General features: G+C 42.1%; 1 protein-coding gene across 1 annotated transcript; it reads left to right on the top strand.

Moving 5' to 3' along the window:
- Positions 1-11,984: 11,984 nt before the first annotated feature.
- On the top strand, positions 11,985-40,079 carry MAL2 (mal, T cell differentiation protein 2). The gene is made up of 4 exons (XM_079901575.1): positions 11,985-12,420; positions 26,338-26,508; positions 34,527-34,682; positions 37,319-40,079. Exons 1-4 carry the CDS (start codon positions 12,289-12,291, stop codon positions 37,388-37,390), a joined length of 531 nt encoding a protein of 176 aa, XP_079757701.1. The 5' UTR covers positions 11,985-12,288; the 3' UTR covers positions 37,391-40,079.
- The last annotated feature ends 20,869 nt before the right edge of the window (positions 40,080-60,948 follow it).

Below are 60,948 nucleotides of genomic sequence, written 5' to 3'. Positions count from 1 at the left end.
AGGTGGCAAGCAGCACTATTTACAATAGCCAACATATGGAAACAACCCAAATGTCCATTGATAGAGGAATGGATAAAGAAGATGTGGTATAAATATATACAATGGAATATTACTCAGCCATAAAAAAGAATGAAATAATGCCATTTGCAGCAACATGGATGGACCTAGAGATTATCATACTAAGCAAAGTAAATCAGAAAGAGAAAGACAAATGCCATATGATATCCTTTATACGTGGAATCTGAAATACAAAACAAATCAACATTTCTGTGAAACAAAAACATACTCACAGTTATAGAGAACAGACTTGTAGTTGCCAAGGGGTAGGGGGAGGTGAGGGGAGGGAAGGATTGGGAGTTTGGCATTAGCAGAGGCAAACTATTATATATAGGATGGATAAACAACAAGGTCCTACTGTATAGCACAGGGAACTATATTCAATATTCTGTGAAAAACAATAATGGAAAAGAATTTGAAAAAGAGTATATATGTATAACTGAGTCACTTTACTGTACAGAAGTTAATGCAACATTGTAAATCAACTATACTTCAATAAAATTTTTAAAGAAAGGATCTAGGTGGCAGAAACTGATGATGGTCTAATCATAGCTTCACTGACAATGGAAATCAAATCCTGCTTTTTGTTGCTGGCTTTGGTCTCTAGGCCAGGGACACATCTGATTGGGCAATCGTGGATCACATGGCCACTTCTCAGCCAAGGAATATTAACCTTTGTATCAATGAGAGAAAGGCAGTTCCTTAAAAGCAAACTTAGGCTGCTGGTACCAGGAGGAGGGACAACGGATGCTGAATGGTCCCGCAAAGACCTAGGTAGTAAGGTGCTCAGGTAGAATCTGTCTCTGCCACAGCTGTCCGGGATCCCCATACCTAGGGTGATGGATGTAAAACAGTGCTGCACAACCTCTTCACAGCCTATTTTCAAACACTTCTGTTTGCATTGAAAGGATTAAAAGGCACAAACCAAGGTTAAAGTGTCCAGAAATCATTAGGACGCAAACACTACGACAGGATCAGAGGTACCACACCCTTTCCTGGCCTGTCCCTCAGGCCCCGGCCCCCATCTGGGTGAGACTGTTTACTTCCCCGAGAGAGTGCCCTTTTATTCTCACAAGATAATGTTGACTTTTGTCCCAGTACAGAAACTTTTTGTGGGTTTCATCCTATGCTACACCTCCTCCCTCTTACGCACCGCTCTTCATCAAATCCCATGACCCTCTCAACCCAAGCTTCCATTTGGCAGAGTTGCTAAGACTAGGGAATGATTCCTTGTATTCCTTGTGTGTATTATGTGTAGGTGCTGCTCTAAGACTTCACGTGTATTATCTCATTTACCGCACAATGTGGGATTTTGTGCTGGTCAATTTTAGCTAAGCTGGAACTTCATTTCCTAGAGTCCTTTACTTATAGAGTTCCAGGCCAAGATTGGCCACAAGAAAGATCTGGGTGAGATTTGGTGAGGTCCAAGTGAAGCGGCAGCCACTGTGCTCTGTCATCATTGATTAGAGGTGATAAGGGGCAGAGGCAGAGGTGCTGGTGGATTCCAGTCTCTTCTTGATTTTTCCTCTTCCATGCCAGCTCTCCATCCCAACTGCTGGCCCTGTTGACCAAAAGGGACCACAGGCTAGGGTTGCCAGATTTAGCAACTAAAAATACAGGGAGGTTGAGCTAAATTTGGATTTCATACAAGCAGCCATTTATTAAAAAGGTTTAAGTATTGATATGTCCCATACAATATTTGGGACATACTTATACCGAAAAATTATTTGTTGCTTACCTGAAATTCAAATTTAACTGGGCAACCTGCAGTTTATCTGGTAAACTGTCATAGGCCTACCTCAAGGGTCACTCCTAGAACTCACAGAGGCAGCAGCCACAAAGAGCCAACAACCTCCCATAGACTTTTACCAGCTGGAGGTGCCCAGCTTCTGGAAAATTCCTCCTCATTCACCCAAGCCGGGGAAGCTGGTTAACAACTTTTTTCTGATCTTTTCTGACCTTTATTCCCCTGATTCTTCCCACGGTGTGTAAGAGTTCCTGCAATGCAGTCTTTATTCCATAGCACTCACTGGTATCTACTCCCTGATTAAATGCTAACACTCGTTCTGACATTAGGAGGAAGGTGCTATTATTATTCCTTTTCAACAGGAAGAGAAACTGTGACATGACACAAAGAGGTAAAGGTACTTGCCCAAAGTCACACACCTGCTAAGCAGTGGAACTGCGATTTAAAGCCAGGCATTTTGATTGAATAGCTGCCTTAATTACCATAATTGATTATCATAGCAGAATTTACATAGAGAGAGAAGTATTATATAATTTCCTTAAAGGTATATATATAGACAGATACAATATACATTATGTACATTTAGTATACATAATATATACATACAAAATATAGAATATATAGCCTATATGACAGATAGCATGCATTTCAAATCTTATATTTCACATGCATACAAACTATGTAACTAATTAGATATAGATACAGATATTCAGCTTATATAGAGAATTTAGCTCCAAAACTTCATAGAAACTGATTTTTCAACTCTTTTCACTGGTGGATATCAAAATGCCACCTGCGTGCAATTGAAAACATTGAACCACCCACTTCTCTTGCCTCTTCCGGAATGGTGGGATAGAGCAGTATTGTTCTGGAATCAGTGGTGTGCTGGGGCCAGCCTATACCTGCTCATCAGAGCTGACTGCCAATTTTTTAAGAAACTTGCGGGCTGCTTATTACATATAGCCATAATTAAAATTTAATTTATATAAACTTACAGGTAGATAAATTATGCTAGAAACACAGGTAACAAATACTCAACAATTCCTAACTATTTTGCTATTTTTTATTATCTATGCTCTTGAGATTACCTCCACCTATCATACCTGTACAGGGAATATACAATGTGCTGCTGCACACCTCTTTATAACTCCACTTGCAGTGATTTCACATCGGTAATTTGAAGTTGACCCCGGCAGAAATATTTGCACCGTGGAAATCAGCACGGGCTGCAAATCAGAGCTCCCCTCTGCCCTGGATGGTTGTTAAACACTTACCAGCACACTGGCTAGAGGCCATTCTGGGAACTAAGTCATGCTGAAAAAAGCCTGCGTTTGGAGGGTGGCACTCCGGTTGCTGTGTGGAGAGGAAGAAAGTGATAACAGGTGAGTCTGCAGAAGAAACCAGATGTGATCTAAATAGGTTGTCATTCTGCGGAAGCTAGGCAGAGAGAAATCGGAATCCTGGCTAGGAGCTGTTGAGATGAGAACTTAGAAAAGCAAAAAAAGCAAGAAGCTCTAAAGAACTGGGTGGGTGGTGAAACCACAGAGAAATGATTGAACTAAGTAGATTAGCAGGTTTTATAAGGTGGATCCTAGGCACAGACAGGGAAGAAGCACTAAAGGGCAGGGAACAGTGATCTCCACATTTACCCGACATCATTTGGAACAAAACCCTATTTTTCTGTAATTCTCTCTTCTTTCTCTATTCAAAGCTCTTAAACCTTTGGTGTTTGACCTCACATTAAAAAAGAAAGAAGCCAGATTAAAACAATTTACATGAAGGTGCAATTAACATTCTTTAATACTAGAGCAGACGTTACACACATACACTCATGCATACACACCTCTGTACTCACACACACCCCACATACAGGTCAGCTAGAAATCATTCACTGGGAAAAACTATTGGATATAGAATTAGTGGCCTATATGTGGGTTCCCAGTTGTTTATTCATTCCAACAAGCCCAGATATGACTCCGACGACCCTAAACCTTGAGCCGTGAACTTGTAAGCTGCATGAATAGCACTGGCTTTTATACATTTTTAACTTTTAAGCATTGATTCTTCCCTGGTATGTTTCCCCGCTGCAGTGGTGCAGAAACTTAGCTTCAACTGTATCCTGCCTGGTTAGTATTTATGGGGGGTGGGAAACAATCTCTGCTCTGGGTGCTGGGGTCCAGACCTTACAGTTCCAGGTATATGATACAGCAAACTAGCAGTAGGAGTTTCAACATCAGGTTTATGCCTGGGAAAACATCAGTCAGTCCTTCAGCCAAAGGTTGAAGCCCAAGCCTTGCATTTGACTAGGATTGCTCACCCTAAGAACTGAGGTGTCACCAGCTACTATGGAGTTTGCAGGGGGCCAGCTCCTTTCCTGGGAGGCTAGTCTGCAGAGTACTGTTCTTAGACTCATTTATCCTTATTTCTCGTTGCCATATAGCCTGGAATGTAAGAGATTCTGGGAATGTAAAAGATGAGTTCATCAACACATTAATGAGTCTCTATTATATGGAAATTCAAGGATTTTTTTTAAAGAAGAAAGGTCTTCTGCTGCCTATTTCCTAGTCATTTTAGAATATCTCATCCTCCTACCAGAACGATTCTTAGCAAATTAATACCCTTTTATGAACACCTAGAAAAAGAATAAAAGATTTTTTTCCCCAAGTGCCAACTTCTGATTTATCACTGATATCTGTCATGGGTACCAGGTAGTAGGTAGTATAACACATGCCAAATATTTGTCATGTTACCTAACTTTTCTGTCAATTGTTTTTCCTCACTTCAAAAAAATGTATTTTTTAGGCATCTGTTTGTCTCCTTAAAAACCGCAAGCTACAGATTTCTACTATAATCTTTCAAAGGGCTATGCCTTCATACGTGCAATAATTAGAGGAAAATTAGCTTAATAGGCTATATCTATCCTTGGATAATTTTTTAGTAAGGTCAGATCTGATTATGTCTAAGATTTGAAGAACATTGATGGTACAAATTCCCTGGGGAAAGATTTCTTTCCCACTTCCGGTGTGCTGAGGTGCTCAATGCAAAACTGGCCGTTCAAAATGGTTTTATTGGGGTTTTTTTCTCTAAAATATTGGCAACCCTGATCTCTCTTGTCTTTGTAAACATTAACCCATTTCTCTACTTTATGGACTGTAAAGTCATTTTCTATTGGAGAAATTTAAACAATTACCAAAATGAAGAACCAACATTTTATATATATATATATATATTTCGGGAATAATTTCTATGATGCATATATTATTACTAACAATGTTTAGTACTTAATAGTGGCTTACTATATGTCCAGTACTACAATAAATGCTGTACGTATATCAGTCAATCTGCAGAATAATACTGCCTCCCTATAGAAGTGTAGTTAAAAACATAGAGACCAGGGACTAATGATAATAAATGACATTCTGTAAAATGTAAAATTAGAATATTTTCCCATAAGTTTAATAAATTTGTATACCCTCCACCATGCTTAGCAAAATAATTGAGCGCTCACTAAATATTTATTAGAACTTCATATTTGTAAGCATTCTACAGTTAGAAATCATATCTTCTATTTCATTTTACCTCACAATAACCTCAAAGGTAGATAAATACAGGAAAATCACCCACATTTTATGGATGAGGAATGAGCCTCAGGAAAGTTAATTGATTTGTCCAAGATAAGCAAGTCTTTTCACTCCAAAGTTCTCTAATTTTACTCCCTCACCCCACTGCTTGCCCATTTATTGTTGGATGGTTTCAACATTTGAGTGTCAATTTATTCTTCACTTAGAACCCTGAGTTATCTCTTTAAAGCTGTGCTTCGTAAGTTTAGTCCTGTGCTCTAACCTTGGACTGTCCTTATAGAGTTATTAGGATAAAGTTCATAGACTTAAGCACGGCCTAGAAGGGCCTGGAAAGAAACCAGACCTTTCCCTAACTCCCTGGCTTCATCTCAAAGTCCGTGGATTTCACTCAGTTTCTGAACCCCAACCCCTTCTTCAAGGAGGGTCTTCACATATGCTCTTTCCTTTGTTTCTAACAACATTTTTCTCCTCCACCCATAGGTCAAGCCAGCTTTTATTCAGCTTTCAGGCTTATGATTATGTCACTTACTCATCAAAGATTTCCCCAACTTCCCACATTAGAAGACTCTGTAATTTACTTGCATACACTCAATACATAAAGAGAACATTTGTCAAGGTCTTTTGGGCTGTGCTGTAGATGAACCAATTCCCTATTTGGTCAATTTCCTGAAGTATGAGTTATAGTGAGAGAGAGAGCCCACCTCCCACTATGGAACCCTCACGTTCTTAGATTTCCTTTCAGCTAGAGTGCAGATGAATGGACTAGGTTTAGCAAATTATATACACCTGCTTCCAGGTTCAAATGAGAAGCTAGTAACCCAAAGAAGTATTAACAAAAGAGGATTTATTCCAAAAATGGTGAGAGTGGCTATGCTGACATCCAGTTTTGAGGGATCACAGAGGCATCAAGAGCAGTGGTGCTGATGGTAGAATCCTTGATCCAGTTCTGCCAATGTAAGGCGTGCCAAGTCATGGATTCCAGCGATTAATGGATTCGCAAGTAGTGCCCTCACTGGACTGGGTCTGCAGCTTAATTTGGGGCATGGCTTTGTCTATGCATCCACCTTTATGCCAATCCACTTTCTGAGAGTGGTTTCCCAAACTTCCTGCCAGATCTATAAACTGTCACATCTTTTCGATAAATTCTATTTCTGTGTAAGTCAGCCAGGTTCGTTTTCTGTTGCTTGCAACTTAGGACCCTGAAAAAACATTCTTGTTCTTTATAGCCTTATGATTTAAAATAAATACTTATTTCAGTGATGTCTGCCTCCTCCACTGAACTCTAAGTTTGAAGAAGACTTGTATTCCATCTATTGTATGTGCCACTGTCTCTCTAGTGCCTAGCATGGGTTGGTCACATAGTAAATAGAAAATAAATTTGCTGAATGAAAGAGTGAATTAACATGTGCAAAGCACTGTGCCTAAATGATAGAGAGGGTAGGAGACAGTAGGGCATACAAAGGAAAATCACAAACATGATCCTCAATAGGAAAGATTATATTTATAATGAATTAACGTGTGTGCATACACAGACATCTATCTATGAATGTGCGTGTGTGCATATGTATATGTATATGAACTAATGAATGACGATTACATAAGATAGAACATGAAAGATGTTGGAAAGATAGGTCAAAAGGAGAACTGAAGGCATTGTGAAAGAGCTGACTTTCAGGAAGAAGCTTGAAGCATAGATTCAAAGGTTGTAGGAGGGACTATTCAAGGGACTGGACAATCAGAGGTGTGAACAAAGGCATAGAGGTTGGAATATACAGAGTTATAAGCAATTTGCCATTTACCTAGAATTTGCATCACTTATTCTTAAAACTTTGTTATACGGTGCACAAATATTTAGGAGTTTTAAGTCCTCAAGATAAATTGACCCTTCTATCATTGTGAAATAACCTTCTTTAGTTCTGATAACTTTTTTGGCATTGAAACCTATTTAATCTGATATTAATATAGCCCCTCAGGTTTTCTTCTGATTACTCTTACTGTGGTGTGCTTATTATACAATATTATTGAAAAGCATTTTTACTGCAAATAGAATTTTAGGTTGACAGTGTTGTTTTTTTTCCCTCTTTTTTTTTCTTTTCGTAGCTTACGGGTGGTGTTCTACTCTCTTCTTGCTTGCATTGCTTCCAATGAGAAGTCTGTTTCCATTCTTTGTTTCTCTGTATGTCATGTGTCTTTTATGCTGGTTACTTTGAAGATTTTCTCTTTTTTAAAACAAATTTGTTTATTTTTATTTTATTTATTTTTGGCTGCGTTGGGTCTTCATTGTTGTGCTTGGGCTTTCTCTAGGTGCGGTGAACAGGGATACTGTTCGTTGCGGTGCGCAGGCTTCTCATTGCGGTGGCTTCTCTTGTTGCGGAGCATGGGCTGTAGGCACGCAGACTTCAGTAGTTGCGGCACGCGTGCTCAGTAGCTGTGGCTCTCGGGCTCTAGAGTGCAGGCTCAGTGGTTGTTGTGCACGGGCTTAGTTGTTCTGCGGCATGTGGGATCTTCCCGGACCAGGGCTCGAACCTGTGTCCCCTGCATTGGTAGGTGGATTCTTAACCACTGTGCCACTAGGGAAGCCCTGAAGATTTTCTCTTTATTATTGTTTTTAAGAAATTTGATTTTTTTTTGTAGATTTTTTCATGTTTCTAATTCCTGGGGTTCACTGAATTTATTAGATTGAATTTATTAGATCTGAAACTAATTACAAATATATTAAAACATTTGAGAGTATCCCACTGCTCACTACGCTGTCCATTTTTTAGTCTTTTTTTTTACTCAGTGTGTTTCATTTTATGTTCTATTTCTATGTCTTCATATAAACTGATATTCCCTTCTCTGCCTAAACTGCTGCTAATCCTCTGCAAAGTATTTTTCATCGCAGACACTGTCGTTACCATATCTAGAAGTTCAGTTTGGGTCCTTTTTACATGACATGCTCAATCTCACTCTATTTTTTTAAATATGGAATACATTTATAATAACTGTCGTAATGTTTTTTCTACTAATATAATCATGTGTATCATTTCTTGGTCTGTTTATCATGGTTGATTCTTATCCTAGAATCTAGCTAAGGGGTATGAGACAAGTGAAAATATAATATCAATTTAGTGAAGCAAGTGTTCTACGTGGAGTGAGCACATCAGGTTAGGGAAACACGTTGGGTGGGAGGGAACCCTACATAATCTTCAGTAGCCAGAGAAATGCTGCCATAATGAGTTTGCCTTTAGGACCCAAAGGAATTATCCAGAAAATAGATATGGGGTAGGGTGGTAAGAAGAAAGCATGTTCCATTAGAGGGAAGACAATGTGTAACGGTCTGGAGGCAGGAGAGTTATTGGAACTGTAGGTGGATTAATAGGTCTGGTGGAGGTAAGAGAGTGCATCAGAAGCTATACCCCAGAAATACCTTGAATGCATTCCAGGGTGTTTGAAATAGATCCTGAGACAGTAGGGAATCCTAGAGGAGTTTTAAGTAGAGGTGTGACTGCAATCAACTTTGTGTTTAGAAATCATTCTGATAGCAGTGTAGAAAATACAAGAGAGGGAAACAAGACTGCTAAAGTATTCATTGTGAGAAGGAATAGCATCCTGAGATAGAGTGAGAACATGGGAATGGAGAGATCCCAATGGATATATCCTGGAGAATAAGATGGTAGGACTGCCAGACCTTATAACTGGTTAAATATGTGACTATCAAGGGAAACACCCAGATGTTTGTGTTAGATAACTGGATTGATGGTCCTGTTTTCAATGAAACAGGATCACTGTTAGATATCCTAAAACTCCTTGTAAAGTAAGTAGGGAAGGTTGGAATGGCTTAGATTTGCTTTCATACATTGAACTTCTTGTCTACTTGTGCCAAGCACAAAGACAGGCACAGCGAAAGAAGGTATGGGTTAATAAGTGAGAAAAATAGTGGGGAGAGGTGGTGGAGGAAATTGATACCTCAGAATCCCTAAGTCAAGATTAGATAACATGAATTAATAATGGAAACAAAAGTCTTAATTATGACATATTTTCAGGCAGTGTGAGAGTAGAATCAAAGAGCAGATGCAGATGATGGATTGAATCCATGCTGCAGAACATGGGGCAGTGTGGAGAAACTTATAGTAAAGTATAAAATGGGAGGCAATATCTGGGACTATTACAAGTATCTCTAAAATGCATTCTCATAAGCACGGGATGGATAGAAACCAGAAAAGCCAGAATGGGGCCAATGAGAGAATTAGGAGGGAATGAAAGGCTGGAGGCCAATGGACTGAGAAAGGAAGAAGAGTTAGATGGACAGAAGACGTCAGCATTCAAGGGAATAGTGCTGGTGAAGTGCCAGGCAATAAGGTGGGTCCAGATGTGATTTCAGCTCATTGAAGGTAGCAAGTGGTTGTAAGGCAAAATCGTTGAAAGTGTCATGAATAGGAATGATGACATTCCAAAAAATGGGGTCCAAAGGAAGTCTGTGAGCAAGGTAAATGTCATGTTGAAAGTCAGTAAACCATGGAAACAGGATGGGGAAAGAGCAGAAAAGTGAAGCTGTGAAGAGCTCACAGTCGACTGTGTGGAGGAGGAGAGAGATATGGGATGAGTGCTTTTCTTTCTTTGATTCCAGAGCTGTTGCCCTCCATTAGAAGGAAATTGGTATCATCAAGAGTAAACAGGTTTTGGGGGCTTCCCTGGTGGCGCAGTGGTTGAGAATCTGCCTGCCAATGCAGGGGACACGGGTTCGAGCCCTGGTCTGGGAAGATCCCACACGCCACGGAGCCACTGGGCCCATGAGCCACAACTACTGAGCCTGAGCGTCTGGAGCTTGTGCTCCACAACAAGAGAGGCCGTGATAGTGAGAGGACCATGCACCGCAATGAACAGTGGCCCCTGCTCGCTGCAACTAGAGAAAGCCCTCGCACAGAAATGAAGACCCAACACAGCTAAAAATAAGTTAAAAAAAAAAAAAAAAGAGTAAACAGGTTTTGGTAGTGGTCATGAGAGTGGAAAATCATTCTAGAGAGGAATGCATTTTTATTATTGTAACATTTTAAAATAGTATGTTACAATAATAGGAGAGGCTTCAACGATATTTTTTTTATTCCACTGGTCATTGTGGAAGCAGGTAGAAAGCAGGTAGAGTCGGGGATGGTGGGGGATGCATGGTGCAGCAAGGAGGGTGTTGGAAGGGACACAGTGAAGTTTTCCCCTTGGTGGTAATTTTTAAGACAAGCACAGTTGAGGCTTTTCTGAGTCACTGAGCACTTCTGGGAACTTCAAAGTCATTGTAGGCTTATTCATTGAAATTCTGGGGGTCCATCACTATAGCTGCACATTTTCAGGGTAAAGAACTTGAAGAGGTCTTCCTTTTGGATGTACTTTGTTTATTGAGAGCTGTTGGGCAGAAAATAAAATAAAACAATCACGAAAGATCATTCCCTGACAATCTGGATCTAAACACAGAGAGGGTTCATTGATCAACAAACGAAATTTCCTATTAAATAAATACCACACATTGAATGTCAAGAAGTGATGATTTTTAGAGGTGGGGAAGACCAGAGATTTACACAAAACGTTTCACTCACACCCTGTTTTGTGGTATCTACCCTGATGCTACCACCACACCTACGAGTTTCGCTTATTAAAATAATAAAGAGGTAGAATGACTAAAATCTGATGACCAGCGCATACAGCTGAACACAGTTCCTCAAAGGCTAAACCTGACAGACAAGATTATTATTCAACTTGGAGAATGTCTGGTGATGTTGCCTAATCTTTTTTCCAACCTGCTCTACATGTGTATGCTGCTGTGTGTAGTTTTGCTTATTTTCAGCTGATCTTTGAGAAAATTAATCTCATCTCCTTTATTTCACTTATTAAATGTTGACGTTAAAACCAAATATAAAATGGGGATGAACTGGGGCAGGGAATGCAAACCATACACAGAATCCTTAAAAAAAAAAAAAATCTGCCTTTTAAGCGTTTAAAAGACAACAGCAATTCATAAGTTTCAGACAGGTGCAATCAATAAGTTTTATGTGGAAAATATAACCTATGCAACATCATGTGTACACAACAGTGTGATGTGTGCATGTGTAAAAATCAGGAAAATAGTAGTCATCATATCAGCTACCATTTGAGGAGCACTTACTATGAGTTTCCTCTTTTTATGTTATATCATGTAATTCGGGTATCCATACGGAGTAGATAACCTCAGCCCCATTTCATAGATGAGCACACCACTGGCGCGCACAGCGTTTGGTTACCTGCCCGGCATACACTGCCAATAGATGTTGGAGCTGACCCATCTGACTTCAGTAGGCGACACTGTTCTAGTGGTGTTTTTAAAATCCCACAAGAGTCCCATTTTAAGCTGATCCACTCCACTTTTTAGGTGTGACTGATGACCTTGATTTCACCTTCTGAGTCACAGCTCCAAGACCAGTCTTGCAGTTAAATTGAGGGAAGTGGGGTAGGGGAGCTGTGAGAGTTGGGGGGAAGGACAGGTGGAAGAGAATAGGTGGAAACCAGGGGAGGGAAAGAAGGAAAAAATAAAGAGCGGAGCGGTGAGCCGGGCGTCGAGACGCTCCAGGAGCGCTGGCCGCTGGCCGGCAAAGGGCACCAGAAGAACAGAGCAGGAAGGACCGGGCCAGGTGGCCGCCGCACCTGTGCACGTGACCCGCGCGGGCGCCGGGGCGGAGGCGCGCTCACCTGGGCCCACGTGACGGGGCGGGGCCCCGCCTGGCCGAAGACAGCGCTGCCACGCCCCCCTCCCGGGCGGCGCGCCCGGAGCCCGCGGACCCGAGCAGCTGCGGCGGCGGCGGCGGCGGCGGCGGCGGGAGCCCGGGAGGCGGAGGCAGGCGGAGGCGGGCGGAGGGAGGTGGCGGCGGCGCGCGGAGACGCAGTAGCGACAGCGGCAGCATGTCGGCCGGCGGAGCGCCAGTCCCGCCGCCCGCGAACCCCGCCGTGTCCTTCCCGGCGCCACGGGTCACCCTGCCCGTCGGCCCCGACATCCTGCGGACCTACTCGGGCGCCTTCGTCTGCCTGGAGATTGTAAGTGGGGCAGCCTGGGCGAGGGTCGCGCCCCGGGTGGCGAGAACTGGCAGCTGCATCCTGCCCCCCGGGCTGCGTCCTTCTGCGCGGCCCCCAGCTCCCGTCCCCCCGGCGTGGGCTTCTCCTGCGCCCCTCCCGGGGTCCTCCCGATGCCCAGCGCAGCCCGCACCCGGGCGACGGCGCCACCGCCCTGGCCCTCTCGCCTGGCACCTGTTACGCTGGCACCTGCTCCTCCGCTGGCGAAAGAAATGGTCCCGGGAGAGCGAGCAGGAGGCCCCGCGGGCCGAGGATTGGGGACTCTGAGAGGAGAAGGCTCTTTGGAGTTGGGGTACTGTCAGAGACCCCCGGCGGTTTGGCCGGGGGCCACGCTGGGCTGGAGCGGGTGCCGGCGCTCTGGGCCTCGCCTGATGCTACCTGCCATTTTGTTGGGTGCTGCAAGGTGGAGCCAACGACCGGGTGACCAGGAGGCCGCTAGGATGTGGAAGGAGGGGCAGGAGGTACCAGGAAGCGGAGGAGGAGGGCTAGAAGACGTGGGCTTTTTTTTTTTTTTCCTTTTACCATTATGAGCGCCCTTTGGATTGGGGAGAGCAGCGGGGCTCAGGAGGCAGGGCAGGGAAAAGGTGAAGCCCATACGGTGCCCTGGGCAGTGTCTAATCAAGTGGGCTGAGAATGGTAGGGTAAAAGTACAAACGTGGCTGTCAAGCTCCTCGCCGCCTGCGTTTGCGCCTTCTCCCTTCCGAGTCTACCTTTGCAACTCCAAACCCTCTCAGCGCACTTGGTTGGGCCTAGGTGACCGTCGGGGCACCCGGCCTGTCGTGCAGGCTTCTTGGGCTGCAGACGTGAACTTTTAAAAAGGCACTTTAATGGAGTTGGGAGGTTTTGAAGCTCGCTGGGGAAAATGTGCAAATATAAATTGGGCAACCTGAGGTTACATCATGTCCTGAGAATGGCAAATACAGAGTGAAACGTTTGCCAGTCAGTGCCTTTCCTGCCGGCTGGCTTTGTTTGCTCGGTTTGGAGTTTGCATATCGTCCCCCTCACCCACACCCACACCTTTGAGTTTGCATAACCTGGATTTGGGTCGCTTCGGTTTCACTTTTGTGCTTGTGGGGCTGGAACGCCTTGTGAGCATTGGTTTTCCGCCCTATTTTGCTAAGGCACCCTAAGTTAAGTTTAGCTCAGATTTGAATCTGAAAAAGGAGACAAGTGAGTTACCGGCTATGACATCAGTAATCGGATGGTGACTGCGAGGCTAGGAGAAACTGGTTTGAGTCTGAGCCCAGTTCGGAAGCATCTGAATGCTTGGGATGAGGTGCGGGCATCCAGGTGAGAAGAGCGGGGAGAGGGTGGCCTTGGGTGGGCAGCCCCACTGTGGGGAGGGGGACAGCCTGAGAGCAGTGAAGCCTGGGAAGAAGGATTTTATAGGCTCTGGGCTACTTTAGTTCCGTGTTCCTCAAACTCCAGTTGTTTGCCTGCCTCTGTTAGAAGTTTTTGCCTGCCACATTCACCTGTTCTAGAATTTACAGATTGTGCACTTCAAATGCATTCACTTTCTGAGCTTCAGTACCTTACCTTAGCCTCATCCTAAGCAATAAAAACATGAATTCTCAAATTTGCTATGCTGTCATATTTTTCGAATATTTATTCAAATAGATACTTATATGTTTACATATATATGTATATATGTAAAAACTGTGACATACATATATGTATATATATGCAAAGAAGGCCTAGCCATGTGCTATCAAATCAAATTCCATCTCAAGAGCCACTGGTGATCATGTGACACTTTTGGAAACTCCACCTAATTCTGGGAAAAAAAGTGGAAAGTGGTTTATTCTATTTCCTCCCCCCCACCCCCATATCTCTGTATTTATCTAGCCCATTGGTTAGTTCTCAACTCCTGCTATACTTAATTGCTTGGGCAGATTTTTAAAATACTGTCGCTAGGCCAGACTAATTAAATCGGACTCTCTGGGGGAGCTACCGAGTCCATTAGGTTTTTAAAAAGCTCCCGGGAGGTTCTAATGTACGGTCATGTCTGGGAACCACCAAGGGAGGCCTTTTCAGGGCTCTGTGGACAAGACAGCTCTCTCTTGCAAATGTGAATCCTCTCCTTCTGCTAGAACTTCTGCCACGCCCCATCCCAGGGGAAATCCCAGGCTCACAGAAGTATCCAATCCCTTCCTCTCGTCCCTTCATTTCCTCTGGCTTCTTAGCCCCAAAACGCTTCCAGGATCCTTATCTAGATAGAACAGCATCACTTCTGAAAGCCATTTCCGTTTAATTTTCACTTTTTTTGGCCAAATATCTCGATAGGTTTAAATCATAGGCCTCCATTACCTTTTACTTGATATCAACCTCCTTCCTCCCCAGCCCAACCTGGAAAAAATAAAAGGCCCAGAATATTCCGGTGAAACTGGTGACCTCAGAGAAACAAGAGACCACATTAGAGCCAAACTATAGCTCCTTCTTGGCCCTCATCCTGCTGTGCCACTTAGAGCTATTGGATCATGTGCTTTAAGAGAGCAGAGGTGGAGGCCACCTTGGTCCCCTCTCTCTACCTAGAACATCCACACCGGAGGAGATGCACAGATATAAGCAAAGTAGACACTTTCGAAGCGCTTTGGTCCCGGATTTCTGATCCCTTGAAATTGTTCAGTCTCCCATGGCTCCTCTTCAGAAATTTCTCTCTGTAAATTAAACGTGAGAATTCACCAGAAGCAGTTCTAAGCTCTGGGTGATGTCCTTTCTGGGGACCCCTTTGTTTTAGCCTCTGCCAGTGTTTCTGAATATGCCCAAACTCCTTAATTTTGACTTTCTATCGAATCCATTTGTCTTTGCAATTTCTTTATGTCCCGTTGCTGTCTAAAACTGAATACCTGAAACTGCATCTGACAAAGATGCTGGGCTATCTATAGTTGACTAAGCTAATGAAACCATGATCTTGGAATTCACTTCTCGCACTAACCAGTAACTTTGCTCAATGATTTAATTTCAATTTGCCTTGTTGTACCACATTCACAATCTCTCAAGTGTCAGGCATTTGTTGGGGAGATAATTCAAAAGATACAGATATTGCCAGCCTCCAAACACCAGGCAAAGTAGTTTATAGCACTGGCTTTATAGGTGGAGGTATTGCAACTTCACATGCATGGTGTGGTTTTCTTGAGATAGGTATGTTGTACTGCTAGGCACCTAAGTTGTCTACCTCTGGGTTTTTGCACTCAGCTATACCTACCAATGTGTGCTTGCTATGAAGAGTTTAATACTAAGTTAGTTTTGCAAAGTGAAACCTTTTAGTTTAAGATGGAAAACGTTGCCGTCCAAAGTTATCATTTTCAAAATCTAATGTTTTGATTCAGTGTTTCCTGAATTAATGTTTTGTAAATCATTCATCAGGTGTTTATTGAATACCTGTTGTGCGGCAGACACTATTCTGGGAACAAAGATATTTAAACTCTGCCTCACTTGAAAGAGCTTATAACCTAGTTGAGAGGATATGCCCCCCAAATAACTACCATTCAGGGAATAAAGACACAACAATGGAAAGTGAACTATAGCTAACGCACTTTCCAGGCAGGTGTATTATAAGAAAATGACATTGGAACATCTGTACTATTGGGCTAAACAAGCTATTTCTGGTCCTTTGTCCTCAGTGAGTATTATGCACAAGAAGATTGGAAGTAACAGTATTAAACATGGAAAAGAATAAAGGTCATTATTGAATTCAGTGTGTTTCACAGTTTCAGTATTTAGGAAACTGTTTACATTCCCCATGATATTCCTGAACATTTCTCTTTATGGGAGATGGTCTAGGACTCTTATTCACAGGCTTCTAACTGCAGTGTTTTGGATGCGATAATAATTTTCATTTTTTCAACAAGTAATTAATAACCTGCTATGCATCAGGCCTTATCTTATGCCCTGGAAATAGGATAATTAACATAACTCCTGCCCTTAAAAGAAAGTCCTATACAGTAAAGTATAAATCCAAGAAAGCATTACAGTGCTGCATTTGAAGTGATAAAATTGGTTTATGGGCTTCCCTGGTGGCGCAGTGGTTGAGAGTCCGCCTGCCGATGCAGGGGACACGGGTTCGTGCCCCGGTCCGGGAAGATCCCACATGCCGCGGAGCGGCTGGGCCCGTGAGCCATGGCCACTGAGCCTGCGCGTCCGGAGCCTGTGCTCCGCAGTGGGAGAGGCCACAACAGTAAGAGGCCCGCGTATCGCAAAAAAAAAAAAAAAAAAAAAATTGGTTTATGAAAAGTACTATTGAAAAACAGGGTGGAGTACATCTGGCCACTGGGAAGGCCAGGACAGGCAGCTTTAATGGGATGGTGACATTTGAATTTAGCCTGAAATGATGAGTAGAGGTTCAGTAGACAAAAGTGGGAAAGAGAATTCCAGGTAGAAACAAGGGCATGTGCAAACCCCAGAGACAAGAAAGACCATGGCATGAAGTTCTGGCAATGGTTGGTGTTTTTCTGTGTGTGTTTTTCTACATGACTTATGGGGAGGTGGCAGGAGGAGGAAAAAGAGCAGGTAGGGTTCAAGGTGTGGTTTGCTGAGGAATGATAGGCCAAGGCATAGCATTTGTTTTTGTCTGTGATGGGGAGCTGCTGAAGGACAGGGCTAACTTGATCAGACTTGCAGAAATCTTTGAGTAATGAAGTTTGGTTATAAAGCAGAGAGATTGAAGGCAGGAAGGTCAGCTAAAGGGCTTATTGCAGTGGTTTGGATGAGGGGTGATGAGAACTAGAAGTAGGACAAAGAAAAGCAGAGAAGAGGCACAGATTTGATATTTACAAGGTCAACCACATAGGTAAAGTTTGTTTTGTTTTTTCTTGCGGTATGCGGGCCTCTCACTGTTGTGGCCTCTCCCGTTGTGGAGCACAGGCTCCGGACGCGCAGGCTCAGTGGCCATGGCTCACGGGACCAGCCGCTCCATGGCATGTGGGATCTTCCTGGACCGGGGCACGAACCCGTGTCCCCTGCATCGGCAGGTGGACTCTCAACCACTGCGCCACCGGGGAAGCCCCATGTAAAGTTTTGACATGGCCTGAAATGATCGTAGACCAAACTTAAGTATAAGATGTAACACAGAGGACTTACGCCAGAAAAATGAAATGTTAATGAAAGGATGATGGGGAAGGAGGGGCTGTGCAGCAGGCATGTGCAGTCATGCAGATAATTCTATGGAAGGAATTTCAGGTTATTTTCAACCTGCAGCTTTGACTGTAGATGGACTAACACATAAATGTTCAGCTGTATAGACTTCTCTCTTCTCACCCAGAAAATAGATTTCGGTTGCAAAGGGACATTGTGTGTCTGCAGTGGTGAAGGAGGGGCTACCTGTGGGCGTGTTTTCCCTGCTTTAAAGGGGTTTTAATTCTATAGGTAAAATTTTTACCTTGCGTCTGGGTTAAAAATCTCCATCCATGTGAAAAAAAGTCTTTAAAACTTCATAAGAAAAAAAAGTGCCCCTGCCAGAGATTATTTTCAGCAATCGTTTTCCCTGGCTGGCAGTTCTGTAAGAATTAGAACTGAAACATGGAAAACTTCAAACCAAGTTGCTGAAAACCTTGACCTTAAGCTCCAAAGGAAAAGGTTAAGGAGAGGAGATTTGTCTTGTGGTGCCTGATAGAAATGTCGTACCGGGTGGTAGGAGCCATGGGTGTGGCATATCTGCATAGCTATAGCTGAATAGGAAAGACTGTGTAATGACATGGGACAGGAACCAGGCAGGTGTAGCCAATACCACGCACGTTCAGTACTTGACAAATGCTGTGTGATTGTTCTGTAGGACAAACTGAACAGTGTGAAAATATTCTAGAGAAACTGACTGGAGCGGGGAAGAGCAGATTTGGAGTACGCCCTCTTATGTCTTGCCCGACTTTTTTTTTTTTTTTTTTTTTTTTTTTTTTGCGGTACGCGGGCCTCTCACTGTTGTGGCCTCTCCCGTTGCGGAGCACAGGCTCCGGATGCGCAGGCACAGCGGCCATGGCTCATGGGCCCAGCCGTCCCGCGGCACATGGGATCCTCCCGGACCGGGGCACGAACCCGTGTCCCCTGCATCGGCAGGCGGACTCTCAACCACTGCGCCACCAGGGAAGCCCTCAACTTTTTTTTTTCTTCTAGCATTTTATTTTATTTTTTAACTTGTTATTGAAATATAGTTGATTTGCAATGTTGTGTTAGTTTCACATGTACAGCACAGTTCATTCATTTACAGCAGATTCAATTATTCATATATATGTATATATATGTATTCTTTTTTTTACACTCTCTTCCATTATACGTTATTACATGATACTGAGTATAGTTCCCTCTGCTATACAGTAGGTCCTTGCTGGTTCTCTATTTTATATATAGTAGTGTATATATTTTAATCCCAAACTCCTAATTGATCCCTCTGCTCTTTCCCCTTTGGTAACCATAAGTTTATATTCTATGTCTGTGAGTCTATTTCTGTTTTGTAAATAAGTTCATTTGTATCATTTTTAGATTAGACGTATAAGCTGTATCATATAATATTTGTCTTTGTCTGGCTTAACCTCACTTAGTATGATAATCTCTGGGTCCATCCATGTTGCTGCAGATGGCATTATTTCATTCTTTTTTATGGCTGAGTAATATTCCATGTGTGTGTATACTACATCTTCTTTATCCATTCATCTGTCAGTGGACACAGGTGGCTTCCATGTCTTAGCTATTGTAAATAGTGCTGGTATGAACACTGGGGTGCATATATCTTTTCGAATTATGCATTATGTATTATGTATCTTTTCTCTGGATATATGCCCAGGAGTGGGATTGCTGGATTATATTGTAGCTCTATTTATTTTTTTAAGGAACCTCCATACTGTTCTCCATAGTGGTTATACCAATTTACATTCCCACCAACAGTGTAGGAGGGTTCCTTTTTCTCCACACCCTCTCCAGCATTTATTATTGCCCAACTTTTAAAATGTCATGACTCCTCTCCAGGAGTTTAAAGTTTGACCTGAATTTCCTCTGTCCTGTTTTATATGAAAAGGGCCATGCCCTTTTGTAGTCTCCATAGATGACATCCCTAACTTTCGTATAATAGCTTTCAGAAGAAGGAAGGTAAAAAGAAAGAAAAGAGGCAATGACTTGTACAGTCCTTGTTGATACTGAAGCATGGGCATGCGTGAACGTTTTTAACCTAGGTGATAACTAGTTACCTATAAACATGAAAAGACGATTTTAAAAATCAAGGGAAATTATAAATAAGAATAAAAGAGGGCCAGAGCATACTTCTCCCCTATCATATGGGCTTTCCATTTTAAGATTACTATCAGCTTGGTAGCCATGGAAGCACCAAGCGATGGCATCCAGCCAGAGAAGTCTTTCTGGAAGACATAGTACTGGAGTTTAGTTATCCAGCGAAAATTCTGATGGCAGCATGCTAAGCAGAAGCATGGACCAGTGTAATAGACGCTTTGTGTGCAGGGGATGAGGGACAGAGGCTGCAGTGCAGAGACAGGGTGGCAGGGAAAGGAGCATCGCAGGGGAGAGGGTGAGCTTGGAGAGGCAGGCAGGAGTATTCACCAGTGCTATAACCACCGGACTGCAGTCACATCATGAGTGACGTTACACTTTTATGGGCTGCCTTGTAAACACAGCTATCAGGTATTGTATCTGTTGACTGAAGTATGTTCCCACTTAAAAACATTCTTTGGAATACAAGTTGTGTGTAAAATGGAGTTATAGGTAATCTATTCACTAGAAGATAAATAGTCTGAGCATGTTTAACATCCTTTAATCCTCTTGTTTCATTTGTAGCGCCCATTGAAATTGGAGGGGTTATCAAGAAGATAAGGTATTCTGAACTTTTGGAGGGCCACAAACCACTTTGTCATTCTGATGAACATTGTAGACGGTGCCCTCAGAAAAGTGTATGTGCACTTATCTACCCAATTTGATATGATTTTGGAGAATCAACCCTGCCCCTGCCCCAAACCAATCCATGGCAAAGGTATAGAAACCCTGCTCTAGAATAAACACGAAACTTTGATGGGGGCGAACTAACATAATGTTAAGAGCATAAGCTCTGGTAGCCAGTTGCCGGGTTCAAATCCCAGGTCTAACATTTATTAACTGCATAACTTAGAACAATTTATTAATGACTCTCTACCTTGATTAACTTCTCTATAAAATGGTAATAATAATAGTACTTAGCTCTCAGTGTTTAATCTCTCAGTGTTAATCTCAGAGGATTAAACTGGTACAAATAAAACCCTTAGAATAGTGCTTGAACACAAGACCTAGATAAATGCTAGCTCGTATTTCTGTTACCCTCACCAGCTTCGACCTCTTACTCAGATTAACTCCGTAAGCCAGGCTGGGAGACATGTTTTCCTCTAGTCTTTCTGATTTGTTCGTCCTCACTGATTTAAAGTGATGAAAAGCCCAGTATGTAAGCAGTAGGAGAACTGGAAAGAGAGGGTCATATGTTATACACAGAAAGTTCTAAGTATTGAAATGTTTCTCCTTAGGGCAGTCTAACCAGTCCTTTATACCTTCAGCTTCACTTACCTTTCCCTGGTTTCATTCCAAACACTGACTGAAAATAGGTCAGAGTAGGAATTGGCCTGTTTACTTAGTGAATAATAAGAGTATACTAAGATGAAGGTGTCCAAGTGGTTTGAAAATTATTAGCCAAGATGTCGGAGGGCATGGTTTAAAAGCACGCTATTAGGAAATAAGTGACATTCGAAAAGAAAAAGGGTGTTTGCAAAAGGAATCCTTTGGGGACATAGGAAGACCGTCCAAATAGGACTCAATCTGGGAAGTCTGTAATCCACGCAGCCAGAATCGCCGCTTGCTCAAGACCATGGTTTCCCGCGGGGTTATATATTCTTGCCAGTGCACAGTTCCTAGTGAAAACATGTTTTAGCTCCAGCTCTGAGGGTTCAGTTCGGTGTGGCGTGTGGATGAATAATACTTCCATGGCTTTCTTATGGGAAGGCTTCAGCCAAGGTACACCCTTCTGCCCTGCAGGAGCTAAACTGAAGGGATAAGCATACACTGCAGCCGGCCACAAAGGAGAGCCGTGGGTCTTGGAATGGGTAGCAACTTAATCACGGCAACTCGGGGTATATTTGAGCACTTGAAGTGTGTGCCAGATTCGCCTAAATTTGAGCTCAGGAGGTGAGGGGTCGCAGGGGAAGACCGATATCTACGTGAAGACGTGTTTGCCTGTGCATTACCTGGAAGTCGGGTTGTCTTTTTGTCAGAGCTTGAGATTCAGAGTCATGAGCCCTGACTTGGTTCCTTACAGAAATTTCAAAAGGTGGTGCATTTGGGAGTTTTGTGTATAATTCTCAGACGTTTTAGGACACCAGAGAGTGGTGGAAGGCCGTGATAGACAAGGGGTCAGAATGTGGATTCAGTTCCCCGTGGGTGAACAGGAATTCCAGCCGTCTTCAGGGTGTGCGCACTCTGCAGTTGCTACGAAACGTTATCAACTATTCTCCCTCAGATTTTAACCATTCCTGTGCTCTGCATTTCACTTCTAAAAACGGGCTACCTCCAGAGCCACCTCTACTGAACAGGAATGCTGATAATTAACATGAGTGGTAAATACTCTGAGCTTCGTAATGTGCAGAATTAGGTGAAGGGAATATACTAAGCATTGGTAATGTTATTAAAAGCTCAGTTTTTAAAGTTGGAGCTAGATTGGGAAGCTCAGGAGAAAAGGTAGCTTTTGGCCAAAAGAAAAGGTAGCTTATCGTGAAGTAAGGAGAAATAACTGTGTCAAGGCCCTAGGGACCCATTCACCAATGTGACAGTCTTACAACGAGGAAGGTGGATCTCCAGTGTGGGACTATTTCTCTTCTCTGGGCCATCCTCTATGTTCCAAAGCTCCTGTGGTAAGGATGACTTAAATCTGTATTTCACGGAATCTCTGATCTAGGGATGCAGTGTGTGTGTGTATATTTGGGACGGGGGAGGCATCCCTACACCTTCCAGCCTCCCCTGCCCCCTTTCCAGCCACACACACACCACAAATGGGGAGGCAAGTCTGTTCTCTTTTCATATACACACTTAGTTCCCTTTCCAAGCCTTTGAGGTTTGGGAAGGGCTGTAGTTTTGAGTCCGACAAGAAGAGTTCATCTCTACTGTTTCACATTAGCATCCGCTGTCACAGCCCTCGTCTGCCTTGAGAGCCCGCTTCAAAAAAAAAAAAGGTCATGAAGAACCTAGGGGTAAGACGGGAATAAAGACACAGACCTACTAGAGAATGGACTTGAGGACACGGGGAGGGGGAAGGGTAAGCTGCGACAAAGTGAGAGAGTGGCATGGACATATATACACTACCAAACGTAAAATAGATAGCTAGTGGGAAGTAGCCGCATAGCACAGGGAGATCAGCTCGGTGCTTTGTGACCACCTAGAAGGGTGGGATAGGGAGGGTGGGAGGGAGGGAGATGCAAGAGGGAAGAGATATGGGAACATATGTATATGTATAACTGATTCACTTCGTTATAAAGCAGAAACTAACACACCATTGTAAAGCAATTATACTCCAATAAAGATGTTAAAAAAAAAAAAAAAACCTGCCTCCCCTGCCTACTGTCTAGATTCCTCCCATTCTGTTTCTTCTTCCCTCTGGCAATCTCTGGGATCACACAGGGTTGAGCCCTTTTTATAGCACTGGCCACAATCTGCTCCTGAATCAGATTTGGTGGTGTCTATTTCTCCCTTATTAGAGCTCCTGGAGATTGAACCTTGCCTTTTTTTTTTTTTTCCTCAGTGTCCTTCTACAGTGCCTGGCAGCAGATTTGAGGCTGACCAGTTTGAGGTCCAGTCCAGGTTTATTACATGTTATGTTTAATTCCAAGGGATCGGATAGCCTCTTCTTCAGAGGTGTGAAATTATCATAATCTCGATATCATATAATTATGCTTATCTATCTGAGTCTGCCTGTCCCTAATAAACAGTGGCCAATTGTTCTTTATTATTCTTTATACCGGCACCTAGAGTTTCAATAAATGATTCTTGAATTAATAGATATGGAATAATGATGTATATTTCTTAAACAGTATTTAATGTAGCTTATTTGTGATGGGAGAGTAAGAAAAGTCTACCAAGAAGAGGCTGAGAAAAAAAGAAAAAATGGAAGATCTTATCACCTTCAAATATTTAGTAAACAGTATGAAAGAGTATAGAATCTTTTACCAGGGACACTGTTTCTTTCATAGCTACTAATAAGGTTGTGGTTACATTTTTTTAATATGCATGATTACCCATGACCTAGATTTACTTCCTGAAACTTTCTGGGTTGATTGTTCATATTTGATTTGGAATAAGGACTTGAGATATACCACCACTGTTATCAATTTATTAGATTGGGGCTTCTGTTATCATTGCTCAAGTGATAATTTATTAGGCTTTCCAAAATGTTTTTCAAAGTACTGATGAATTGTATGGGCCTTTTTTAAAGAAGCAATACTTGTATTTTTAACTTTTAGTGACTTACACAGTTTGGATATTATCTAGCAAGAGTCACATGATTATTGGTTTTTAATATTTGCTGCTCCAACTGTTCTCATATGGGAACTAGGAGTTTGTTTGCTCAGCAAATAGCTGAGAGCCTTCCGTATGCCAGGCGTACCTGCTTCTATGATATCGCCTATACTGTGTGGGGGGATGGGGGCCGGGGGGAATTGATTCCCATTTGCCTGTCGGTGTCTCCAGGCAGGTGTACCGTAGCCTAGGTTTTTGTGTTGCCACTGTAGCACAGTGCCTGACTGAGAGTTAGGAAAGAATTATTATGTCGATTAATAAATGATATGGGATGCAAGCCATTATAAGGCAGCATGCCGCCAAGAAGATCTAACAGTACAGTTGGACTGAGAGCCAGGGGCATCAGTTACAATGTTTCCCATCAACGTAACAAATCCATAGTAGGGAGCTTGCCCAGAGGGCAGAGGGGGGCCTGAGCATGGGGTGGAACTCAGGAACGACCTTTAGGCTGATGTGCTCTTCAGGATGAGCTGTGCATGGGAGTTTCTCAGATACACATGGGGAGGGAATGACGTTCTGGGCCAGCATATGTCAGGCCACTCAGATGTGAAAGAGCTTTGTCTCTGGACTGTTCATTTCTTTTTCTGTAATGTGAGATGTGCGGGGTTTAGTGGCAAGAGACAAGTATGCAAAAGGCAGGTTTGCTCATAAAGGTCCTGGAATGCCATGCAGAGGGTGTGTAGCCTCTATCTCTAGTGGTAGTATGCACGAGGCTGTTGCTGTCAGGATCGTAAAACTGCCTGTCTTCACCCCTAACCACTTCTCCTCCTGTGTCTTCTCACTCCCTCCCAGCTGTCCCAGCCAGAAATCTGGGTATTTTCCTTATCTGTTCTTCTGCCGTCATGTCCCACATCTGATCAGCCACCAGCCACCCTCACATCTACTTCAGTTTCTCTCTGAGCCACTCACCTCTGTCTGTCCTCCGCTCCTTGAGTCTACTTTACACTCTGTTACCGTAACGGTCTCCGCTGTGGTCCCCCAGTCCTCCGCCTGTTCCCCTCCAGCCCATCGTCACACTCCAGCCGGAGAGAAACTCCTAAATACAAACCTGAGCACGCTCATTCCTGCTCAAGGTGATCTGGGGCTTCCCGTTGCCCTTGGGTGAAGTTCCTCTCCTTGACCTGACCTTCAGAACCCCCCACAGCTGCGTGTCCAGCTCACACCTCTGGCCATTCTGCACATGGTGCCCGCTGCTCCTGTCACCCTGAGCTCTGCCCTTCAGCTCTGCCAAGTGTTCCTCAGCTTCCCCAAACCATCTTAAGACTCAACTCACCCCCCTGCCCTGGAACAGCCTTCTCTGCCCTCTGCTACTCCCCCTGGCCCTGTCCTTTGGGTTGTTGCTTCTAGGGAGTGTTTCCTGACTTTTCAAATCTGGATTTAGAACCCTCATTGTGTGGACTTTGCCCAGTGTTTGCCCAGCATCTTAGTGACTTGCTTAATTTTCTCTTTTCTGTAAGAGACTGTGAATTACATGATGGTCGAGACCACTGTTTACCGTTTTATTCCTAGCACCTGGCACAATGCCCGACAGTAGGTATTCATTGAATGTTAGATCTGTGAATATCTCAAGTATCTATTCTCATGCCCAGCACCTAGAAGAGTGTCAGTGGAAGATTTTATTGTTTACTGTCATGTACAATAGCTGCTATGCTATATATAGGCAATGATCTCACCTGTACAAATCGGTCATGATAAGGACTGAAACGTGGCCATTAGAAGTGACAAGTTAGGAAGTCATGGCCGATCGTTGTTAATAGCCTCTCTGAGAAATGGTGAGAGCAGAAGCCAGTGGACAGTAGTTTGAAGAGTAACAGCGAGGAGAGAAGGTGGAGACCTAGCAAAGATGAATTTGTAACAATCGTGTACTGAAAAGGGAAATCCTCAGAGAGGGCAGTCGTTCGAGAGGCAGCAGGGTCAATGGAAAATACTTTCATTTATTTATTTTTTTAAATGTTTATTTTATATTAGAGCATAGTTGATTAACAATGTTGTGTTAGTTTCAGGTGTACAGCAAAGTGATTCAGTTATACATATACATGTATCTCTTCTTTTTCAAGTTCTTTTGAAGGAAAATACTTTTAGATGGTGAGAGAATACTGAGCCTGGTCATGGGCTGAGGATGAGGGCCCAACAGGAAGGCAGGTGCAGAAATAGGTGTGGAGTCAGATCGGGTCCCAGAGTAGAAGTGCTAGCCTACACCTGAGAGAAGAAAGCTCTCCAGTAATGATAGAGACGAGTCGCTGGCGGGGTTGCAGGGACACGTGCAGGAGTCTGGGGGGGAGCAAAGGCAGTGGTGAGCCTGACGCAGGCACGTTCAGTTCTATGGCCCAAACCTATTACCGTGTTTCGTTTTCCCTTTAGGTGCTTGGGGCACTCGTGTGGATCCTGGTCGCCTCCTCCAATGTTCCTCTACCTCTGCTGCAAGGATGGGTCATGTTCGTGTCCGTGACGGCTTTCATCTGTTCCCTCCTCTTCCTGGGCGTGTTCCTCTCTGGCGTGGTGACTCAGATTAATGCCAACTGGAACTTCCTGGTAAGGGATATTTAAGTCTCTTTCAGGAAAACGTGAGAAACTTATAAATATCTCATCCTGTCCTGAAATGCTGGTTGCCCTGTTCTATCTGTTGCCTCTAGCGGGAGAGAAAAGGTCGGAGCACAGAGGCTGCTATGCTGCCGTGTGGCCGGCCTTGCTGGACAGCAGGGTCCCAGCTTGCTCAGGTCCTGTGGTGACAGAGCTGAGCCATCTCTCTGTGATTCCCTTATGAGTTAGATGACCTTTCCGCAAAGACTGTTTTGTTTCATACAACAAATGAATCACGTTACAGTTATTGAACTATTGGAGAGACGGATGCTGTGCCATGTATCTTAAAATTTTCCATTGATTCCTGCTTCAGATATTAAATACGTATATTCTGTTCAGAAAACAAGTAGCTCTATATGTTACTCTCCAAATACTTAGAAAAGGAAAGGGGATATTTTATATTTATTTTCAACGCCTGTCCTAGACTGGCAAGAATTGATACGTTTTAAGAAATGCATTTCCCATCGACACCATTTTAAAAATTATGACGCCATTAAATTGGGTCAACTTACTTTCCCTTTTTCTCATATAATATAGGGAGCCTCTTTCATGTTTGTGGTTATTCATTCTCTGGGACTGTCTCAAAATGGGCCCCAGTGGAGCATGAATTCCAACGCATGGTGGACAGTGCTTTAATGAAGTTCATGAAGAACCGCCATTAGGTTTCCTTCACGCTTTGGTGCTTAGGAACTTCAATCAGACCTTTAGTCGGGCTTTATATATGTTCCTTTCCGGTGTGGTAGTATTTTATTCAGCAGCAAGGAAAATATTTGTTCTTGTCTTATTTATAGACCATAAAGAGAACCATCATCCCAGTTGTCATCAGCAGTGAAGTCTAAGCAAATGCGGCTGTCCATTCAGTCAGCCCGGGGCAGATGGCACGGGTTAGTATAAAGCTAAGGAGGAAGAGTGTAGTGTGGTGGTTATAGTAATGCACAGGCTTTGAGCTTAGTCTGGTTTGCTCACTAACCATGTAGCCTTGGGCAAAATATTGAACCTCATTTCTTCCTCTGTAAAAACACTAATAATAATACCGACCTCACCAGATGCTGTCAACGAATAATGGAACTCATGTAGTATACAGTGCTCAGCTTTGTGTCTGATTTATAGTAAGTGATCAGTAATCACCATAAGTCCTTAAACACGCTGAGGCGTGCACTTTGAAACTTTGAAAGTCCTATTTCTTAGGTTCCTGATACAACGTATCTCTGCATTTTTGCCTTGATTTCTCATTAACGATGAGAAAATATTTCTAATCATTACTCAAGTGATGAAGATCAAAAATCCCTATTTAAGTTACAAATAGATGCTTAATCTCCTTTTTCTAAATGCCTGGCTTTCCTAAAATAATTCATGAATGAATCAGTCAATCCCTAATGTTGGTGAGTGCCACCAGGCTCTTTTAATATCAGGCTTGAAGATGGTATTTGGCCAGTATGTACCAGTAGTATAGCCCTACTGGTACTTTGGTACTGGTTAATACATAGCCATTTCCCCAATCTACTGCCTCTTCCTAAGTGCTGTGCTCCCTTTCACCCTGGCCCTTTCCTGGACCTCCTAGTAGCCCAGCAACTAAAGAGTTAATATCTGGAAAAGTAGTGAGTCTCCAGGATCCTGCAGTGCTCAACGTTCTGTCTAACTGGTTGATGCGTGCGCCTTACCAATGTTTACATATTTTTCCAATATCACTCCTGGTTTTATTAGACATAACGTCCATACCCTTTTCTTTCCTTTCTTTTATATTGAGTCTTATCTTCGGTATTGAGTATAAGCATGAATATTAGGTTTCCTAAATTTGTTAGGTTTAATTAGGTTTTCTAAATTTGTATTTCTTTCCAATTTGTAGCATTGTATCTGATGTTCAGATACAATAAAACGTTGGTTTTTTTTTTTTTTTTTAATTAAACCACTTTATGGAAGGGACAATTGAAACTGCCAATCTGTTCCATAGGTCACCTGCAAAGTTTATCTTACGGCTTTCTAGCTGGAGTAGGCCACTCTTACTGAGGGGAAAATGGGGACAGCCACGCACAGGACACAGTGCAGCGGTTGTTAGTACACAGTCTTGTCATATGGTGGACATACTTTGTGATTTTCTACATACTTAGTCATTTTTGACCGCATGGCTACCTTTGATAGATTTTTAAATTTATCTTATATACTCTCAGCCAGGTAAATTTTTGAGCCATGCATATCATGGAGTTGTCACCAGATGGTAACAGTTTTTAATTGCTGCATTCTGGAATTGTTAGACATTAATTGCTCAGAAAAGTATTGCTTCCCACCCACCCTGTGATAACAGTTTAATGTCGCCTGTATGCCATGCATGAAGGAAGAAGGCGTGTTGATAAAGAATTTATTTTCTAGAAGTATCCATTGTGAGATATTACCTACAGTATGTATAGCTTCTAGTTTTTATTGATCATGAGATTAAATTAATATTCATGGCTGATGTCCTCAGTATTTTTTCCCAAGCTTTCTAGTGTGGATGTAAATGGTGAAATAAAAATATGATATGTAATAACATATATTAAGTGCTAAAAACTTGCCCCCTTCTAATTTGAGGAAAGCAGCAGATTTTAATTTTGAGATGCTTTTTCTTCATTGTTTTTATATGGACTGGCAATAATACCGTTGCACCTAACTTTAAACAGATGTCATATTTATTTTTCCCTTTTTGGAAGATGGAGTGTTAAGGAAAGATATATGTTAGAGAAATAAAAGATACCAAAAAAAAAAAAAGGCCTTGTACAATTAAACATGTTTCTTCCCTTTCTTCCCCCAAAATGTAGCTGGCACACGTGACCATCTGCCCAGTGTGGAAATCACTTAATATTTTTAAAATGTCCTGAGCTATGTTTTCTGTCCCCACATTCATTCCCCTATTTGACCTTACAGAAAATGATGGTTGTCCTTTTTTTTTTAGAAGATGTTGGGGGTAGGAGTTTAGTAATTAATTTATTTATTTTTGCCGTGTTGGGTCTTCGTTTCTGTGCGAGGGCTTTCTCTAGTTGCGGCAAGCGGGGGCCACTCTTCATCGCGGTGTGCGGGCCTCTCACTGTCGTGGCCTCTCTTGTTGCAGAGCACGGGCTCCAGACGCGCAGGCTCAGTAGTTGTGGTTCACGGGCCCAGTTGCTCCGCGGCATGTGGGATCCTCCCAGACCAGGGTTCGAACCCGTGTCCCCTGCATCGGCAGGCGGACTTTCAACCACTGCGCCACCAGGGAAGCCCTGTCCTCATTTTTACAAATGAGAAAACTACAGCTCAGATTGACTATTATCCCTTTTTCATGCTGCCATTGTGTAAAACAGGATCCCCCTATATACAGCGTGGCTTTTTTTTTTTTTTTTTTAATAGTTAGTAAGTTTGACCTTGAGCTGAGAAGCAGAACATGGGCTGGAGATAAGAATGTGGGAAAGAGTTACCTGCTGCTGAAAATATTCAAGGCATGCTTGAGGCTGAGTTTACTTGAGGTGATGACAGGTGAGCTGGGCTCTGGGGTGCGTGAGTGTTGGGAAGATTGGCAGAAAAGCAAGAGCATGTGACGGAGACACAGAAACGGGATGGGGTCCTCTGCTAATGGGGGAGGGCCAAGGGCTTCGGACAGGTGGTCCATAAAGGGTGGTTCCCTGCCCTGCAGCCCCAGCATCGCCTGGGAACTTGTTAAGAATACAGATTCTCAGATTCCACCCAGACACACAGAGTCAAAAACTCTGGGGCTGGTGCCCAGTAGTCTGTGTTTTAACAAGCTCTTCAGGTGCTTCTGATACACGCTAACCTTTGAGAACCTCTGGCTTAGAGCAAATAATCTGTATTGTCCAAAACCATGAGTGAAATTGTGAGTGAGGAAGACCTTTGTGCACACATCCCACGCATGGCAGGAATTCGAATAAGATGTCCAGGGTGGCCAGATATAAATGTGGGTGTAGCTCTCCAGTGGTGGGGGATATTTAATGAGCACCTAGTATATGCTTGATCCTATGTTAAGACCTAGAAATACAATGGTGTACAAGACAGGCCTGGTAGTGGCTCTCAAAGAGTTTGTTGGAGTAGACAGTGGCAGTGAGGAAACGATTACACAACTGACAGAACAATTACAATTATGTTAATGGCCAAGAAGGGAACAAGAAGAGTGTACGTATCCTCTCTGGGCCACTGGGAGGCAGACTCTAAGATGGATTAGAAGTATAAGAGATTTTTTTTTTTTTTTTTTTTTTGAGGGAAAGGGGAGGGGATAACACCTTCAAAAGAGGGAGGATGTAGGATAAAGCAGAAAGGTCTTAGAGAGTGATAAAGTCTTGGCCAAATTAGTGAGAAGCTCCAGAGCACAGCCTTCCCTTTACGACTGTTGTGTTGGGGGAAGGTGGCCAGGCACCAGTATCTGCTCTGGGCCATCATTGGCTGAGGGTGGCCCAGGAAGAATGTGACCTTAGTTCACACACAGCAGCAGATCTCAAATCCACTGAAGCCCAAGCTGTCCGCTAACTGTGCTCCTCACAGCAGAACGTCAGGTTCTTTCTGGAAGGGACACGTGTTCAGCGCGTGCCGTGGGTGATCCAGACCTTTTCTTGCACCATGTGGTTCCACTTCTCCATGCGTGTTTGGGGCCCTGCTCCTCCGGGGTTCCAGTGTGCCTCTCTTCCTGAAGCAGAACTTAAAAGAGAGAGGGCAGAGGGCCAACCTGCAGCCCCTCTGACTGGAGTTGGTCTCAGAGCCACAGCTGGTCTTGGTCACCTCCCGCCTCCACTGACCATTTTAAACTCCCCTTGTTCAGCACTCATGTCTGCTGCTCTCCGAGGTTTAGCTGGTGGTGGGATGCAAACCCTCCCTGGTAACTTTATCCTTTCAGGCCAGTATTGCTGCAGTTCTCCATTTTAGTCACAGTTGGGCAAGAGAGTTCTAACAGGGCCCCAAGTAGATCACCCGAGTTCCACATAGACTCCTTCCTGCCCTCCTGTGTGTCAGCAACCCTACCTTCTCTTGTCAAGATGGTGATTCCTCCTCTTGCCTTTTGATCCCTGAGCACAAAGAATCCAAAGTACACAGGCAGCAGCCGTAGCTCATAGTGCAATGGGATGCTTGCTGTATCCTCTAGCGAGAGTACATGCCCTGGGGACCAGGACCTCTGATCATGCAGAGCCCAGAGTTGTGGGGACAGCAGTCTCAGTCTTTCATCAGGTAAGTGGGAGCGACGATGGTAAGAGGAGAAACTCCTTCCCTGCTTGGTTCTCACTCTTCCAATGAGGACACAACACCGTATTGAAAACTCTTTTTCACCGTGTCTATCGCGTCCCGAAAGATGGCCACACATCCTCACAGGGTAGTGCCTCCAGGTGTGCCTTCAGCCAGCCATCCTGTCGTGCTCTCAGGCCAGCAAGTTCTAGATGGTGCAGCGTACAAGACAACTCACGGTCGTGGGCCCATTCCCACTCCTCTGCTGAGAAGTTGGTCCCTTGGTCAGATGCTGTGTTGAGTAGACGCCTATAAATCAGGCATTCTCTAAGTCCCTGGATAGTCTTGGAGGCTGAGGTTCTGCAGGGAAGAAAAGCAAATCCATACTCAGAATGAGTGTCTGTTTTGTGAGAATGAACCATGTGTCTCCCAGGGAGGTAGGAACTGAGTTTCGTCAATTTGGTACCAGGTGCGAATAGCGCCATATCAGGGTCTCAGAGTCAGTCTCTGTTGCTGGCAGGTTCCGCCTTAAGAAAAGGCGGTAGCTGGGTCAGCTTTGGCAATTGGGAGTCCACGCTCTTGGGCCTTGACATAGCCTCCTCCTCCCAGCCGTGGCGACTCTGTTCTTGTACCCACAATGCCTCTACCCGGGTAACTGGTGACAAAGGCTGGTTGCATCAGCTGGCCGGGTCATTTTCTATACGCGCCATCCCATGGTGGGTGCTTCTGGTGGGCGTGACCACGTAACAGAAAGGTCACACTTCACACTGTATGCTTCATCCCATATGTCCGTCTTCCTGCTCCACACTTTCTTGTCTCTAAACCTGTAGCCTTTTTATTCTCCACGGCCCCGACTACCCTGCCAGACCCTTCACCACTGACCACAAGTCTCTGTATGTTCTTACCTTGGGCCGCTTTGCTTTCTTAACAGAGTGTGTGACATGCTGCACCACTCATCGTTGCATCCATTCGGAAAATATCCCCTAACCTCTGTCTTTCCTAGCCAGCCCCGAGTGTGGCTATAATGCACGTGCAATGCAGCTGCTGTCCCTTTCACCTTGCAACAGCGTAGCGTGCCATTAGAAACAAGCACAGGTGTTTTCTTTCTCCTTCATCTGGACCTAAGGGCTCCCCTCCCCCACGTGGCCATAGGTGTGGGCTGAGGAAGGAGGGCAGTCCCGTCCTGGTGGGTGACATGGGGGCCTGCGCTACCTGCTCACGCAGCAGACTTGTGCCCTGTAGCCCAGCTCAGCTTGATCGCTGATGCGCCCTTCCCATCTGAAGAAGCAGTGCTATGACTTTATGAGTTGGTGGCTTTGATAGAACTCCATTCTTAATGAGCAGTTCCAGATACTTAGTCACTTGGTGTCTCAAGATCAAGTGTTTCTTCTCTCCGATGGCCCAGGATGACACCGGGAGCTGCTTTTCCAAGACGTGTAATTCCCCAGTACAACTTACATGCCTGACTTTAGAACCCTAGGAGCCTATGTCGTGATTTTGTCACCACCATTGCCATGAGTTCCTTACTACGTCTTTTCCTCCATCACTCTAGAGTGCGTAGGACCCTAAGGCCAGTACGGATAGCTGGATAGTATGACCCAAGCCATACAGAGTTGGGCGTGTAAGAAGTTTATCGGATGGTAACACCTATGAAAGCTGAAGGGGGAGGAAACAGGACTGGACAGGGAAAGCCTTCAGCACAACTCAGTTCTGATACTCCTGTATGATACTCCTGTAAAGGAGGAAGGAGGCAAAATTAAGCAGGAGTAGAAAGGTGGTATTATTGGGGGGAACGGTGTGGAGGGCTGGGGGACAGGCGCAAGTAATTGGTTGTGGGAAGACTCTTTCCGGTCAGAGACGCTACCATGCGTAAAGAGCATCAACCCTGAGGTATAGAGTGATTCCTAGGGACCAAGATGAGACCAGAGTGGCTGATGTTCAAAGAGGAAAGAGGGTGGCATCGGATGAGGCTGGTGAAGGAAGCATACCGTACCAAGAGTCGCAGGCCATGTCATCAAACGTTTTCCGTTCCTTTTAAGATGAAAACTTCAAATGGAAATAACAAATGGTGATTGTCAGGTGTATAATAATAAATGGTAAGTACCTGCTGTAGGAACTGTTAACAAAAATACACAGCGATGTGTTGATGGTGTATTAACTCACCTAAGACGACGTGAATTTTAAGAGCTGTGTGTCACATCAATGCAGCGAGAGATAAATAACTTAATCACAGCTGAGTTTTGTATGAAAATTTCCTCTGCTTTTTTGTAGAAGTATATGTTTGTTTTGTTTTTTAGAATATCGGGAGATAAGGTATTGAATTCAGTGATTTCATAGGCCCATAGTGTATGGGATGACAATCTAATGGATAAAAATAATAATTGCTCAAAAATAAAATGATTATAGAATGTGTATATAATTATATAACGATATAATATACACTAATAAAATAGATTTATATAATAACCCTAACAGGAGGTAATTTAAATGCTGTTTTACTTGAATTTTAAGGATAGGAATGCTACGGAACCTTAATCGAAACTGAAATTATATATTTCATTCTAAAATTCAGTGGATCTGAAGGTTTGCCACTGGGCCCATTGCAACGGGTCAGTTGATTTTCACTGGGATTCTGACAGCTTGACATTGCTGAGGGAGCCAAAAGAAATGGCAAATGCAGTTAAAGACTGTCTCAGTGTTCTAATTTTCCTGCACGTAAACTTCATTTGAAATAAGGAACGGAAGAAAAAATCTCTTCTTTTTCATTGTAGCTGTCTCCCTTTTCCACCCTCTTTCAGGATCTCGCTTACCATTTTACAGTGTTCGTCTTCTACTTTGGAGCCTTTTTGCTGGAAGCAGCTGCCACATCGCTGCACGATCTACGTTGCAATCGAACCATGGCTGTGCAGCCGCTCTTGAACGATAACCAGTATAACATCAACGTGGCAGCCACAGTAAGTGTTTGATGAATACAGTTTACCAGCGCTTCCCCTCCCCTGTCAAGGTCTCCAAGAAAGTCCTTCGGCAACAATAGTTTTCTTTACTAATAACCGTCAGCATTAGACATATAATAGCTGTTTATCTGTACAGTAGCCTTATGAGCCAAGTTGTTACCCCAGTGCTGTGGTTGATGAAACTGAAGCACCAGGAGGCTGACTTCATGTAAGATCATACCTGTCAGCGGTAGTAGCTGACCTTGCACCACAAAGTCTACTTTGTGAAAAGAACTAATTGTGCTTTCTACCTGGTGTAACTTCAGACATGGTTAGGGAGGTTTGTCCTTCCCTTTCTGTCTCTAAGTGAAGCTGCCCTAGTAAACCTCTACATGCTTCAAGTTCTACATTAATCCCCATTTCGTCCATACCCTCCAGTAGACGTAAATCTTTAGTTTCTGAGTTTTAATGACAGAAGCTAAATGCATGAGCCATTCGTTTGTGACATTCCACTGAGTCCCTCACTTTTGTTTTTATTTCAATATACCTTAGAGAGAGGAAAACTCCTTTTCCCTAGTAAGAGGTATCAAAAGTGGTCATTCATGCAGGGGCCAGGTAGCCCAGTGTGAGTGAGTGAAATCAGCTGAGCTGACTCACAACAGGGGAACAACCTCGCTGATCAGATCATTGGATGAACAAAAGCATAAGCGAATTCCTAGTCAAAACAGAAACTCTCTCCTTTCAGGTGTATCCTCAACATAATTAAAAATGCACCAGGCTTTCTTTTTCTTTTTTTGATGGGAGTCATTAGAGGTAGAATTTATCAGAATTCCTGTGCTTATAAGGCACAAACAAGAGCAGTACTATAAACAGAACTGGGGGGAGCCACGTGTATGCAGCCCCACAGGATTCTGAGATCAATGAGGATAACATAAATTCATAACCTGCCACTGCAAAGAGGACATGGAGGACAATTGTAACTACATGTGAGCAACTCAGAGTGTAGTTAAGATTTACACTTTGAGATTTATCATTTAAGAGTATCATTGCTGGGCTTCCCTGGTGGTGCAGTGGTTGAGAGTCCGCCTGCCGATGCAGGGGACACGGGTTCGAGCCCTGGTCCGGGAAGATCCCACATGCCGCGGAGCAAGTAGGCCCGTGAGCCACAACTACTGAGCCTGCGCGTCTGGAGCCTGTGCTCCGCAACAAGAGAGGCCATGATAGTGAGAGGCCCGCACGCCGCTATGAAGAGTGGCCCCCGCTTGCCACAACTAGAGAAAGCCCTCGCACAGAAACAAAGATGCAACACAGCCAAAAATAAATAAATTTTTTTAAAAAAAGTAACAAATGCTCAAGTACAATTGGTGTCTTTAAAAAAAACAAAAAGAGTATCATTGCTCAAGAAATTTTGAAATGTCCTGAAATTTTATAAATCGTTTATGAAATGTGATAGAGGGTTTCCCAAATTTGACAAACCTACAGTTTGCATGTCATTACAAATACGGTATAAAACTGAAATAAACTTTTCTAAGTTATTGAAATCAAACAAATTTTGATCAACCATGGAAGAGGAAATACTAGATTTTCTCCAAGATTACAAAATCTCTCTAATGCCGTTGTCTTATGAAGAGCACACTGTCTTGTGAAAAGGATATCAAAGAAAGTGTGTTTCCAAAAATAAGATGTATCAGGCAGGTAATAAAACAAGAAGATTGTTGTTTTAGATTTGGGAATATTTGTGACATTTGTCAGCTTTTCAGAATCCATGGTGGTTGTGATTTCTTGTTCTAATTAAACTTTCACATGTGTACTTTAAAATAAAGTGGTCATTCTCATTCAACAGAAAATGCCTAGATCAGAGATGTATCAGAGAGACAACCAGCAGAAGAAGGGTGGGGATAATAGCAGAATGGTAATTATGCTGTAAAAATGTTCTGTAGGTGGATCTGATATTCCTTCTCAGAGCTCTGGTTTCCTTGTAAAGGATTCCTGTACTACATATAACGTTTTAACATATTTAACTGCTTTGGTAGTTTTCTATGAATCATAAACCCCAAAAGGGTGAGGACAGTACCTATTATCTGTTTATATGTACCAAATGTACTGATGTATACATAGCTGGTGCTAAAGAAATCCTTGCTGAATGCAAAGAACAGTGATTCAGAGCTAAGTACAGACTTGAGGGCTATCTCCCACGCCAATCTGATGATTCATTTCTGTGGGTTTTCTCTCTTCAGCTCTAAGGTCACTTTCCATTGTCACAGAAATGATTTGCTGCATCCTCAAGTCCTGATAGCTGCACTTTGCTTGGCTGTGAGATCACTGTGCAAATAGACATCTCCTCGTGAAGTTTTGAATATGTACCATGTTAGGGGTTTCACCACTGCTTAACAAGTGAGTCCAGTACGTGAAAAAAGGCTCACCCTAAGGCTGTCCACAAATGAGAAAATTATTAGGGGCCAGAACGTTGAAAAGAAAGGTTAATGGTGTGAGGGGATAAAATCATCAAGAAAAGAGAGGAATGTAAACGATTCTCATTAGCGTTGAAGTATCTTTAAGTAGGCTGGTCAGTCTTCAGACAGTTGCTCCTTTGGACAAATGTTTTCTTAAAGTCGGGGTTATGAATCTGATGTGAATTGTTGTTTCTTTTTTCTTAGATTTTTGCCTTTGTGACGACAGCTTGTTACGGTTGCAGTTTGGGTCTGGCCTTACGACGATGGCGACCGTAACACCCCTTACAAACTCGCTGCCTGTGTGTTAGTTTCATTTGTGTACTTTTTATGTCTCGTCAATTTGGATACCATTTTGTCCAGATATAACAACATCCCCAAAGTGATTTGTTTAGTATATGGAGAGAATCTTAAGTATGAGTTCTGGTTCATTTCATGGGTGGAATTTTAATTTCAGTATGATGTTAAACCGAGAAATAGCCTTTCGTTTTACATCTGTCTCTTTCTCTTTTTCTTATTTTAAAGAAAATTTCCCTTTACATCCATAAAATACACAGATATTGTTCATGAGAAAAAGGGGTATCTCTTGTGTTTAGTTACTGAGTCACCTGAACCTTAATTTTAATAGGTAACTAAAACTCCTGAAGAAAAACACATTTCAAATAAACTTCCCACTGAGCTCTGTGTGTTAGTGTAAAACAGACATCGACACTCTTTAAAGGTCCAGATGGTAAATGTTTTAGGCTTTGTGGGCCATTCAGTCTCTGTCACAACTACTCACCTCTATGGGTGCATGAAAGCCGCCACAGACAGTAAGTAAATGAGTGAGTGTAGCTGTGTTCCAATAAATTTTTATTTACAAAACCGGCAGCAGGCTGGATTTGGCCTGCGGGCTGCAGGCTGTCGTTTGCGGACCTCTGGTGTAAAACCTTGGTTATGGGTTCTGTATTTTATTGAACTGATCCTGAAAGGTATAAAGCGAATTAGAGAAGCCACATAGTATTCAGTCTCATGCAGTAATTACATTGCCTTTAGGTTAATGGTCAAATACTTACCCTTGAAGGGGCTCTAGTTTCTCAAGCTAATTCAAGCAGAGTCTTGGGTACAGGAAAAATGAAATGAACCCTAGTTGCTTAATCCACCTAAGTGTTTCCTAACAACTGAGCAAAATGCTCATCTGGCGTCCTTAAAATGAGAGCCCCAGAGACCACTAACCACTCCTGGAACTGGTATCTAGCTCCTGATGTCTTCCTGTGGGTTTATTTATGCTTCAAATGCAGCTGTTTACCCTGTGCATGAATATACAGATATTTATGTGTGGATATGTGAGGCTTTACCCAGTAGAGCTCTCCAAAGGGTGAACTTTTTACTTCTAATTCTTTTACATGACTCTGAGTTAAATTTGAACAGAGTACGAAATATAACTTCAAGTTGTAGATCCTCACGTGTTTAGAGAACAGTCCTGACATCTATTGAATATGAATAGCACAGAAAAGTATTTTAACCCTCCTCAGAGACCCTGGTCGTGGTAACATGCCAAAAGTGGCTTGAAGGGGAGAACAAGTCAGAGTTAGGCCCCCAGCTCACACCACCCGTCCAGACAAGATACTTATCTCTTGCCTCAAGAGGGCTATACCTCTGGGAAAAGAGGGCTTTTGAATATTTTATACTTTCAACCCTTTGCTTTTTGGCTAAATCATCCACTACAAGTGCCATGTATAAGCTGGGCTGTTAGATTTCATGGAACGTAGAACAATCCTGAATGAGTAGCATAATCAATGCTCAATGATCAAATCCTGTTTATGTGATAATCCCTTAGAAAGAAGAATCTGATTAGGGTTTGGTTTGTGAGGTAACTACAGAGATAAAAGGTATATTTACTATGCGGCAAGAGGATATCAGTCTTGTGACTTTATACTGATGTCATAGCTTTTCTATAATATCCGACTTCCCTGGTTTTTCTAGCTCCATGCCACACTCTTAACCCTGAATTACGAATTGTATATTACAGAGTCATATATGTGCCATAAGGATATATTGTCCATTCCGGCTGGAATTGTTAAAAGTTAGTCTGCTAGATTTAGTTGTGAGATTGTATTTTTGTTTCCAAGGTATAACAGGTCCATGCTTGGTGGCATTAAATTAAATGATCTCATGAAACTGCTTTGGTGACACTTTTGTAAATGGATTGCTTCTAGAACATTAAGAACCAAGCCTAAAACTCATCTAACTGTGAATACTTAGAATTGTAAATTAATCACGATCTAGATTTGTGAGTTGACTGACAAAGCACTTGAACAAAAATTACGGCATTTGAGAATTTCTTTATATATCTTAGCTGTAAAAATGAGGAAGCGTTGGTTGGTTTTAAAATCTGGTAACTCCATGATGAAAAGAAATTTATTTTATAAGTGTTATGACTCTAATAAAGTATTCATTTGATAATCTTTTGGGGTCATCTTTTTTTATACAATTTACTTTGAAATTCAGTTAAAGGTTTGATATAAACTTGACATGTGGAGCTTCTAGACTCATAATATATAAGAGTTCTGCTTTAAACATTTCTATGTAAAAGACAGTCTCTCAGGAAATGCCAGTAAATCTTTTTTCTTTGGTGAAGGTTCAGGAGGTGAGTCTTTGGAGGTAATATTATAAAGGAAGTTTAAATTTACTCTATTTTATTTAAAAAGCATTTGTATAGGTATAATATATGCCAGGCGGTGTTCTAAGCGTTTTTTCAAATATTAACTCATTTAATCGTCATCGTGACAACTCTATGGAATAGATATTATTGTTGCATTTTAAAGACGAGGGAACCAAAACAGAGACCTTAAGAACACCCAGGGTCATGTACCTAGCAAGTAGGAAAGCTGGGATTTAGACCTCAGCAGTCTGGCTGCAAAGTCCAGGCTCTTCATGGTCGTGTATCACTCAGTTCTCCCGGATTTTACGTATTTTATATATCCAAAAATATGACCCTTTTCTCCCAAAGAAGTTTTTAGAAGAATGTTGACTACACAAAACTGTTTCTGACAGATGTCATCTTTTAGAACTTCTTTTTTGTCACGACCAAGGGCTCATGAGTTTAGGTGTAAGAACTTAGGCGAAACCTGCATGATAGGGAAAAAGTTAGGCCGCTTTGGTCTGCAAAGTTCTCCAGAGCGCTTAGCTGCCTGAATGATTTCTCTGGTCCGTTAATTCTGGTTATGGACTATGTGGCTTCCGTCTGCTCCATTGCCTTGCGTCCAGTCAGTCCTTTCCTGAATGAGCTTGGCTTTCTGCTCACCCCCCGGAACTGACATCAGAAGGTTCTCTAGTCTGAGATATACCATTAGACCTTTACACATAGAGTGTGAATTTACACCTCTTCATATGTCAGAATCTGGAATTCTGGGTCATAATCACAAAGGTTCTATCCTCAACATCATGTTTCAAGTTTGTGACTAAGTGAACCAGTGTCTTAGGTGGCAACTTAATGTATTCATGGGGGAGGGGTCCAGGGTTTTGGAGAGAGGTGATCATCTTTAGAACATACGTGTGTGTGTGTGTGTGTGTGTGTGTGTGTGTGTGTGTGTGTATTTTAATGTTTTGAAAGCTCAGCTTTTTAGAGTGAGCATGTATTAAGCTGTGCCCCGAGCAATAGGTCAATACAAGTTCCTCTCTCCAGAGCCCTGTTTTCTCGAGTTTTTCATGGCTTGCTTCCCCACCCTGTTTGGGTCTCAAGTCAGTTGTCACCGTTGTAGGGAGGCCCTCCCTGAGAACTGAGTTTAAACTTGAATCTCACACCAGCACTCCCTGTTCTTATTTTCTGCACTTTCTCCATGGCACTTACATATTTTCAATATAGCATATATAGCATATATATTTTGTTTATTTTGTTTGTCCTCTTCTCCACTGGAGTGTAAGACTTATAGAAAGGAATTATTTGTTTCGTTTACAGCTTTATCCTCAGTGCCTAGAACACAGCATGGCAAATAGCAGGTACTCAGTAATTATATATTGAATCAGAGAATGAATGAATATTAATGACAATACCTTACTCTTGTGTTCCAATCAATATATTCTATAAAAATTGATCTTATCAGCACTTGAAAAGTTCTGGTATAAAATGGCTAGGTGTTTTTCACCTAGCTCTGAATCTATTTCAAGTGAATCTTAACCTTATAGGTTGTCTACTAATTAAATATGTGTATCAATATATTACAAAAATGTTATATAATCAGTCTTCTATAGCAGAGAAAATAATAACATAAAAATTAAACATTCCATATAAACTTATTAGGTCTTTATTCAAACATTTTCAAAGATGTCACTGTGCACTCAACTGACTTAGATAATACTGAAAGCATCATCAGAACTAAAAACTAATTGTCAAAGACTGTCATTTTTCTATAATTATGACGAGGGTGGAGGGCTGTGGCTAGTAGTTTTCGCCAGAAATTATGATAGTTACTGTTGTAAACCTAACAAGAGGTGGAGGTATCTGTATAATGTGGCATTTTGATTTTTCATGTCTCCCAACCCCAAGCTTTATCCTTGGATATGTATGTATGAGAGATATTCTAGATGAAGGCCATTGTTGAATTCCCTGTATATAGTTTAATGTGCCATTCTAAATAGCCCTGATGTCCTGAGTCAATGTACAGTTTAGCTGAAGCAATGACATTCTGATGCATCAGTATACTGGGCCGCATTGCTTTTTCATGAAATTATGCATGTTATTGATCGTTAAATATGCCATCTTGCTGAATACATTAAAACTTCTGTGTGGAAATTTTTTGAAGTGTGAGTAAATTCATTTATTTATATACATAAGCATATAAAATATTTAACAGTGGATGAATAAAGATTTGTTACTTTTAGACAATTTATTTTAACAGTTGTCTCAATTTTTGAACATAATACCCTATTTATGTGTATGAAATGTATGAACTAGTGTCAACCTATATTAAATATTAGTAAAGCATTTTAATTTTAAAACATAGTCAGAATATTTTCTTCATCATTCTGTGTAAGATGTTATCTTCAATATTTCTTAAGGCGCATATGCTCATTTTAGAGGCCACAGAAATGGATCATTGATTTGGAGGTCAGGAAAGTGGATTTATCTCCTTTCCTAGTTTGACAGACGTGTTAAATAAATGTCTTATTTAGACACTTATTTAGATAAGAGAGAGAAGGTATGTATTTTAGGGTCTGGCAGTCATAGGCATTGACTTTTATCAATACCTTTGCTTTGGTTTCCTGGTGAGATGATAGCTACTCCATTTCTTCTGAGTGGAAAAGTTGTCTAAATATATTTTATGTCTAAAAATAAAGTTTTATGGGGCAAATAAATTCTCGGCACATGGATACGCTACATTCTCTCCCAATGCTAGTTGAGTATGAGTTGCCGCAGACAGTTTTTTTTTTAAAGTTATGCTTTCAGTGTTCATTAGGAAAGTATAATTGGCACAGCAAAGGCATAGTTTCATGGATATTATTCAGCATGAAACTAAATAAACATTCAAATAGGAAAAAATATTCCATTAAGAGCTGTATGGTTTGAGGTGAGTCCATTTATCCAAGCCTACATTCTCATCGATCAATGGGGAGCATATTTACAGACCTATGCGGTAGGTCCTTTGGGAAGAAGAACCCAGGACAGAGGCAAAAGTACAAGCAATTCGTTGGAAGTAATGCCTATGAAAGATAAAGAGGGAAGGGAAAAGGAAGTAATAGTAGGCAGGAGGAGTTCCAGACTGGGTTCCAGCTCTGAGAAAGTCTCAACCAAACGCACTACGGAGCTCCAGCACCAAGGTTGCCCATAGAGGAATCCCACACTAGCTAGAAGAGATAAGCCCTTGTACCTACTACTCCAGGCATGGGCTGTGGATTGCCCAGAAAGAGCAGGACCTCAGATCACTGCCTTAAAAGCTAAAGGAAGATTGAAGGCACCTGCAACTGGAGGCTGTCAGATACCTGCACTCCCTGTGGATGGCTCTTTGTTGGAATTCTGAACAGCACCCTTGGTGACTGCCACTTTCCATTCCTTGTGCCAAATAAATCCACCTCTCCATGCATGTCACAGGAGCCACTTCTCCAGGGTTCCTGTGGGCCTCTTGTCCTAAGGGAAGAATTAGAACAAGGAAGTCAGACAAACTACTAACCCCAGCACTGCAGGTGGTCTTAGGACCGTAACCGATGCTCGTAATCTCTCTGTGATTATCCACCTTGAATTCCCCCAGCAGCTATCACCTTCCTCTCCAGGTCTTGGTCATCTCTCCACTATTGGGACCCAAATCCTCATCCCTGAGGGGTCTGCACCATCCCCTGGGGTTAAGGGATTCTTTCTTATCCAGTCTTATGTTCTTTTCTTGATCAAGCATCCTTCAAATCCAGTGCCATTGGTACACTGGCTCCTGCTAACACACGCTAGTTAAGTTTTGCGACTGCTTTGGGGTAAAATCTCTTTATTCTTTATCAAACCCAACGTGAATTCAGCTGGGCTACCCTGAGGGAGATGTCCAGGAGAAAGGTGGGGACACATCCTCGGCCAGAGGTCTCTGCGGGGGAAAGTACTAACTCTAAATAAGGAGGGATGAGTCACCTCTGCAGCTCCAAGTATTTCAGGGAATTCCAGAGGACCACAGTCTTTGACAGTATCTGTTCAAACATGCCCATCCCATGTTCCGTGTCCCAGGCTTTCCTCACCAGGATGCTGTCCTTAGTGTTACAGATTTGCCCTAGTGGAGCCTCCTCTGAAGTTCAGTAAACCTGTCAGATCTTGAGTGTGTGCTTTTAGCTGTGTTTTTCTCCCGTTGTTTCATTCCATGTGTTATTTCCTCTGTGTTTTCAAAGGCCTGAATTATCATATCGCCCAGCGTATTCCTCTCCATTGGGACATTCTCCTATGTTAGGGAGATTGTATTTACCCAATAAGATATTTGTGATTTCTATTTTATCAGCACCACTGACTGTTCTTACAGAATTGAATATAAATGTATAATTTGCTTGCTACTAATCCAAAAAAGCACTATTTCACTCGGGAATCATTTGCTAAATTGGCTAAGATTCCAATAACTAAACATAACATGTTTTTAGTCCAGAGATTTGAGTAGATTTGGTTTCCAAACATAGAAAAGAAATCCAGATGACTTGCTAAAACAGAGTTGAGGAAAGGTGTAAGGGCTTCCCCAAATTAGCATCAACCTCCTTCAGGCAATTCTGTGTCACCTGAAACCATTCACTTTTAAATCTACTTATGGTATTTGTTCATTTTGTTTTGATAGTGAACACTCTCATCTTGATAAATTATAAAAGGTCTCCTCCTGCCTCTTTCTTCTCTCGTTTCTTTCTCCTCTTCCACTTTTTTTTTTTTTTTTTTCCTCCACTTTTGAATCTATTAGTTTTTTCAGGTAAGTCTGACAAGGGTATTTAAATTGTTTAAATATTTTATGGTGGTTAATTCAGCAGAATGCTAATAAATTGTTAGCATATTGGATGCATTCAGTAGCTTTTTAAAAGCTAACCTAGTTTGGTCATTTACGTCATTGACACTGGATTTCTTTTTTGTCATGTGTGTCAATGGGAAAAGTAGCAGACTGATTTAAGAGACTATTCATTCAGCCACTTATTCAACACATGTTTATTGAATTCCTTTACGTGTCAGCTATGGTTCTAGATGCTACAGAGACAGGGGAGAAAGCAATGTCCCTGTCCTCATGGGGTTTACATTTTATTTATTTATTTATTTTCTTTTAAAAAATTTTTTTAATGTAATTTAATTTATTTTTTTATACAGCACATTTTAATATGAGGAGAGAGACAATAAACAAATGCAAAGCACATATATGAAATATTAAGATATTCATGAGTGCTACGGAGATAAACAAAACAAGGTAAAGAGTGTAGGAGGGTCAGAGGAAGCAGAGTTATCATTTAATAAATAAGTTGGGTAGGGAAAGCCTAGCTTAGAGGTGATGAGCAGAATCCTGAAGCTAGGAGAGGGATACAAGCAGGTGTCTAAGGGAAAAGGCCTTAGAGATTTGAACAGTCCTTCCAAAGGACTGAGTTCAGGGCATGTCTGGTGTGATCCAGACTCAGCGAGTAGGGTAGTGGGTCCAGAGAGAAGTGAACAGGAGGAGTGGGGTGAGATGAGGCAGGAAGCAGTGCTGGAGGATGCAGCTTATATAGGGTCTTGTATTCAAATGAAAGGACTCTACCTTTTTCTGTGTTGGTCGCGAAGCCACTGAAAGGTCATGAGCAGAAGGGTGGCATGATCTGACTGAAGTTTTAACAGGATCACGCTGGCTGCTGGGCTGAGAATGGGCTCTACAGGAACAAGGGTGGAAGCAGGGACACTCCTTAAGGGACTATTGCAATAAACCAGGTGAGAGAGATGCTGACGGTCAGACCAGAGTGGCAGCAGTGGAGATGGTGATAAGTGGTTGGACTCTAGGCACACTGTGAAGGGAAAGGCAGCAGAGTGTGGTGATGGATAGGGTTTGGAGTGTGAGCAAGAGAGGAAACAAAACTGAGATCAAGGATGAAGTTGCCATCTTCTGCTTTACAAGAGACTATGGGAGCAAGTGGTTTGGAAGAGAATGAAATGTTAGGTTTGGGCCACTGTATTAGTTTTCTAAGACTGCTGTATTAGAGTGCCACAGACTGGTGGCTTAAGACAGCAGAAATGTATTCACTCACATTCTGGAGGCTAGAAGCTTGAAATCAAGGCGTTGGCAGGACCCTGCCCTCTCTCAGACTCTGACAGAGTTCTTTCTTGCCTCTTCCTAGCATCTGGTGGTGACTGGCAATCTTGAGGTTCCTTGGCTTGCAATTGCATCGCTCCAATCTCTACCTCTGTCATCTCAAGGCATTCTCTCTGTATGTTTGTCTCTTCTTCTTAAAAAGACACAGTCACATACATACACGACCAAATGTAAAATAGATAGCTAGTGGGAAACAGCCGCATAGCACAGGGAGATCAGCTCTGTGCTTTGTGACCACCTAGAGGGGTGGGATAGGGAGGGTGGGAGGGAGACGCAAGAGGGAGGGGATATGGGGATATATGTATACGTATAACTGATTCAGTTTGTTATACAGCAGAAACTAACACAACATTGTAAAGCAATTATACTCAAATAAAGATGTCAAAAGAAAAGACACAGTCACATTGGATTAGGACCCACGTTAATGGCCTCGCTTCACTTGACTGCATCTGCAAAGACTCTGTTTCCAAATAAGGTCACATTCACAGGTATACTGGAGGTTACAACTTCAGCATAATTTTTTTCAGAGGGGAGGGACACAATTTAACCCATACAGACATGTCAAGTTTGTTTTTAAGTTTGAGATTCCTTAGGTATCCATGTTGAGAAGTGGTTGGATATACACATCTGGAGTTCAGATGCAAGATCCAACTTAGAAATGGCAAAGAGTGTCAACTCTGGCACCCACTCGTTTACAGAATAAGTCTGGGAAAACTATAAAGCAATCATGATTTCCTCCTCTATAAGATTGGAAAATACAATCCCTGCCTGTAAAGGGCTATTGTGGGAGTCTAATAGGACAGTGAATGTGAAGCCCTCTAAGACGTTTCAAGTACCACCGAGCAAATGAATCAAAGCCCCTCTTATTTTGTGGATAGCTCTGTATGCAGCTCTCATCAGTTGGAACGAGTATTTTCAGAGTATAACGTGCTTTAGTATATCACTGGTTGTATTGAAAGCTAAAATGTCAGCTTGCTTCAGGGCAACTGTTGTATACAAATAATGATAAATTATACATTGGTGGAGATTCTTAAAAATAGAAGAATTCTAGAGCAGTTGTTGACGTCAGGGCTTTTAAAGTGTTGACATTTCCTTAAGCAATGCCCAAAGGGTGACCTCACCACTAAGGTACAATCAACCACAAAGTGAACCTCTCAAGTAGAAATTCTGGATTATTCCTAAGGAAAGTAAGAGAGTCTTTTCAACCATTCAAGATATACATTGAGAACCTATTTTAGGACAGGCATTGTACAAGAGATGAAACTATGATGATGAATAAGACCCAGCAACTGTCCATAAGGAGGAGAGTCTATAAATAAATGTGCAATAGAGATAGAAAAAGCTAGTTTTAGAGATAAACACGGGATGCTGTGGAAGCACGAGAGAAGGCTAACTAACCTGGTTATAGAGGGGAGAGGTGTTAGAATGCTTCTTGGTGGAAGTGATATGCAAGGTGTCTGAAAAATGAATTGAGGTAGTCGAGAAAGTATCGAGAGAATAAGGAGAAGGGCATTCCAGGCAGAAGGACCTGAAGCCAAATATAGCTTCTGTACCCTGAAACCGAATTAAATCTTGGAGACAAGAGTTTTGGGTGAAGTAGAAAAGAATAGCTTTAATTGCTTTGCCAGGCAAAGGGGGCCCCAGCAGGCTAATGTCCTCAAAAACTGTCTGTCCCAACCTGGAGGGCGTAGTGAGTTTTATAGTAAGGGTTCAAAGAGGGTGTGGTCAGCTTGTGGACAGTCTTCTGATTGGTTGATGGTGAGGTAAGTGGAAGTCAGCATCATCAACCTTCTGGTTCCACCAGGTCTGGGGTCTACACACTGGTGAGCACCATACCCTTAATTTCTCCCGCCTGGTGGAGGTTTCAGTACCTGCAAAACAGCTCAAAGATATCGCTCTGTATATCCCTTGAGGGGGAACCAAGACCTGACCCAAGGCTGCACTATTGTTTCTTTTGACTGTTCCTCCCCTTTTCTCTGCGTCTTCTCCCTTCCCTAGTTAGTGTCTGTTTGAACCTGCCCTTGGAACTCATGGAAGGTCATGGAGGCTGAATGAAGCCTATTTCCTGTAATCGAGAAATGGGGGATGGAGAAAGGCTTTTGTGCCCTGGAGCCCCACAGGGTCCTGCTTGGTATCAGACTCACTTGCATAGAGGTCCAACAGAAAAAGAGATGCTGTGTTCCGGAAGCAAAGTGGTTCGGTGTGGAGGCAGCTTGGAATGTGAGATAGTGACGGATGCAGGGATGATGCTGGAGCTGTTAGCAGGCTCCCATTATGAAGGTCCTGCCGTGTCATGCTAAGGAGTTTGGGCTTTGCCCCAAGAGGCTTAAGCCCACTCTAAACCAAATTACACCTGCCCAGCTAACTTGTCGTAAAATTCTCTTTCTTCACACATAGAACTTTCTTCTGCCTCAAGCGAGTGTTGAGATTTTCCCGGTTGCCCTGGACGTTTGTCCAAAAGTCTTGGCTGTACCACGTTAGTCTGAGAATTTTAGTGCTTCATTTCGGGAACATACAGCAGTGCATCCTCTGGCAATCAGAGATAGCAGGTCCTATTTTTGAAGTCCATCTTCCTTTCTCTTTCTACTAACTCACTCTCCTAATCCCCTGGTCAGCTGCCAGCTGTCCGGTGTCCCGGTATTCTAACATGGCAACCTCACCTAGCACACAGCTATCCTTTTTTTTGTTTCTGAAATGAAGAATGGCCAGAAATCCCTCTCCCTTTTCAATGTTTGCTAACAGATTCGAGAGCAAACGTGCACATCTGATATGTGGTATAGTCACATGCCAAGTCTTCTTTAGTTTAAACGACTGGAATGATGCTAAGATGAAAGGCAAGCACATATGGGGCCAACTTCCTGTCCATGTGTATAAGTGAAGCCCTCGAGGGGTACTTATCATTGCCTGGCCATTTTTTTAAACGTTTTATTTTATACTGGCATATGGCCAATGAACAATGTTGTGATAGTTTCAGGTGCACAGGAAAGGGACTCCGCCGTACGTATACATGTGTCCATTCTCCCCCAAACTCTGCTCCCATCCAGGCTGCCACATAACATTGAACAGAGTTCCCTGTGCTATACAGTAGGTCCTTGTTGGTTATCCATTTTTAATATAGCAGTGTGTACATGTCAATTCCTAACTCCCTAACTATCCCTTCCCCCCATCCTTCCCCTCTGGTAACCATAAGTTCGTTCTCTAAGTCTGTGAGCCTGTTTCTGTTTTGTAAATAAGTTCATTTGTATCATTTCTTTTTAGATTCTGCGTATAAGGGATATCATACAATATTTCTCTTTGTCTGACTTACTTCACTCAGTATGACAATCTCTAGGTCCATCCATGTTGCTGCAAATGGCATTATTTCATTCTTTTTAATGGCTGAGTAATATTCCATTGTGTGTGTGTGTGTGTGTGTGTGTGTGTGTGTGTGTGTATTTATATATATATATACATACCACATCTTCTTTATCCATTCCTCTGTTGATGAACACTTAGATTGTTTCCATGTCTTGGCTATTGTAAAGAGTGCTGCAATGAACATTGGGGTGCATGTATCATTTCGGACCATGTTTTTCTCCGGATATATGCCCAGGAGTGGTATTGCTGGGTCATATGGTAATTCTATTTTTAGTTTTTTAAGGAACCTCCATACTGTTCTTCATAGTGGCTATACCAATTTGAATGTGCATTTTTCTTGTTTTTGCTCTCTGAATATTAGACACGTTCATGTCAGGGAATGATTTTATGGCTCCTCTGTGAATGAAGCTTTTAGCAGAAGTTCCCTCTCTTTTGACTGTAGAATAATATTAGCAGCTAACATTTATTGAACATTTACTATGTGCTAGTCACTGATCCAAGAATATTGGCTGTATCGTACTTAACCCTCCAAATAACCCAAGACATACCCTTATGATCACCATTTTCCAGATGTGGAAACTGAGTTCGCTGAAACTTGGGGACTTGTGTAAAGGCATGCAGTTAGGAGCACAGCCACACCTCCAATCCAAACGATATGGTCCAAGAAGCCAGGAAGTACTGGTACCTAAGACAGATTACAATTCTGAATCTAGTGCAATGAGTTGAGTAAATTTATACTTTTTAGATTTTATCATGGCCATGAATTTGGTAGATAAACACTGGAGAAATGCGAGAGCATTTTACAGTGAAACACATAACATTTTCCATGGATCTTCAGCTACCTCTGTTTTTGCCCTCTAGCCCGATACCAATCTTTTCATCTGCCACCAGGGTTCAATAAAGGGCACCAGGCTATGAAGTGAACAAATGAATGAAAACAAATGCAACATTGTTGTCCCGAGGCTCCATTGCCTCCTGTCCTACAGTTTAGGGGACCTGAGACAAATCTACTCAGAACTCAAATGAGCTCTGGTCACTCACAGTCGATAGCTGTGGGACAACATTACTGATCAAATGACCCTAAAGCAAGACTTCAGTTCAACATTGGGATGCTTTTTCATGCAATTTGTTGAGTCTGGGTTTATATTTACACTGCAAAGTGACGAGTGAGAATTCTTTTTCTGTCCTATTGTTTTTCTGTCTTGACCACTTGGTAGTTTCCATTTCTATTAAATTCAGATTAATCAAAGAGCGTTCAATGCTGAAACCAATGTTCATCACTTTTCTTTTCGCTGTTCTCCCATCCAACCAGCAGAGGGCAGTCCGAGTACATTTTAGAGACGATAGGCAGTTGCTTAAGGGTGGGAAACTTCAGAAAGATTTTCCATTTTAATACGACATACTCTTGAGTCCCTTGCCTCAAGGTAACGTGTAAACCCACAGTTTCAGGCCATATGTAATATGCAGTTCTAAGTAAGGGCTGAGAGTTAACGGCTCCTTTTAAGTCATTAAGCCAAAACTTAATCATTAAAAACATAGATAGCAATAAATGTCATCATAATGCCCGTTTCCACTTGGTGGGGGTAGGGGTGTGAGGGGAGACGCTAAAAACATCAGTGCCTTTCATGTCCTTGAGACACGCACTATATTACAATTACAAATCATCTTTTTCAACACCTTTCAATATTTTTCGCGGTTAATCAAAATACGATTTGGGAACATAGTCACTGGGCTCCCCGTTTGCAAATCTTGGTCATTCCTCCTACTGAGGATGGGCATTGCTCTGTCAGCCTTCACTTACAGCCTTAGCGGTGGTTGAATTATTAATAACACATTTGAGGCCAGCACGCATGTTATGTAATAAGCAAAGTAAAACGAAAAAGTGCTGCATCTTGTAGTAACCCTCTACTTTTGTCTTTGTCCTCTGGATTGAAGTCACGGTTATTTTCACAACCAGCTTGGTTGCGTGGTACCACGGAAGGAACACAGAGCTGGGAGCCAGGTAGAACTTGTTTCATATTTTGGCTCAGTCGTGAGATTTGGGGCCAGTCTCGTCATTTCTGGGTCAGGTTTGTCTGCAGTCTGGAAGATGAGCAGTGCTCTGATTTTATTGAGCAGTAAGAATTGAAGCAGGGGCTGCTGTTTTTGCCGCTGTTATTCGACCAGACTAGCTGGGTAAAGACCTGCGACGTCCCTCCAAGGGGTAGTGCAGCCTTTGCATTGTTCTGGTAGCACAGACATTAGCCCCAATAAATCTGGTTTTTATCAAACAAGTCAGTTTTCAATATAAAGGAGAAAAATTCAAATTTGTTTTCATGCACCCCAAAATAGTCATATCTCTCAAATTACCTCTTCTCTATAAAATCCCTTTCTTCCGTGTGCCTTCCTTCCCTTCAGGAATACCAACAGCAAAAGCAACAAGGAATAATAATGAAAAACCTTCTCCATACTTACTTGCAGTTGACTCTGAGTGTAATGGTTACTTACATCTTAGAAAGGAACCTAATTTGGTTTCGAAGAAACAATGTTTTCAGCAAATACCACAAATATAAAGAAAATCTTTCTAACATGCTTTGCATATTACACTATGTTTTGTTTTGGTTTGGTTTTTTGCGGTACGCGGGCCTCTCACTGTTGTGGCCTCTCCCGTTGCGGAGCACAGGCTCCGGACGCGCAGGCTCAGTGGCCATGGCTCATGGGCCCAGCCACTCCGCGGCATGTGGGATCTTCCCGGACGGGGGCACGAACCCGTGTCCCCTGCATCGGCGGACTCTCAACCACTGCGCCACCAGAAAAGCCCGACACTATGTTTTATATGTGCAAATTGCAGACAGAAATCAAATGATCAGTTTAAACAAGACATTTTCACAAGTGTAATTTATTTACAATAGTATTCTAAGAAGACAGGTATTATTCACATTCTACCAAGAAATAAACGGATGCTAATGGATCACACCATTAGCTCTTAAATAGGTCTCAGAAGACAGATTTTCAGATTCCTAGTCCAGTAGTCTTGCTTCAGTACAGCATTGTTTTTATAGCCTGATTTCAGGCAATTTAAATAAAGGTACATTTATAAACAATGAACAAGCATCCCGCCCCTGTTCTCAGCAAGTGCACCAGTGTGACATCCTTGATCACCTTAATACTACACAGCGTATCCAGCAATCCCACTCCTGGGCATATATCTGGAAAAGACAAAAACTCTAACTTGCAAAGATACATGTTCATAGCAGCAATATTTACAATAGCCAAGACATGGAAGCAACCTAAGTGTACCTCGACAGATGAATGCATAAAGAAGATGTGGTATAACTTCCCTGGCGGTCCAGTGGTTAAGACTCCGAGCTTCCACTACAGGGAGCACGGGTTTGATCCCTGGTCAGGAAACTAAGATCTGCACGCTGAGAGGTAAGAAAAAAAAATTATGATGTTGCTTATATGTGGAATCTAAAAAAAGGGTACAAATGAACTTATCTACGAAAAGAAATAGAGTTACAGATGTAGAAAACAAACTTATGGTTACCAAGGGGTAAGGGGGGGATAAATTGGGAGATTGGGATTCACATATACATACTACTATATATAAAATAGATAACTAATAAGGACCTACTGTATACCATGGGGAACTCTACTCAACACTCTGTAATGGTGTATATAGGAAAAGAATCTAAAAAAGAGTGGATATATGTATATGTATACATATATGTATAACTGATTCACTTTGCCATACACCTGAAACTCACATAACATTGTAAATCAACTATACTCCAATAAAAATTTTTAAAAATGTGCAGCTGCAGGTATGAAATAAATGTTAGCCATCCACCAAAAATAAGAATATGTGGTTATATATATATATATATATATATATATATATATATATACACAATGGAATATTACTCAGCCATAAAAAAGAATGAAATAATGCTATTTGCAGCAACATGGATGGACCTAGAGGTGATCATCCTAAGTGAAGTAAGTCAGACAAAGATAAATATCATATGATATCACTTATATGTGGAGTCTAATAAAATGATGCAAATGAACTAATTTACAAAACAGAAATAGACTTACAGACATAGCAAACAAACTTATGGCTACTAAAGTGGGAAGGGGGGTAGGGATAAATTAGGAGTTTTGTATGAACAGATAAATACCCTATATATAAAATAGATAAACAACAAGGTCCTACTGTATAGCACAGGGGGTGACTATGTTCAATATCTTGTAATAACCTATAATGGATAAGAATCTAAAAAAGAATATATATGTGTATGTATACATATATGTATGTATAACTCAATCACTTTTCTGTACACCTGAAACATTGTAAATCAGCTATACTTCTATTAAAAAAAAATACTAGGGGCTTCCCTGGTGGTGCGGTGGTTGGGAGTCCGCCTGCCGATGCAGAGGACACGGGTTCGTGCCCCGGTCCGGGAAGATCCCACATGCCGCGGAGCGGCTGGGCCCGTGAGCCATGGCCGCTGAGCCTGCGCGTCCGGAGCCTGTGCTCCGCAACGGGAGAGGCCACAACAGTGAGAGGCCCGCGTACCAAAAAATAAAATAAAATAAAATACTACACAGCATAGTGGATTTATAACACTCCATCCCTGGAACCTAAACAAGGCAAATTCTTTGATCTTCAAAATAATAGTAACTGAGTGGCTGCTTAACTTTTGGCGGTCACAGCGAAGCTCCACAAGACGGAGGACTATATCGTGCACGCCCTCATTTGAAAGATGAGACCTAGAATGATTACCACAAAGAACTAAGTTAGAACGATTTAGTTTTTCAGTATGACTGATGGGCGTGTGTGTGTTTGTTACAATGTTCTTTATGCTCAGGGTATCCTAATGAGTGAGGGATGCCACTGGCACACTACACAGGCACTGATCATTAAAAAGAGATTGTTAATGAGAGTGTCATAAAGGTGTCATATGTATTTTTAACCACGTGCTACAATAACATCAGGAGCCCAACCGTATGTCACGGCAGGGGCTTTTCATATATTGTTTCCTTCAATCTTAATGACAACCCTAAGAGATAAGGACTATCATTATTAAGCCAGGACAGATAAGACACAGAAGACTCAAGGAGGACCCCTGGGCATGAGCCAAAGGCTTTCACAGGGAGATAATGAGAAAATGAGGTCACAGTGGAGGTCAGGGACAAATGATAACAGGTCTTGGATACTAAGCTACAGCTTTAATATTTTATTCTGTAAACTCTGGAGAAACACTGACACGCAGGATTATTCTAGCTGTAACATGTAGAGATGGATTGAGGGAGGAGACACGGGATAGCCAGCAAGCTAGTGCTGTAATCCAGACCCGCAGAGGTGACGGTTAGGGTGATGGGAGCAGGGAGAGGGAGGAAGGAAGGATTCAGATGATGGGGTGTGTGGTGGTCCCGGAAGGGATAGATTGGGAGTTTGGGATCCACATGTACACACTGCTATATATAAAATAGGTAACCGACAGGGACCTACTGTATAGCACAGGGAACTCTGCTCAATATTCTGTAATAACCTAAATGCGAAAAGAATTTGAAAAAGAAGAGATATATGTATAACTGAATCACTTTGCTGTATACCCGAAACTAACACAACATTGTTAATCAACTCTACTCCAATATAAAATAAAAATTAAGATACAAAAACAAAACAAAAAGATGTAAAAGCTGAGAGAATCAGGGCTTCTGATGCTGATGTAGAAGAAGTTGAATAAAATAAATTTATATTGATCTGGAAGTTGCTTTTTTTAAAAAAATCAACATGTGATATTAAACTGTGTGCTTTTCCTCATAAATCTGAAGTTCTAAGTGTGGAAAAAACAAACTAAATGTCTTCATATCTAAAATTCTGCTGGTCCTCACGTACTCGAGATGTTTCACGATTTGGGCACATGGTGGGCTTGTGCTGCTTAAGACCCAGGTGGCCTCAAAGATTCCAGACTACTTTTTTTTTTTTATGATTTCACTGATTATATTTAATTTGAAAACAAGTAAATCTAGTGATATGATGACGGATCAGAATAGGAGATGCCTCCCGGGGGTAAGAAACTGTCTTGAAAGAGACATGAGAGAACTTTTGGGGGTAATGTAGGTAATGTAAATGTTCTATTTCTTGTTTTGTGTAGTGGGCTAATGCAATTATACAACTTGCAAAATGGGGTATACAACTGTCATTGACCTGTAATTTTTGTAAGTAAATTATATTCCATTTTTTAAAGCCCTATGCAAAAGTGTTACGAATCAAAGCAAAACTTATTCAGAGGTACAGCAGTCTGTATGCTTAACTGTAGCTTCTGAAATGTTAGACAAAAAATAGAAACCCTTCTCAGACAATACACAGAAGAATGCTGAGTCATAAAAACTCAAGTGTTAACATTAAGTGAAAAAGTAAAATTGAAAATTACACGTATACTGTGATTATAATTATATTAAGTATAACTGATTCACAAGCAGTGTAGTAGTTTGGGTTTTCAAAATTTCTTGATATCTATGGATTTCTGTACTCTTATTTGCTTTTTACTGCAGAATAACGCACCTACCCTGAACGATATACTAGTCATTTGAGTCATGAAAAATCAAAAAAACATTTCCTAGATTTAATGGGCCAATATTTTACATTTTAGGAAAGTAAAAGGACATATTGAATGCCTTAGAGGAGCCTTAATATGTGGGGTGTGAGTGTGTGTGTGTATATGTGTGTGTATGTGTTCATTCATTCCTTCAACAAAACTTTATTGAGGGATATCATGGGTCAGGCATTTTTCTACGTAATAGGATATGAACTTCTTAGCCGCTGCTCACAAAAAGCTAACAATCCCGTGAAAAACTATAGACGTTATAAAGTATGTTGTAATAAGGTCATAAACAGAACGCTATAGGTGTGCAGAGGAGGACCCTGATCCCAGCTGGGCATGATCAGAACAGCTTCCTGGAGGAGCAGCTGTCTGAACTGAGTCTGAATCACAAATGTAAGTTAATCAGGCATTTGAGGGGATGAGCCACTTAGAAGTGAGGATAGGCTGGACAAAGGAACAAGGCAAGATGGCTTGAGCATGTTGGAAGAACTATAAACAGTTCCTAGGATTGGGGCAAAATGTAGGAAACAGAAGTGAGTCTAGATATTAGAGGCTAGTTCATTTGGAGTATTTTCCATATAAAGAAGTTTGGGCTTGATCTTGAGGGTGAGGAAAGCCACATGATTTGAAACAGGAGTCGTGGCTTGATAAGATTTTTGCTTGAGAAGGATTTCTCTCATACTGATGGAAGTGGTAACTGGAAACAGGGAAGTGAGTTAAGAGACCCCTGAGTCATCTAGGCAGGAGATGATGAAGTTCAGAATTAAGACAGTGGCAGAGTAAATGACGGAGAAAAAGAAATATATAGGGAAGATATGAACTAGGTACACTTGATAACTTAATAGCTCTCAGGATTCTGTCTCACGTACCTGAATGGATGGTGGTCCTTCACTAAAGCAAGTTGCGTGCATGGAGGATAAGGGGAGGCAAGGTTCCTGCTGAAACTCATCCGCACATTTGAATTTGGAAATGCCTTCTCAACTACTGGTTCTGATCTCAGAAGAACCACAGGAACTAGAGACACAGCTTTGGAGATGTGAGCATCCAATTGGTGGGCGATGCCTTGGGTAGGTGATCTATTAGCGCACCGTTGAGAAATTCACGAAGAAAAAGAAAGAGAAACACCAGTATGTAAGGGTGGGTGGAAGAAAAATAGCCCAAGAAAGAAATCAAGGAGGATGAACCAGAATTTAGATACAGTGTGGCTTGACACAAGTCAGTGAAAGACAGAGCCAGGAAAAGTGATCAACTTGTCAAATGCTGTAAGGGCATGAATCTGATGTGGTCCATTCAGCAGAGAAGTTGACGTAATGGTAAGAACACAGCCAGTGAATGGAAAGTATCCATTTCACAAAGAGTTACTGAACACCTACAAGAGACTAGGCACAGATGAAAAAGACAAGGATGTAAATTCTATGTCCCTTGATTTTAATAAGGGACAATTCAATTTACTCACTAATACTCCAGATTCCATCTCTTTTCTTTATCTTTTCCAAAATGATCTCAATCAACTCCAGTACTTACAGGTCCATAGTTAGCCATAACTCCAAAATCCAAAAAACTCTGAAAACAGGTTTTGTTTCTTTTTTCAGAAATCTGACCTGACCTATTAAGAGACTATTTTTAGTCTTTATTTATCTCTCAATGTGAACATTGATGTGTTTTACTGCAGAAATATTGATATAGATGATTACAGATGATTACAGAGATGATTACAGATGATTACAGATACACTATATCCCTCTTTTGGTAATATATGGTACATGTTCTGTAATTGTTTTTCAAAAAAAAAAATTGGATTCCAAAACACATATGACTTCAAGGATTTTATATGAGAAATTGTGAACATCTAGAATCATAGCACTTTATTAAAACACTTCCAAAAATATACATTTTTTTTCCTTTCCGGATTAGGAACTGCTGATGGGAGCCATATATAATATTTATTCTGAGTGTGAAACTTTCTGGCGGAAACCGAGTTATTGCACCAAACAACAGTCTATTTATCCCTTTCTATGGCAACTATCACCGCTGCTCCAGTGCACTCACCCCCAGAGTACTCAGCAGAGACTGGAGGGTGCCCCTCAGCTTGCAGAGAGATGTCCTGTCCCACAGTTGACCCTGCTCCCCCGGGCATTCTCTTTGCTTCATTCATTCTATGGCCCAGGGTCTGCTGGCTTTTTTCTGCCCTGCACCTGGGCCTGCTTCCGTTTTCTTTTCCATGAAATCGTAGGCCAGAAGAATCTTCCCATTCTCATTTGGCAAGCTTGGGATCATTACCATTTCAGAGTTGGAAGAAAACTCAGAGAGAACATAAAGTTCAATCCCTTCCTTTTAGAAACGAGGATATCGAGGTGCAGAGAAGTGAAGGGACTTGGCACCATCAGCAAGTAGTTTATGGCAAAGCCAGGACTTCGATCCAGGCTGCTATTCCACTTTCCCCGTTCAAGGGATTCAAACATCAGATGAATGGGTGCAGAAGGTTCTAGGGTGGACATTTTTGTTTGGCTTTGTTTGTTGGAGTATTTGTTTTACTATCCAACTTTCCTCTGGAATAGCACCTCCCCATCTCTATCTCTGTGGTTCAAGCAAAATTCACTCAAATCCCTAGTTGCACATAACCGGAGCCAGGCCAATCAGAGAATCACACCCTTCAAGCACAGTGACTGGCTCAGAAATGAACTCCTGACCCAATCAGAGATCTGGGGGGTCTGGAAACTATTGCCAAAAAGTTTGTTAGGGTTTTTCCATAAGGTGTTACTGAAAAACCCAAACGAAATTTTTTTTTTTTTTCCGCCGTACGCGGGCCTCTCACTGTTGTGGCCTCTCCCATGGCGGAGCACAGGCTCCGGAAGCGCAGGCTCAGCGGCCATGGCTCACGGGCCCAGCCGCTCCGCGGCATGTGGGATCTTCCCGGACGGGGGCATGAACCCGTGTCCCCTGCATCGGCAGGAGGACTCTCAATCACTGCGCCACCAGGGAAGCCCCCAAAAGAATTTTTTGGCCAACCCAATATAACTGAGAAAGGGGCATGTGTGTGTCTCTTTAATCCCCCATTGGACATCAGTGGAACCTAGGAACACGTGGCTTCAAGCTACTTAAAGCCAGCTCGCTATCACAAGAAGCCAAGAGAGGAAGCCGAAGCTTAGAGGTGGAAGGACACAGAGTTCTGATGACATTGCTTGTCTCTAAATTCTCCCCTGCCTGAAACCCCCTTTACCTCTGACTTTTTCAGTTGTATAAGCTAATTAATTTCTTCTTCTGTTTAAGCCCAGTCTGGGTAGACTATCTGTCACTTGCAACGTAGAATGCCTTAACCAATAAAATGACCTTTTACAAAGTCTCTCCAAACACTGTCAGTTTATGATTTGATAATTTTTTTCTAAAGGTCTGGTATTTCTGGAATCTCTGAAATTCAATAACTCACTGAACTGAGGTAAAGTGAGAAAATATGCAGAGTGAAACTCTTGCATCTCGATAACATGTTATAGTTTTCTACTCTACGTAAAAGACACCATTGCTCATTTTACCAAAGTCTGATTTTCTCATTAAACCATGAATGTGTGAATCTATTTGCCTAATTTGAAACTTACACAAGCACCATCACTTTTTATGTTGCAAACTGAACTCTAGCAACAGGCTTTTCTCTTTGTTTATAAAAATCGTAATTTCCTGTTCTTAAGAACAAAGAGAGCTAAAAGGGCTTTTAAAAGTTAAATAGTTGTTTTTCAAAATACATGTCTCAAGAGATTTCTTAAACTTCAAACCACTGTAAAAGAATGCTATGCTAAATGTAAATGAATCAGAACCTTCCAGATTAAATTTGCCTTCAACTCCATATGAGTTTATAAGCCAAAGAGAAACATTTTGATTTCTAAGAAACCCCATGGGAAGATGGATAAAATGTAACTTGTTTGTCTACACTACATTAGGACATTTTTATTGAATAATTATCTTAATTGCATATGGAAAGTGTCTCCCCGTGGCCTCCCAAACAGGAGTTTTCCTGAGTAAAATCAACAGAGGAAGGTCTGAATTAGAGAAGACAACTCATATACCACTGCTCAGATGGGGTGAGCCAAAAGTTATAAGGCAGTTTCAGGTTTAGGAGAAAAGGACATGGGTTACTTAAAGACATCAATAGTAACTGAAGAAAAGGGACTTCACCCCTCTCATTCAGTTGCCTGCTCATTTCTATTGTCACTCCTGGTTTTGGCCACTTGCTTCTCCAACTTTACTCCATGCCACTCTCTGATTTTTAGTCCTATTTAGCTATATATTATCCCCCTTTCTGTATCTTGAACTTGTCAAGCTCTTTCATACCTCAGAGCTTTGCATTAGCCATTCCTGCTGCCCAAAAGACTCTTTCCATGTCTCTTTGCAAACTTGTCCATATGCTATTCTCAGAATGACCTCTGCTCATCCCATCTCACATAGCTCATACCCCGTGATTCTCTCTCATATCATCCTGTTAACATTCTACGTAGCTGTTATAACGATTATACGTACCTTATTTATTTGTTTGTTTTACTGTCTCTACTTTTAGAGTATAAACACCTAAAATGCAGACATAATTTTCTTTTTGTTCACTTCTGTATCTCCAAAGCCTTGAATAGTGCCTGCCACGTAATGTACAAACAGTAAATATTTGTGGAGCAAGTAACAGGGTAAAGGAATGAAGGATGAAACTGAACAAATATGCCTCTTTTCCATCTTTCTCCAACAACATTTCCCATTCACCTAAAGAATTGTTTGTAGAGGGGAAGGGTTACTGTACTTAAACATTAGCTAACATAGATAGGTTAGAAGGAAGAAGACTTTTCTTTACCTGTTTAGCTTCCATTAAGTTCCATTAAGAAACGCAGCATGTACCATGATCTCTTTTCTCACAGCCTAATCTAAAAAGATTAAAACATCATAGTGAATTATTCCACCAATGACCACGTACTGTCCAATTACCTCTACAAATTAGGAAAAATCAAATATCTAGAGTTCTAGTCTACTAGAACGAGTTCTGTGATTTTCCCCCTGGACTTTCACTTAGGGATGAACCAGTTGTAAGTTTGCGCCTACGTTTGAGGACAAATAACAGTGGCCCAGAGGAACAGTGACTCAGTAGCAATGGAAAACAGGAAAG

The sequence above is a fragment of the Stenella coeruleoalba genome (genome assembly GCF_951394435.1).
Source record: "Stenella coeruleoalba genome assembly, chromosome: 17".
In the NCBI taxonomy this organism is placed as follows: domain Eukaryota; kingdom Metazoa; phylum Chordata; class Mammalia; order Artiodactyla; family Delphinidae; genus Stenella; species Stenella coeruleoalba.
This window is presented reverse-complemented; position numbering and strand designations above follow the sequence as displayed.

Bases quoted from the DNA above. Each gene is read 5' to 3' on its own strand.
- MAL2 (XM_079901575.1), top strand. From the start codon at position 12,289: ATGTCGGCCGGCGGAGCGCCAGTCCCGCCGCCCGCGAACCCCGCCGTG. The intron at 12,421-26,337 runs GTAAGTGGGGCA...TTTTCCCTTTAG, and splicing joins CCTTCGTCTGCCTGGAGATT to GTGCTTGGGGCACTCGTGTG. The intron at 34,683-37,318 runs GTAAGTGTTTGA...CTTTTTTCTTAG, and splicing joins ACATCAACGTGGCAGCCACA to ATTTTTGCCTTTGTGACGAC.